Here is a 72,089-nt window from a genome sequence, read left to right on the forward strand (position 1 = left end):
CCAATAGCTAATACTACAGAACGGAGGTCCTCAGTCCAACAACCTGCTAAGAACTGAATCTTGGCCACAGCCGCATGAGTGAGCTTGAATCATATCCTTTTCCAGTAGCACTTTGAGAGGGTTATAGTCCCAGCCACCCCTTGATTGCATTCCAGCTGAGCTGTGCCTAGATTCCTAACCTACAAAAATTGTGAGATAATAAAGGTTTGTTACTTTGAGCTGCTAAGTTTTGTGGCAATTTGTTACACAGCAATAGATACCTATTACAGTGACTTTATCGAAAATCAAATAATTTATTGGCTCCATTTCTGGACTTTCTAATCTATTGATCTGTTTGTCTATCTTTACCCCCAGAACATACTCCGATGATTTCTGTGGTTTTCAAATTAGATATTGCAAATCCTCCAACTGTATTATTCTTTCTCAGGGTTGTTTTAGTTATTCTAGGTCCTTTGTTTTCTGCATTGATTTTAGAATAATATTATCAATTTCTAAAGTAAGTAGATAAATAAATAAATAATGAAAGACTGATGTGACTTTGATTGGGATTGCATTGAATCTGTATCATTTGGAAAGAACTGACATCTTAACTAAGTTGAGTTATCTAGTATATGAATATGATAGATACCTTTATTGTCTATCTTTATACCTTTCTGTTTCTTTTTTTGGTCTTTAATTACTTTCTGCCATATTTTGTAGTTTTTAGTATAAAAGACTAGCATATTATTTGTTAATTTCCTCCTAAATATGTTTATGATACTGTTGGTGGTATTGCATTACTGTTGTATAAATTTTACTTGTCACTTTTGATTTGCTAGTATTAGAATTATATTTAGTTTTTGTATATTTAATTCTTGCTTCTAGTAGCTTTTTTAGTAGATTCCATAGGGGTTTCTACATATACAATCATTATCTGAAAATGATAACAGGTAACAATTTTACCTCTTTTCCAATCTTTATTTTCCTGCCCCTAACCTACCTACCTCCTTCCCTTCCTTCCTTCCTTCCTTCCTTTATTCTTTACTAGTTTGGACTTCCAGTATAATGTTGAATATAAATTAGGAGCAGATATTTTTGCCTTCTTCCTGATCTTGGTGGAAAAGCATTCAGTATTTCACAGTTAAGTATGGTGTTAGCAGTAGTGAGTTTTTTGTTTTCATTGTATAAATGTATTTTATCAGAATGAGGAATTTCTCTTCTGTTCTTGGTTTCCTGAGAGTTATTATCATGAAAAAGTGGTAAATTCAATCAAATGCTTTACTGTGTTTACTGAGGTGATCACTTCTTTTTCTCATCATTCTGTTGATGTGGAAAATTACATCGCTTTACTTTCACATGTAAAACAACCTTGCATTCCTGAGATAAATTCCTTTTGATGATTTATTACCCTTTATCGACTGCTGGAAAAGGTATGCTAATATTTTTATTAAGTATTTTGTGTCCATGTTCATGAGGAATATTGATCTGTAATTGTTTTCCTTCTAATGTTTTTGTAAGATATTTATATCAGTATTATGTCAGTTTAATGAAATGTGTAAGAAATTGACCCTTTCTCCTGTATATTCTAAAAAGTTTGTGTACAATTTGCATTATCTCTCTTAATGTTTCATTGAATTGTTATGAAGTCATGTGGACTTGGAATTTTCTTTGTGGAATGATTTTTTTATTATAAATTTCATTTTTAGTAGATATTGTGACTTTTAGATTTTCTATTTCTGCTTCTGTTAACCTTAAGTTCCACTTTTCAAGGGTTTGTTCTTTTAAGCTATATTAAAGAATTTATTGTCAAAGTTCTTCATACTATTCCCGTATTATCACTTTAATTTATTTTTTTAACATCTTTATTAGAGTATCATTGCTTTACATTGTTATGTTAGTTTCTGCTGTATGACAAAGTGAATCAGCTATACAACAAAGTGAATCAGCTATATGTATACATATATCCCCTTATCCCCTCCCTCTTGCGTCTCCCTCCCACCCTCCCTATCCCACCCTTCTAGGTGGTCACAAAGCACCAAGCTGATCTCCCTGTGCTATGCATTTGCTTCCTGCTAGCTATCTATTTCACATTTGGTAGTGTATGTATGTCAGTGCCACTCTCTCACTTCGTCCCAGCTTACCCTTGCCCTTCCCCGTGTCCTCAAGTCTTTATTCCTGTCCTGCCCCTAGGTTCTTCAAAACCCTTTCTTGTTTTTTAGATTCCATATATATATCACTTTAATGTTAATAGATCTATAATGATGTCCTCTCTTTCATTCCTGATGTTGGCAATTTGTGTTTTCTTTTTATCTTAACCAATCTTGTTAGATTTTGATTAATTTTATTACTGTTTTCAAAGTACTGACATTAATTTTTTTGTATTTGTCAATTTTCTATTTTATTGACTACTGATATTCGTTTTTCCTTCTGCTTATTTTTGGTGTAATTTGATCTTTTTTAGCTTCTTAAGGTAGAAGCTAAGGTAATTGGTTTCAGCCCTTCCTTCTTTTCTAATATAATCATTTAAAGCTATTTAATGCTGTCTAAGCACCTCTTTAGCCATAACCCACACATTTAGATATGTTGGGTTTTCATTATCACTCACTTCAAAATGCTTTTTAATTTTCTTCTGATTTTTTCTTTGACTCATGAATTATTCAAAGTGGTATTACTAAATTGCCAAATATTGGGGGATTTTCTGGATATCCTAATGATGTTGTTTTCTAATTTAAAATACTTTTAGCCAGATAATATACTCTGCATGATTCCACTGTTTCACATTAATCAAAACTTGTCTTATGACCTAGAATATTGGTCTCTCTTGGTGACTCTTCCACATGCCACTGAAAATAATAAGTATACTGTGGTTTTGAGGGGAGGTGTTCTATAAATGCCAGTTAGGTCAAGTTGCATGGTAGCATTTTTCAAATCTTGTTTTTTACCAATTTTTGTGTACTTACTCTATCGGTTACTCAGAGAGGAATGTATAAATACCCAACTGTAATTTCCCTCAGCTCTCCTGCTCTGCCCTCAGCTGTCCATTTGTAGCAAACCCAGTTTGCCTTGATTGATCAGTTTCTCTCAGTTCCCTTCCTGCCTCTGCTTTTGGAGGGTATTTGCCTTGCACTTGGAGGAGGGTCCATGCACCTCACTGGGATCTCTCTCAGCTCTTGCCCTGCATCCAGCCTTTCACATGGTACTCCTGAGCATTCAGTGACGATCCATGGGAAAGAGTTGGTGGGTGAAGACTTTGTAGCTGAGGTAGCTCAGAATTTCAGATTGTAATGCAAGCCCACCCAGGGCCATGGCAAGTGTATTAAAAGTGTATGTTCTCCTAAACCTCATCCATGATGGATTTTTCCTCTTCACAGTTCTCCATGAGCCATCAGTTTCTTTTATCCTATAATGTGTTTATCCTTTTCTGGAATTTAGTGCATTTGCATTCTGAAGTTTCTGATAGGATTTTTTAAAGCTATAATTTTATTGCATAACCAGCTTGTTTTGGTTGGTAGAATAAGAACAATGATTTCTTGCAAGTTTCTAATACCAACAGGAGGAGTAAGTCTGTTTCAGTTGATTTTTCATTTTGGGGATTACTTTTTCAAGTCTATTTTTAAATATGGAAAACATTTACTTGGTTCAAAACCGAAAGCATATAAAAAGTATGATGTGAGAATTTTTGTTTTAATTATTTTCTCCTTTTAAAATTAACAGTTGTACTTTGCTTCTTGTTTATTTTTTCAGTGTTCCTTTTTCAAATATAAGCAAGTGTGTGTATCTAGTTAGGTTAGATAATATAAGTATATAGATCTTAATTTCCCATCCTTTCTTACACAAAAGGTAGCATTCTAAAAATTGTTCTGTACTTTGTTGGATTGTAAACTTAAAAGAATTTAAAGTTGACTATAATACAGAAAAATATAAATATGATAAGAATATAGCCTAGTGATTAATTATAAATGAATCCATTTGTGTGATCACTACCTTATCCAAGAAATAAAATGTAAATAGAAACTCCTAAGACTCCCTCATGTCCCCTCTCAATTATTATATTCTTTTTCTCCTGGAATATAACCACTATCCAGGTTTTTACCATCACCGATAAGTCATGCAGGCTTTTGAAATTTTATAGGTGAAATCATACAGACCTTCTTTTGTGTCTGGGTTATCTACTCAATGATATATTTGTAAGAGTCAACAATAGTTTTTTATGTAAAGCCTTATTAGTTCATTCATTTTTATGGCTGAATAATATTCCATTGTATGATTAGCATGCACTTTATTTTGTTGTTCTATTTTTCATTATATTTGCTATTGGAAATTATATTTGTAATTTAGGTATCATCTAAAAATAATTACAGCTTTATTTCTTACTTTTTGATCCTTATACATGTGTTTTCTTTCCCTTGTCCTACAATGTTGAAAAGAAGAAGTAAGAGGGAACATATTAGTTGCTAAATATCATAAGGTTTTTATTTTTTGAGGATGGCAAAGCTTTATATTCTGGGTTTGCTAGTAGTTTTTAATTTTTGTCATCAGTAGAGCTTGAATTTTATCAAATGATACCTAGGCATCTATTGAAATAATGTTTTTCTCCTTTGTTCTGGTAGTGAGTCATACTACATTGATTGATTTTTGAATGATAAACCAACCACATTTTATGTTATCTTTTATGTATTGCTGCGTATTTTTGCAAATATTATCTTTTTAAAGTTTCATTTAAGTAGGATTGGCCGGTACTTTTTCTTTCTTATAATGTCTTCACTTTGTTTTAAAACCAAGTTAATTCTGTTTTCATAAAATGAAATGGCGGATGCTCTCTCTTTTTCCATTTTCTGGAAAGATTTCTATAAGCTTGGTGTTATTCTACCCTAAAAGTTTACCAGACTTTCCCTGTGAAGTAATATGGGACTACCATTTCATTTGTGAGGAGTTCTTTTTTTTAAAAAAAGGATACAATTTCCTTGATAGAAAAGGACTATTTATATTTTCTCTTATTCCTATGTCAATTTTAGTGCATTATGATTTTTCTAAGATTTATTTCATCTAAATTATAAAATTTATTATCAAAAAATTGATCATAATACCTTTAATTTTAAATGTGATATCCTCCTCTTCCTTCCTGATTTTGGGAATTTTTTCTTTCCTTTTTTTCTTCATTAGTATTAATTTTTTTAATCAGTTTTTTACTCTTTAAAGAACCAGTTTTTGTTTTCGTCAGTCCTTTCTGTTATATTTTTGTTTTCTGTTTAATTTGTCTCCTAGCATATTGATTTTCTTCATATATTTCCTTTGTGCTCCCTTTTTGGACTTAATCTGCTTTTTGCTGTCTTCTGACTCTCCCTCATGGTGGATCATTCTCTTATTTTATGTAAGCACATTTTCAGGAGAGACTGTTTTGTCTATAGACATCTTTTTTTTTTAATAAATTTAAAAAATATATATTTATTTAGCTTTTGGCTGTGTTTGGTCTTTGTTGCTGCACTCAAGCTTTTCTCTCTAGTTGTGGCAAGCGGCGGCTACTCTTCATTGCGGTGCATGGACTTCTCATTGCAGTGGCTTCTCTTGTGGAGCACGGGCTCTAGGCATGTGGGCTTCAGCAGCTGCAGCACAGGGACTCGGTAGTTGTGGCACATGGGCTCAGTTGCTTCGCAGCATGTGGGATCTTCCTGGACCAGGGATTGAACCCATGTCCCCTGCATTGGCAGTTGGATTCTTAACCACTGTGCCACCAGGGAAGTCCCTAAACATCTTTCTTATACACCCAAATTGTATAATAGTTAATCTGGATTGCTTTGCATTTAGTTTTGCCAGACAGCCTAAGAGTTTTCAACAGCTGGAAACTACATTTTACTTTTGTTTTTCTCATTTGTGAATTACCATCCTGCCTAGAGAAAATTTTGACTTTATTTCCACACATGAAATAAACTTATGAATTAAATTTCCATGGGAGACCTAGAAGACATTTTTACCCACCCAAAGTCCTAGACAGAAGCTGTCATTTCCTAGGGTTCTGGGGGCCGGGGGGTGGGGGCAGTGCAGGCATTCTCTTCATCCTATCAACCAGGTACAGTCCTCCCATGATTCTGATTCTGAACCGGGCCTCACTGGCCCTCCTTGACTCACTTGGGCCCAAAGCCAAGTGATCTGTTTCTGAGACAGCACTGAGATACCAAATCTTCCCTCTGAAGCCTCAATCTGTCATGTTATGGCTTCTGCAGTGACATCTATAGGGCTTATTATTCTGCTTAATTTTATACATTGTTTCTGGGTTTTCTTTTTGTTTAAATTTTGGAATAGATAGATACTCCATTGGGATAGAGATTCCTGCTAACTCTTTCATCATCTTGTCTAACTTGATTCTAGGTGAGCTTTATAAAAGTTAGACTGGAATCTGATTAATCTGTATGTTTCAAATGAGGTGGTGGAGGTGGCAGTATAAGTGGGGAGAATATGGAAATGTAAGAATGCATTTGGATGGCCAGGAAAAGAGACAAAATGGATGGACTGTGTAACATGCATCTTATTCTGCTTGCAAGATAGCCAGCATAGAAAAACATCACTCCCAAGTCATCTTAGATATCAAACAAGTCTTGGTGAAGAATTGCCTGTGGAATTAAGCAAAAATAAATCAGAACACAAAGGTTATGCTTCTTCAGAATGCAAATATATATGAGATTTGAGGTTGAAAATAATTCTACAGTGAGAAGTAAAATTAAGTCCATCAGTATGTATTGGGTTTTAGTGAATTTGGCATCACTCACCCCTAATTTAGAGTGTTCCAAACTTTGCAATTAAGAGCTACCGTTGAAGAATGCCTGAACACAGGCTTATTAGTAGAGAGTTACAAAAGCTCAACAAAAACCACCTAAATTATAGACCTTGACTGTTCACAGGGCTTCCTCAGTTTTGGCAAATCAATGTTTTTAAAGGCTAAGTGTGTTGTTGGGGAAGAGATGGTGTATTTATTGCTCACTGTATTTATTTATATCAATCTTTTAATGTATCTCAGACTCAGAGATGTGCATGACTTGAACTTCACATTCAATCATCCAGTAAAAAAAAACCCTTTCAGTTTTTGTTTTTACTGTATTTTTTTTTTAAAGCAGTTTTAGATTCACAGCAAAATTGAGATTTCCCCTTAGAGCTCTTGCCCACACACATTCATGGTCTTCCTCATTATCAACATCCGTCACCAGAGTGGTGCATTTGTTATAACTGATGAACCTACACTGGCACATCATAGTCACCCGAAGTCCATAGTTGACAACACTCTTGGTGTTGTACATTTATGGGTTTGGACAATGGTATGTATCATGCAGAGTATTTTCACTGCCCTAAAAATCCTCTGTTCTCTGCCTGTTTATCCCTCCCTTTCCCCTTTCCCTGGGCAACCACTGGTCTTTTTTCTGTCTCCATACTTTTGCCTTTTCCAAGATATCATATACTTGGCATCATACAGTATGTAGCCTTTCCTGATGACTTTGTTCATTTAGTAATATGCATTTAAGTTTTTACTTTACCCATCCCTAACTTCATTTCTTTTTCTCAACACTTGTCATAATGTGTGAAATCTACATGTTTGGGGGGTATATATTCATTCTGTAAAATGATAAGATTGTAATAGATAATGTTGGTAGCCTGCTGCATCCCTTAACTTCCATGAATGTTGACTTATAACATTCCCAGTTGCCCCTTTTCTGGAGAATTGTCCTTAGCTAAAATTCTTTAGAATTTTAAATGTAATGTTTTATTTCTTAAGCTGAGTAGCAGGTATATGGGCTTTTTGTTATATTGTGCATACATCTGTATGCCCAAAAGCTTTCTTGAAAAAAAGAAAAATGTATTTAATGCTGTTTCCTATATATTTAAGTTTACATATATAGCACATGCACACCAACATTGCCTTGTTTTATATACTTTTTTCCCTCTGGATTTGTTTTATGTTGTTCTTAATACTACCTGTGTTGCTCTATGCAGATCTTCAGTGTTTCTGAATGCTGCAGTGCAGTCCAGTATTTATCCCTCACATTTTGCTTTCATTCTTCTAGCAGTGGCTCCCTTCCACCATTTTACCTGTCCTCTTGTAGACCTATGCTGGAGTTTTCTTCATGTATTGCTGGATCATAGAATGTCCACATATGCAATTTCACTGAGTATACCCAGATAGCTCTCAATCAGATAGATCCAAATACCATCTCATTTTACACTTCTACCAAAAGTGGATGAGGGATTCTGTTTTTCCACCATCTTCTCCTAGGCTGTCATCAGATAACAAAATCTACAACATCCTTTGTTGAACAAGAATTCTTAAATGCAATGTAGTAAAATTAGTTCATTCTTACCTCAAAATTTATGCTCTTTTTTTGTATCTGATTTAGGAAGTTCATTGTGACACCAAGATTACAGAAATATTCTGGGCTGAAGAATGGTGGTTCTAAAGGTTCTATCAGGGGAGTGCAGCTGCTTGAATGCTCTTGGTCAGAGAACTGTTCTCCTCTATCTGAGAAAGTGATCGTTTTCAACCACAGGGGCAGTTTCAGGAGGAATGCCCATGGGGGTTTGAGGGAGAGGACTGCATTTAGACACCCAGAGCACATGTGTCGTCCTGGACAATCAATGGAGACGCAGCTGTTCCAAACAGGACGTTCTCATGTATGAGTTAGGAGACTTGAAAGCAAGACAACTCAGACACACTGGACTAGCCTTTCCCTTTCTGCACCTCAGGATTCTCATGTGTAAATATGGAGAGGATGGCCAATAACATCTTTATTATCTCCTTAAACTCAAACAGTTCATGTAGAATAAATAAATAAATAAATAAATAAATAAATAAATATAAAACCAATTTAAAATTTCAACATTTCAGAACTATAGGAGTCAAGCTTTGATAGTTTTTCATGTGCCCTAGAACAAGCCATTTATAAATCAAGGTCATCTTAGATTCTAGTTGGGACCATATTAAATTCTTTACCAAGAGTATTACTTTAGCCTAACTGCCATATATATGTATATATTATAAATTGTCAAACCTTGGTGATTTACTGCAATAGAAACAAATTTCTCACTCAGGTAAAGTCCATTTGAGGGATTTTGGTTGGGTGGCTTTCTGGGCCATCACTTAAGAACCCAGGATTCAGGGCTTCCCTGGTGGCGCAGTGGTTGAGAATCTGCCTGCTAATGCAGGGGACACGGGTTCAAGCCCTGGTCTGGGAGGATCCCACATGCCACAGAGCAACTAGGCCCGTGAGCCACAACTACTGAGCCTGTGCATCTGGAGCCTGTGCTCCGCAACAAGAGAGGCCGTGATAGTGAGAGGCCCGTGCACCACGATGAAGAGTGGCCCCCGCTTGCCACAACTAGAGAAAGCCCTCGCACAGAAACGAAGACCCAACACAGCAAAAATAAATAAATTAATTAATAAACTCCTACCCCCAACATCTTCTTAAAAAAAAAAAGAACCCAGGATTCTTCCATCTTGTGGTTATTCCCTTTTTGAGGTTCTTTAAGTTCTTTCTGGTCACCTTCCAGACAGGAAGAGAGAACAGAGTTCACTGTGGGAGGATATTTTGAGACTAAGCATTGAAGTGGCACACAGCACTGCATTCTCTGTGCTGGAACTTGATCCCATGACCACAGTAACAGAGATAGAGTCTAAGAAATCCAGTTTGGGTGTGTGCCATGAAGAAGACTTTCAGGGAACACAGAGAAGTCTCTGCCACAGCAGCACTCCCTGTTAGGCATCTGCAGAACACAGATTAGTTTTGTTTTAATTATAGAAGCAATGTAACAACATTAAAAACAGTGTTTCAAAACTAGGGAGGAATTACCCATAATCCCATGCCAGGAACAAAATACCTGTTAGTATTTCTGCAACTTTACATGGCCGGGACCTTAGAGGGCATGTACGTGAGTAATCCTCCCTCCCTTCCCTCCTTCTTGATTTTCTAACTTCCTTCTTTAAACATTTCTTGTTTTGTTTAAACACTTCTTGGTTGTGTACAGGGTTAGACATCAAGAACACAGAGATCAGTAAGACACAAAATTTTGGGAATTCCCTGGCGGCCCAGTGGTTAGGACTGCACTTCCACTGCAGGGAGCACAGGTTCGATCCCTGATCCCTGGTTGGGGAACTAAGTTCCCACAAGCCGCATGGCACAGCAAAAAGAAAAAAAAAAAAAAGACACAGAATTTTAAATTTGCCCTCAAGAAGTTGCACTAGCATGAGATCAGGCCAGTAACCAACCATTATAACATAACATGACTAGGGATGTGATAGAAATAAATGTGGAGTATTGTGGCAGCACTTATCCCAGAAACAGATATCCAGAGAAGGTGGTATCTTAACTGAGTAATAAAGGATAAATAGAAGCCAGTGGTAATAAAGAGTTCCAGAGCATTCCATGGAGTGGGGGGAGTGGGGGCACCATTCTCCAAGGCCTGGAGACATGAGATAGAACAGCGAGCTCTGGGAAGTGCACATAGTTCAGGTTGATTGGAAAGTAGAGTGTGAACGGGAAGTGGTGAGAGCTGAATCAGGATGGGGTCAAATTGTGGAAGACTGTCAGCTCTGCTAAGGAGACAAAATTTTAGTTTAACACAAGAGGAGTCATTGAAGTATTTTAAGCAGAAGAATGATTTAATTAGAACCTTGCTTGAGAAAGATAACTCTGGTTTCTATATAAAAAAAGACACCAGAGGTGGACAAAACTGAAGGCAAGAGACAAGTTAAAGGATTAGATGTATAATTCATATGAGATATGATGGTGGGTTTACTTACGTTGTGATTGGCATTGGAGAAAAATATATAGCATTCAAGAGATATTTAGGTGGTAAAACCAACAGGGTTTAGGAACTGATTGGATATGATCAGTTAAAGAGAGGAATATGTTAGGGATGACCCAAAATTCAGACTTGGCTGATTGGATGGAAAATTAACACAGAGATTACTGGAAAAGAGAGGATAATGAATTCAGTTTTTATTTTAATTTTGTGACACTTTTGGAAATATAAGTAGAGGAGAGTGGTAGGAAGTTGATTGATTATAAAACTGAAATTCAGGAAAGAGAATTACACTGGAGTTAAGATTCCTAATTGAATGTATAGGAATAAAAGAGGTTGTTCAGGGACCATATATTGAGTATAAAGACCATCATTTAGGTGATAGATAAAAGAATAAAAGTTGACAACAGAGGTTATAAAGGAGCAAGCAAACAAATAGAAATGAGCAATAGAATAAGAGTAGTAAATCAGAGAAACCAACGGAAGAAAATTTTAAGTGCTGAGAAGAGATCAAGGAAAATAAAGATAAAAAGTGCCCATTAGATTTGGCATCCAAACAGTTCATTAATACCTTTTTCAGTACATTATTTTATGGAAAAGAATCAGATGACTTGAATTGAGAAGTGAGTGAAAAGTGAAGAATTATCTCAATGACAGTCAATGGTTATTAATAAGAAGAGAGAACAGGATAGAAGCTCTAATGTTTATCTGAACAGGATTTTTTTTTCAAAACTGGAAAAGATTTGCTAAAGTGTAAATGCTTTTGGGAGAAATCTTGTAGAAAGGGATACTTTGAAAATACTTCAATGATAACAGAGAGAGGAGTAATTAATAGGATGAGGTCCCCAGGAGGAAAGAGCAGACCTGGAGGATAAGGCTTCCATTTTAATAGGCAGAAAGAAGGAACAGTGATTTTGGATGAGGCTACATTTATCAATTTAGTAGTGGGAATTTCTGGTCGATCTCATGTGCTGACTCCTAATGCATTTTTAGTGAAATGCCAACTGCTGAGGGAAAGCAGGGTGGTAGAGTCAGGTATTTAAGAAAAGTGGAGAAGGTTTAAAATTACTGTTATGGAAGAAGATCTCACACACACAAATATAACATCAATACTGAGTAGTGCTGGGAACTTCCTTGAAATCAAAGATGCTACAATGACCACCCCGCCCCCTCAAGGGTGTGCTTTGGGAGTTTTCTCCAGCAGTGTTCAGTGTCCTATGTCCGGAGGTGAAGAAGGAAAGTAGTTGAATGGTCTCACAGTAGCCAGGTGGGTTTGGCAAAAGGACAAGAGAGGCAAGGATAATGGCAAGAAAGTGGAGAAAATGATCAGCCAGAAAATCTAAGCTATGAAAAATGGAAAAAAACTCCACCTGACTGGAGAGTCTCACAAGATGGAGATGAATTGACACTAATTAATTGAGTGAAAGAAAACGAAGAATAAATGCTAGTACTCTGAGTAGATGTTTAATTTCATAAGTCCATGAGGCTCTAATTAAATATTTGTTGAATGATGACTGAGCAGATTTGCCTATAGGCACATATAAACTTTCCCCTATTGTTGTACACCTAGGTTGCTTTTATTTTCAGTTTTTTAAATGATCAATACAGTAAAATAGATTTTTTTCTTCCAGTGTACAGTTCTGTGACTTTTTAGCTAATGGAGTATATGTTTTAGAGCAGTTTGAGCTTTTCAGAAAAGTTGAGCAGGTATTACGAAGAGTTCCCATATACTACCTTTCTACCCCATATTCTGTACACAGTTATTAACAACTTATATTAATGTGGTACATTTGTTATAATTGATGAACCCATATTGGTACATTATTATTGACTAAATCCCGTAGTTTACATTAAGACTCACTCTGTGTTGTACAGTTCTATAGGTTTTGACCAATATCAATATCATATTTCCACTATCCACAGTAAGCACCAAATGAATATTTGCTCTTATTGCATTGTTAGTTTGGGAGGTAAATAACTGTTCTTTTTTTAATAGACTATTGTGGGGTTTTTTGTTTCTTTTTAAAAGGAGAAAAACAAACAAGTTTAATAACATGTGCAGCTCCTGTATACATGGGAGAGACCCAGGAAAACTGAGTAACTCCTACACTTTATTTTTTAGGGTAGTTTTAGGTTCACAGCATAATCGAGAGGAAGTTCCCATATACTCCCTGCCCCTATACATGCACAACCTCCCCTTCTATCAACACCTTGCACCAGAGTGGTAGTTTGTTACAATCAATCAATCTCCATTGACACATCGTAATCACCCAAAGGTCATAGTTTTCTTTATAGTTGACGTTTGGTGTTGGGTTTTAACTAATGTATAATGACATATATCCACCATTGTATTATCATACAGAATATCTTCACTGTCCTAAACACCCCCTTCCCTCTACGTATTCATCCCTCCTTCTTTCCCCTCAATCCCTATAAACCATTGATCTTATTAGTCACTATAGTTTTGCCAGTTCAGAACGTCATATAGCTGGAATTATATAGCTGGCCCTTTCAGACTGATTTCTTTCACTTAGTAATGTGCATTTAAGGTTCATTCATGTCTTTTTGTGGCTTGATAGCTCATTTCTTTTCAGTGCTAAATAATATTCCATTATCCGGATGTAGCAGTTTATTTATCCATTCACCTACTGAAGGACATTTTGGTTGCTTCCAGTCTTGGCAGTTATGAAATTACTATGTAGGTTTTTGTGGGGACCTGCAAGGAGAGATATTTCTGGATTGTATGGTAAGACTGTGTTTAGATTTGGAAGATACTGCTAGACTGTTCTTCCAAAGCAGCTGTACCATTTTGCATTTCCATAAGCAATGACTGAGAGTTCCTGTTGCGTTGAGTCTTCACTAGCTTATGATGTTGTCAGTGTTCTGGATGTTAACTATTCTAATTGGTGTGTAGTGGTTTATCATTGTTATTTTAATTTGCCATTACCTAATGATATATGATGTGTTACATCTTTTCATATCATTATTTGCCATTTGATTATCTTCTTTGGTGAGATGTTTATTTGGACCCTTTACCCATTTTTTTTTTTTTTTCCCGGTACGCGGGCCTCTCACTGTTGTGGCCTCTCCCGTTGCGGAGCACAGGCTCCGGACGCGCAGGCTCAGCGGCCATGGCTCACGGGCCCAGCCACTCCGCGGCATGTGGGATCTTTCCGGACCGGGGCACGAACCCGTGTCCCCTGCATCGGCAGGCGGACTCTCAACCACTGCGCCACCAGGGAAGCCCCCCTTTACCCATTTTAATTGAGCTGTATGTTTTCTTATTTTTGAGTTTTACGAGCTCTTCATATATTTTGGATAGTAGTGCTTTATCAGATACGCATTTGGCAACTGTTTTGTCCCAGTCTGTGGCTTATTTTTTCATTCTCTTAAAAGTGTATTTCTTAGGGTAGATGTTTTTCATTTTAATGAAGTCCAGCTTATCAATTTTTTCTTCCATGGAGTGTGCTTTCGTACTGTATTACAAAGTCAGTGCCAAACCCAAGGACATTTTCTCCCATGTTAACTTCTAGAAGTTTTATAATTTTGCATTTATATTTGAATCTATAGTCTATTTTCAATTAAACTTTGTGAAAAGTGTAAGGTCTGTGTCAAGATAAATTCTTTTTGTATGTGGATGTCCTGTTGTTCCATCAACATTTGTTGAAAAGACTATCTTTTCCCCATTAAATTTCCTTTGCTCCTTTGTCAAAGTTTGTTAGGCTCTATCTGTGTAGGTCAATTTCTGGGGTCTCTATTCCGTTCCATTGATTTATTTGTCTGTTCTTTTGCCAATACCACACTGTCCTGATTAAATTCGTTTCTGTGAATTTTAATACATTTACAGATTTATGTAACCACCACAATAATCAGCATATGGAACAATTCCATCACTCAAAAAAAAAAAAAAGAACTTCCTTATGTTTTCTCTTTTCTTTTTTTTTTTTTATTCCAGCAAACCTCACTAATAATCTCTTAGATTTTAAAGTTAAAGCCTGAAGACATGGATGAACTGTAGGAAAGTCAGCAATAACCTTTGCCTGCTATAGATCAATTCAAAAGGGCTCAGAAGGAAAAGAATGTGGTCAGGCTGTTTTTCTTTTTTTTTTTTTTTTTTTAACATCTTTATTGGAGTATAATTGCAATGCAATGGTGTGTTAGTTTCTGCTTCATAACAAAGTGAATCAGTTATACATATACATATGTTCCCATATTTCTTCCCTCTTGCGTCTCCCTCCCTCTGACCCTCCCTATCCCCTCCAGGCGGTCACAAAGCACCGAGGTGATCTCCCTGTGCTATACGGCTGCTTCCCATTAGCTATCTACCTTACGTTTGTTAGTGTATATATGTCCATGCCTCTCTCTCGCTTTGTCACAGCTTACCCTTCCTGCTCCCCATATCCTCAAGTCCATTCTCTAGTAGGTCTGTGTCTTCATTCCCGTCTTACCCCTAGATTCTTCATGACATTTTTTTCCCTTAAATTCCATATATATGTGTTATCATACGGTATTTGTCTTTCTCTTTCTGACTTACTTCACTCTGTATGACAGACTCTAGGTCTACCCACCTCATTACAAATAGCTCAATTTCGTTTCTTTTTATGGCTGAGTAATATTCCATTGTATATATGTGCCACATCTTCTTTATCCATTCATCCGATGATGGGCACTTAGGTTGTTTCCATGTCTGGGCTATTGTAAATAGAGCTGCAGTGAACATTTTGGTACATGACTCTTTTTGAATTATGGTTTTCTCAGGGTATATGCCCAGTAGTGGGATTGCTGGGTCATATGGTAGTTCTATTTGTAGTTTTTTTTTTTTTTTTTTTTTTTTTTTTTTTGCGGTACGCGGGCCTCTCACTGTTGTGGCCTCTCCCGTTGCGGAGCACAGGCTCCAGACGCGCAGGCTCAGCGGCCATGGCTCACGGGCCCAGCCACTCCGCGGCATGTGGGATCCTCCCGGACCGGGGCACGAACCCGCGTCCCCTGCATCTGCAGGCGGACTCTCAACAACGGTGCCACCAGGGAAGCCCCTATTTGTAGTTTTTTAAGGAACCTCCATACTATTCTCCATAGTGGCTGAACCAATTCACATTCCCATCAGCAGTGCAAGAGTGTTCCCTTTACTCCACACCCTCTCCAGCATTTATTGTTTCTAGTTTTTTTGATGGCCATTTTGACTGGTGTGAGATGATATCTCATTGTAGTTTTGATTTGCATTTCTCTAATGATTAATGATGTTGAGCATTCTTTCATGTGTTTGTTGGCAGTCTGTATATGTTCTTTTGAGAAATGTCTATTTAGGTCTTCTGCCCATTTTTGGATTGGGTTGTTTGTTTTTTGGTTATTGAGCTGCATGAGCTGCTTATAAATTTTGGAGATTAATCATTTGTCAGTTGCTTCATTTGCAAATATTTTCTCCCATTCTGAGGGTTGTCTTTTGGTCTTGTTTATGGTTTCCTTTGCTGTGCAAAAACTTTGAAGTTTCATTAGGTCCCATTTGTTTATTTTTGTTTTTATTTCCATTTCTCTAGGATGTGGGTAAAAAAGGATCTTGCTGTGATTTATGTCATAGAGTGTTCTGCCTATGTTTTCCTCTAAGAGTTTGATAGTTTCTGGCCTTACATTTAGGACTTTAATCCATTTTTTTTTTCTTTTCTTTTTTTGCTGTACGCGGGCCTCTCACTGTTCTGGCTTCTCCCTTGCGGAGCACAGGCTCCAGATGCGCAGGCTCAGCGGCCATTGCTCACGGGCCCAGCCACTCCGCGGCACGTGGGATCTTCCCGGACCGGGGCACGAACCCGTGTCCCCTTCATTGGCAGGCGGACTCTCAACCACTGCGCCACCAGGGAAGCCCTTTAATCCATTTTGAACTTATTTTTGTGTATGGTGTTAGGGAGTGATCTAATCTCATACTTTTACATGTACCTGTCCAGTTTTCCCAGCACCACTTATTGAAGAGGCTGTCCTTTCTTCACTGTACATTCCTGCCTCCTTTATCAAAGATAAGGTGACCATATGTGCGTGGGTTTATATCTGGGCTTTCTATCCTGTTCCATTGATCTATCTTTCTGTTTTTGTGCCAGTACCATAGTGTCTTGATTACTGTAGCTTTGTAGTATAGTCTGAAGGCAGGGAGCCTGATTCCTCCATCTCTGTTTTTCCTTCTCAAGATTGCTTTAGCTATTAGGGGTCTTTTGTGTGTCCATACAAATTGTGAAATTTTTTGTTCTAGTTCTGTGAAAAATGCCAGTGGTAGTTTGATAGGGATTGCATTGAATCTGTAGATTGCTTTGGGTAGTAGGGTCATTTTCACAATGTTGATTCTTCCAATCCAAGAACATGGTATATCTCTCCATCTATTTGTATCATCTTTAATTTCTTTCATCAGTGTCTTATAATTTTCTGCATACAGGTCTTTTGTCTCCTTAGGTAGGTTTATTCCTAGATATTTTATTCTTTTCATTGCAATGGTAAATGGGAGTGTTTTCTTGATTTCACTTTCAGATTTTTCATCATTAGTGTATAGAAATGCCAGAGATTTCTGTGCATTAATTTTGTATCCTGCTACTTTACCAAATTCATTGATTAGCTCTAGTAGTTTTCTGGTAGCATCTTTAGGATTCTCTATGTATAGTATCATGTCATCTGCAAACAGTGACAGCTTTACTTCTTTTCCGATTTGGATTCCTTCTATTTCCTTTTCTTCTCTGATTGCTGTGGCTAAAACTTCCAAAACTGTGTTGAATAAGAGTGGTGAGAGTGGGCAACCTTGTCCTGTTCCTGATCTTAGTGGAAATGCTTTCAGTTCTTCACCATTGAGGACGATGTGGGCTGTGGGTTTGTCATACATGGCCTTTATTATGTTGAGGAAAGTTCCCTCTATTCCTGCTTTCTGCAGGGTTTTTATCATAAATCGGTGTTGAATTTTGTCAAATGCTTTCTCTGCATCTATTGAGATGATCATATGGTTTTTTTCTTCAGTTTGTTAATATCGTGTATCATGTTGATTGATTTGTGTATATTGAAGAATCCTACATTCCTGGAATAAAGCCCACTTGATCATGGTGTATGATCCTTTTAATGTGCTGTTGGATTCTGTTTGCTAGTATTTTGTTGAGGATTTTTGCATCTATGTTCATCAGTGATATTGGCCTGTAGTTTTCTTTCTTTGTGACATCCTTGTCTGGTTTTGTTATCAAGGTGATGGTGGCCTCATAGAAAGAGTTTGTGAGTGTTCCTCCCTCTGCTATATTTTGGAAGAGTTTGAGCGGGATAGGTGTTAGCTCTTCTCTAAATGTTTGATAGAATTTGCCTGTGAAGCCATCTGGTCCTGGGCTTTTGTTTGTTGGAAGATTTTTAATCACAGTTTCAGTGCTTGTGATTGGTCTGTTCATATTTTCTATTTCTTCCTGATTCAGTCTTGGCAGGTTGTGCATTTCTAAGAATTTGTCCATTTCTTCCAGGTTGTCCATTTTATTGGCATAGAGTTGCTTGTAGTAATCTGTCATGATCCTTTGTATTTCTGCAGTGTCAATTGTTACTTCTCCTTTTTCATTTCTAATTCTATTGATTTGAGTCTTCTCCCTTTTTTTCTTGATGAGTCTGACTAATGGTTTATCAATTTTGTTTATCTTCTCAAAGAACCAGCTTTTAGTTTTATGGATCTTTGCTATTGTTCCCTTCATTTCTTTTTCATTTATTTCTGATCTGATTTTTATGATTTCTTTCCTTCTGCTAACTTTGGGGTTTCTTTGTTCTTCTTTCTCTAATTGCTTTAGGTGCAAGGTTAGGTTGTTTATTCGAGATGTTTCTTGTTTCTTAAGGTAGGATTGTATTGCTATAAACTTCCCTCCTAGAACTGCTTTTGCTGCATCCCATAGATTTTGAGTCATCGTGTCTCCATTGTCATTTGTTTCTCGGTATTTTTTGATTTCCTCTTTGATTTCTTAGTGATCACTTCGTTATTAAGTAGTGTATTGTTTAGCCTCCATGTGTTTGTATTTTTTACAGATCTTTTCCTGTAATTGATATCTAGTCTCATAGCATTGTGGTCGGAAAAATACTTGATACAATTTCAATTTTCTTAAATTTACCAAGGCTTGATTTGTGACCCAAGATATGATCTATCCTGGAGAATGTTCCATGAGCACTTGAGAAAAATGTGTATTCTGTTGTTTTGGGATGGAATGTCCTTAAATATCAATTAAGTCCATCTTGTTTAATGTATCATTTAAAGCTTGTGTTTCCTTATTTATTTTCATTTTGGATGATCTGTGCATTGGTGAAAGTGGGGTGTTAAAGTCCCCTACTATGAATGTGTTACTGTCGATTTCCCCTTTTATGGCTGTTAGTATATGCCTTATGTATTGAGGTGCTCCTATGTTGGGTGCATAAATGTTTACAATTGTTATATCTTCTTCTTGGATCGATCCCTTGATCGTTATGTAGTGTCCTTCTTTGTCTCTTCTAATAGTCCTTATTTTAAAGTCTATTTTGTCCGATATGAGAATTGCTACTCCAGCTTTCTTTTGGTTTCCATTTGCATGGAATATCTTTTTCCATCCCCTTACTTTCAGTCTGTATGTGTCTCTAGGCCTGAAGTGGGTCTCTTGTAGACAGCATATATATGGGTCTTGTTATTGTATCCATTCAGCCAATCTGTGTCTTTTGGTGGGAGCATTTAGTCCATTTACATTTAAGGTAATTATCGATATGTATGTTCCTATTCCCATTTTCTTAATTATTTTGGGTTCGTTATTGTAGGTCTTTTCCTTCTCTTGTGTTTCTTGCCTAGAGAAGTTCCTTTAGCACTTGTTGTAAAGCTGGTTTGGTGGTGCTGAACTCTCTCAGCTTTTGCTTGTCTCTAAAGGTTTTAATTTCTCCATCAAATCTGAATGAGATCCTTGCTGGGTAGAGTAATCTTGGTTGCAGGTTTTTCTCCTTCATCACTTTCAGTATGTCCTGCCCGTCCCTTCTGGCTTGCAGAGTTTCTGTTGAAAGATCAGCTATTAACCTTATGGGGATTCCCTTATGTGTTATTTGTTGTTTTTCCCTTGCTGCTTTTAGTATGTTTTCTTTGTATTTAATTTTTGACAGTTTGATTAATATGTGTCTTGGCGTATTTCTCCTTGGATTTATCCTGTGTGGGACTCTCTGTGCTTCCTGGACTTGATTAACTATTTCCTTTCCCTTATTAGGGAAGTTTTCAACTATAATCTCTTCAAATATTTTCTCAGTCCCTCTCTTTTTCTCTTCTTCTTCTGGAACCCCTATAATTCGAATGTTGGTGTGTTTAATGTTGTCCCAGAGGTCTCTGAGACTGTCCTCAGTTCTTTTCATTCTTTTTTCTTTATTCTGCTCTGCAGTAGTTATTTCCACTATTTTATCTTCCAGGTCACTTATCCGTTCTTCTGCCTCAGTTATTCTGCTATTGATCCCTTCTAGAGTATTTTTAATTTCATTTATTGTGTTGTTCATCATTGTTTGTTTCATCTTAAGTTCTTCTATGTCCTTGTTAAATGTTTCTTGCATTTTGTCTATTCTATTTCCAATATTTTGTATCATCTTTACTATCATTATTCTGAATTCTTTTTCAGGTAGACTGCCTATTTCCTCTTCATTTGTTAGGTCTGGTGGATGTTTATCTTGCTCCTTCATCTGTGGTGTGTTTTTCTGTCTTCTCATTTTGCTTATCTTACTGTGCTTGGGGTCTCCTTTTTACAGGCTGCAGGTTCGTAGTTCCCGTTGTTTTTGGTGTCTGTCCCCAGTGGCTAAGGTTGGTTCAGTGGGTTGTGTAGGCTTCCTTGTGGAGGGGACTAGTGCCTGTGTTCTGCTGGATGAGGCTGGATCTTGTCTTTCTGGTGGGCAGGTGCATGTCTGGTGGTGTGTTTTGGGGTGTCTGTGGACTTATTATGATTGTAGGCAGCCTCTCTGGTAATAGGTGGGGTTGTGTTCCTCTCTTGCTAGTTGTTTGGCATAGCACTGTATGCCAGCACTGTAGCTTGCTGGTTGTTGAATGAAGCTGGCTGCTGGTGTTGAGATGGAGATAGCTGGGAGATTTTCGCCGTTTGATATTATGTGGAGCTGGGGTGTCTCTTGTGGACCAGTGTCCTGAAGTTGGCTCTCCCACCTCAGAGGCACAGCACTGACTCCTGGCTGCACCACCAAGAGCCTTTCATCCACATGGCTCAGAATAAAAGGGAGAAAAATTAGAAAGAAAGAATTAGTAGAAGGAAAGAAAGAACGAAAGGAAAGAAATAAAGGAGGGAGGGAGGGAGGAAGAAAGGAGGGAAGGAAGGAGGGAAGGAAGGAAAAAAAGAAAGAAAGGTAAAGTAAAATAAAGTAAGATAAAATAAAATAATTAAAATAAAAAATAATTATTAAGAAAAAAAATAAAAGAAAAACAGATGGATAGAACCCTAGGACAAATGGTGGAAGCAAAGCTATACAGACAAAATCTCTCACAGAAGCATACACATAGACACAAAAAGAGGTAAAGGGGAAAAACTCATAAATCTTGCTTTCAAAGTCCACCTCCTCAATTTGGGATGATTCATTGTTTATTCAGGTATTCCACAGATGCAGGGCATAGCAAGTTGATTGTGGAGCTTTAATCTGCTGCTCTTGAGGCTGCTGGGAGAGATTTCCCTTTCTCGTCTTTGCTCTCACAGCTCCTGGGGCTCAGCTTTGGATTTGGCCCCGCCTCTGCGTGTAGGTCGCCGGAGGGCGTCTGTTCTTCGCTCAGACAGGACGGGGTTAAAGGAGCAGCTGCTTCGGAGACTCTGGCTCACTCAGGCCTGGGGGGAGGGAGGGGCACGGAGTGCGGGGCGGGCCTGCGGCAGACGCCAGCGTGAAGTCGCACCAGCGTGAGGTGCGCCGTGCGTTCTCCCGGGGAAGTTGTTCCTGGATCCCAGGACCCTGGCAGTGGCGGGCTGCACAGGCTCCCTGGAAGGGAGGTGTGGATAGTGACATGTGCTCGCACACAGGCTCCTTGGTGGTGGTAGCAGTGGCCTTAGCGTCTCATGCTCGTCTCTGGGGTCCGCGCTTTTAGCCACGGCTCGCGCCCGTCTGTGGAGCTCCTTAAAGCAGCGCTCTTAATCCCCTCTCCTCGCGCACCAGGAAACAGAGGGAAGAAAAGTCTCTTGCCTCTTCGGCAGGTCCAGACTTTTCCCTGGAGTCCCTCCCGACTAGCCGTGGCGCACTAACCCCCTTCAGGCTGTGTTCATGCCGCCAACCCCAGTCCTCTCCCTGCGCTCCGACCAAAGCCGAGCCTCAGCTCCCAGCCCCGCCCGCCCTGGCAGGTGAGCAGACGAGCCTCTCAGGACGGTGAGTGCCAGTCGGCACCGATCCTCTGTGTGGGAATCTCTCCGCTTTGCCCTCCGCACCCCTGTTGCTGTGCTCTCCTCCGCGGTTCTGAAGCTTCACCCCTCCTCCACCCGCAGTCTCCGCCCGCGAAGGGGCTCCTAGTGTGTGGGAACCTTTCCTCCTTCACAGCTCCCTCCCACTGGTGCAGGTCCCTTCCCTATTCTTTTGTCTCTGTTTATTCTTTTTTCTTTTGCCCTACCCAGGTACGTGGGGGGTTTCTTGGCTTTTGGAGGTCTGAGGTCTTCTGCCAGCGTTCAGTAGGTGTTCTGTAGGAGTTGTTCCACGTGTAGATGTGTTTCTGGTGTATCTGTGGGGAGGAAGGTGATCTCTGCGTCTTACTCTTCCGCCATCTTCCCGGAAGCCTACTGTTTTCTCTTTATACTCAGCATTTCCTATCCACTCACAACCTCTGGCAACCACTAATCTGTTTTCCAACACAGTAGTTTTGCCTTTTTGTGAATGTCAAACGAATGAAGTCATGTGATATATAACCTTTTGAGATTGGCTTCTATCAGTCAGCATAATGCTTTTGGAGAATTATCCTTTTTTTAATTAGTATTAATGGTTGTTCCTTATTATGGCTGAAGGATATTCCATGGTGTGGGTCATCACTTGCTTATTCATTCCCTATTTGAGAGATATTTGGGTTATTTTCAGTGTTTGGTGATTAAGAGTAAAGCTGCTATAAATATCCATGTACAGGTTTTGTGTGCGTGAACATAAGTTTTCACTTCTTTAGGTTCAATGTCTAGAAGTGAAATTGCTGGGCCATAATAAGTACATGATTAACTCTAGAAGAAACTACTGACCAATTTTCTGTAGTGGCTGCATGATTTTATATTCCCACCAGAAATGTATGAGAGATCCATCTGTTCCACTCCTTCTCCAGCACTTGGTATCATCAGAAATTTTTAGTTAAGACATTCAATAGATGACAGTTTTGTTGCATCATGATTTTAATTTGCATTCACTAGCTAATCATGTTGAATACCTTTTCATGTGATTATTTGCCATCCATACATCTTTGGTGAATTGTCTGTCAACATGTTTTGCCCATTAAAAAAAAAGTGTTGTTTATTTTCTTGCTGTGTTTTGAAAGTTCTTTATTATTATGGGTAGAAGTCCTTTGTCAGATATATGATTTATAAACATATTTCCCCAATCGGTAGCTTGCTTTTTCATTCTTCTGATAGTGCCTTGTGCAGAGCAAAAGTTGTTAAACTTGATGGTTCAATTTATCAAAAATATATGATTTTTATGTCTCGGGTTTTTGGTATCATGTCTGAGAATTCTAATTCTTTGTATAGCCCTAGGTTACGAAGATTTTCTTCTAAAATATTTATAGTTTTGCATTATATATTTAGATGTGTAAGCAATTCTGAATTAATTTTTGTATAAGATATGAGATGTAGGTTAAGGTCTGTTTTTTTGTCTATGTATATCAGATTGTTCTAACACCATTTGTTGAAAAAGGCTGTCTTTTCTCTCTTCAGTTACTTTTGCAGCTTTGTCAAATATCAATTGGCCGTATTTGTGAGGGTCTATTTCTAGACACTCTATTCTGTTTCACTGATGTATGTGTTTATTCCTTCACCAATACCACAATGTCTTGATTACTATAGAATTATAGAAAGTCTTAAATTTGGACAGTGTGATTTCTTCAAACATTTTATACTTGATCAAAATTGTTATAGCTATTCAAGTTTCTTTACCTTTTCATATAACTTTTAGAATCAGCTTGCCTAAATCTACAACATGTTTTGCTGAAATTTTGGTCAGTATTACATTCATTTACAGATCAAGTTGGGAAGAATTAATGTCTTTACTAGGTTGAATCTTCTAATTCGTAAACATGTGTCTTAGTCAGTTGGGCTACTATAATAAACATACCATAGACTGAGGGGCTTAAACAAAAAAGTTTTATTTCTCATAGTGCTGGAAGCTGGGAAATCCAAGATTAAGGTATTGGCAGATCCAGTGTCAGATGACAGCCCATTTCCTGGCTGGTAATTAGCTATCTTCTTGCTCTATTCCCTACAAGGCTGAGTGAGAGATCATATAACTCATACTTCTTATAAAGGCACTAATCCCATTTATGAGGGCTCCACCTCCATGACCTTATTACCTCCCAAAGGTCCCACCTTCAAATATTATCACATTGGGAATATCTCCATTTATTTAGGTCTTTGCTAATTTCTTTCATCAGTGATTTGTAGTTTTTAGTATATAAATCCTATACTTGATTTTTAAAAAATACTTATACCAAAGTATCTCATAATTTTCTTAGAACTATTATAAATGGTATTGATTTAATTTCTGTTTTTAATTTTACATTGTCAGTATATAGAAAAAGGATTGATTATTCTTATGTCCTGCAAACTTGCTAAACTTATTTATTATAATTTCTAGAAGGATTTATGTTTGGTTTTTTAAAATTTTTTATCCTCTTGGATTTTCTATGTAGACAATCAGTCATCTGTGAATAGAGACAGTTTTATTTCTTCATTTCTAGTCTATTTCTTAAAATAATTTCTGTTTCTTGCTTGTTGCACTGGCTGAAACTTCCAATACTAAGCTGAATAAAAGTAATGAGAATGACATCCTTATCTTTCCCAATCTTAAGAAGAAAGCATTCAGACTTTCACTAGTAAGTATGATATTAGCTGTATGATTTTTGTTTTTTTGATGCCCTTTATCATGTTAAGGAAGTTCCTTTATAGTCCTAGGTTTTATCATGAATGGATATTGAATTTTGCCACATTCTTTTTTTTTTGGTGGTATGCGGGCCTCTCACTGTTGTGGCCTCTCCTGTTGCGGAGAACAGGCTCCGGACACGCAGGCTCAGCGGCCATGGCTCACGGGCCCAGCCGCTCCGCGGCATGTGGGATCTTCCCGGACCGGGGCATGAACCCGTGTCCCCTGCATCGGCAGGTGGACTCTCAACCACTGCGCCACCAGGGAAGCCCCTTTGCCACATTCTTTTCCTTCATCAGTTGATCTGTTAATTTACTTTTTCTTCTTTGGACTTTGAATACGGTAGATCACATTGATTGTTTTTAAAATATCGAAACAGCCTTATTCTCTTGGGATAAATATCACTTGGTTGCAGTGTTGACTGTGAATATATCACTTCATGTAGTTTGGTATTATTTTGTTATGATTTTTGGCATTTTTCATGAAGGATATTGGTCTGTAGTTTTTCTTTTTCCTACAGTCTTTTGGCACAGGGTGATGAAAGTTTCATAAAGTGACTTTAGATATGTTTTCTTCTATTATCTGAGAGACATTGTGTACAATTGGTGTTATTTCTTTAAATATCTGATATGATTCACCTGTGAAACCAGCTGGGCTTGGGGATTTCTTTTTCAGAAGATGTTTAAACCAAAAATTTCATTTCTTTAATTTTTATAAGACTGTTTAATTTATTTCATCTTGTGTGAATTTGGGTAAAGTTTTCAAAGAACTGCACCATTTCAAATAAATTGTGGACTAGATTGCACAGAGTTGGGCAGAATATTCATGTATTATCCTTTTAATATCTATAGTATCTTTAGTGAAATTTCTTCTCTTATTTCTGCAATTGGCAATTTGGGTCTTCTCTCTTTTTGCTTTATCAGTCTGATAGAGATTTATCAATTGTATTCATCTTTTTAAAGAACCAACATTTGATTACATTGATTTTTATTTTTTGGCTTTTAATTTTATTGAAGTTTACTCTTTATTATCTTGTTCCTTATGCTGTTTTAGGTTTTTATTTCATTTTTCTTTTTCTCAGTTCTTAGAATCATGAATTATTGATTTGAGACCTTTCTTATTTTCTAATAAAAACATTTTTTGCTATGAATATCACTGCATGCGCTGCTTAAACTGCACCCCGCAACTCTTAATATCTTTGTATTTTTATTTTCTTTAAGTTCAAATTTTTTTCTAATTTACTTCAGGACTTCTCTTTGACCCACAGATTATTTAGAAGTGTGCTGTTTGATATCCAGGTGTTTGAGGATTTTCCAGTTATCCATTATTGCAGGATTTAATTATTTTAAATTTGTTGAAGTTTGTTTTATGACCAGAATATTGACAATCTTGGTGAATGATACATGTGGACTTTAAAAGAATGTACGTTCTGCTGTTGTTGGGTGGAGTGTTCTATAAACACCAGTTAGATCAGTTGGTTGATGGTTGTTTTCAGTTCCTCAGTATCCTTGTTAATAGTCTGTCTACTACTTCTAACCATTACTGAGTGATGTATGTTGAATTCCCTAAATATAATTGTGAATGTTTTTATTTCTCCTTTAATTTCTGTCAGATTTTGCGTATTGAAGCTCTGTTCCTACGTACATATGCATGTAGGATTGTTATTTCTTTTTTTGTGAATTGAATAATTGATTAATATGCAATGATTCTCTTAATCCCTGGTGATTTTCTGTGCTCTGAAGTCTTTGTCTGATATTAATATAGCCACTTCAGCTCTCTTTGGATTAACCTTTGCATGGGACATAATTGCCCATCCTTTTATTTTTAATTTATTTATTTTGTTACATTTGAAGTGAGTTTGTTGTAGAGAGCATATAATTGGGTTACTTTTTAAATTGAAGTATAGCTGATGTACAGTATTATATGTTACAGGTGTAAAATATATGATTCACAATTTTAAGGGTTATACTCCATTTATAGTTATTATAAAATATTGACTATATTCCCTGTGTTGTACAATATATCCTTGTAGCTTATTCCATACATAATAGTTTGTATCTCTTTATCCCCTACTCCTATACTGCCCCTCCCCCTTCTGTCTCCCTACTGGTAACCACTAGTTTGTTATCTATATATATGTCTGCTTCTTTTTTGTTATATGCACTTTTGTTGTATTTTTTACATTCCATATATGTGATATCATACACTATATGTCTTTCCCTATCTGACTTATTTTACTTAGCATAATGTACTCCAAGTCCATCCATGTTGCTGCAAATGGCAAAACAAACAAACAAACAAAATTATTGATATTTTCATGTAATTGCTATGTTTAGACCAGTGCATGTAGTATAATTATTGATAGTTTTAGATTTAGGTCTAATATTTTGTTGCCTGTTTTTTGACTGTTTCCTCTATTTTTTCATTTCTGTTTCTCTCTTCTTGCATTCACTGGGTGAATTTTACATTTTTATCACATTCTAACTGATCTATTTACATAGATTGTTAGTGGCTGTTCTCATAGTCACAATACACATACTTTATCTTTCATTGACTCCTAATAATTTTACCTCATCAAGTAGAATTTAGAAATGTATCATCATATAGGTCCTTTTAGTCTCCCTCTTTTATAGTTGTCTTACATATTACAATTACATTAAAAACCTCATCACACAATGATATATATATTTTTTATTTTCAACAACTGAATATATTTTAAAAATTGAGAAGAAAAGAATAGTCTGTCACATCCCCCAAGTTATTTACCATTTCTGTGGCTCTTCCTTGATTCTTTTTTTTTTTTTTTTTTTGCGGTACACGGGCCTCTCACTGTTGTGGCCTCTCCTGCTGTGGAGCACAGGTTCCAGACGCGCAGGCTCAGCTGCCATGGCTCACGGGCCTAGCCGCTCCGCGGCATGCGGGATCTTCCCGGAGCAGGGCGCGAAACCGTGTCCCCTGCATCGACAGGCGGACCCCCAACCACTGCGCCACCAGGGAAGCCCCTTCCTTGATTCTTGATGTTCCAAGTTTCCTTCTGGTATCAGTTCCCTTTTGTCTGAAAAACTTTGGTCCACAATTCCTTGTGTGCAAATCTGCTAACAACAAATTGTTTTAATTTTCTTTCATGAGGGAATGTCTTTATTTCATTTTGTATCCAGAGGATATTTTCACTGTCTACAGAATTCTTGGTCAATAGATCTTTCCTTCATCAGTTTAAAAATGTTGTGGCGTTGCTTTCTGGCATTCATGCTTTCTGATGAGAGAGATCTGTAGTCATTCAAAATCAGTTTATTTAAAGGTAATGTGTTGGTTTTCTCTGATGCTTTTATAATTTTCTTTTTGTTTTTCATTTTTAGCAGTTTGATTATGATGTGTTTGAGTATGGAGTTTGGATTTTTCCTGGTTAAGTTTCATTGATGTTGGCTCTATAGGTTTATGTCTTTTGACGAAATTGGAAAGTTTTCAGCCATTTCTTCTTCAAATACTTTTTTCAAATTGTACTTTTTCTCCTCCATTTCTAGAATTCCAATAACATAAATGTTAAATATTGTGTTACTGTCACACAGGTCCCTGGGTTTCTGTTTATTTTTTTGAATCTTTTTTTTTCTCTCTGTTGTTGTTATTGAGCCTATCCAGTGAGTTTTTAAGTTTGGTTATTAAATTTTTCAGTTCTAAAATTTCTATTTGTTTCTTCTTTATATATTCTATTTCTTTGCTGACTTTCTGTTTTTCCATTTTTTGGAATATTTATTTTTGCTTCTTGGACCATTTCATAATAGCTGCTGACTAGTCCTTATCAGGTAGTTCTACATCAGTGTCATATTGGCATTTGTACCTGTTAATTATCTTTTCCATGCAAATTGAGGGTTTCCTGGTTTTTCAGAAGAGAAGTAACTTTGGATTGTTTCCTGGTATTTTGAATATTATGTCATGTACTTCTTCTATGGAAAATGTTGGTATTGTTCTTTTAGTAGTCAATTGAGTTGGATAGCTTCAGACTACAAGTTTCAGTTTGCCTTCTGTGAACTGTGAATCCCGTCTCAGTTCAGTGTTCAGTGTCTTGCAGTACCACTCAGATTTGCCCCAGTTATGTGCCACCCTGTGGTCAGTCTGGGGCCTAGACAATGATCTATGTGTTATTTCAGTTCTCTAAAAGTTTTGTGTGCTCAGCAGAATCAGATCCACGTGTGTGTGGCTTGAAGCCTAGTTCTTAACTTAATTCGGTTGTTTTCTCAGTATATATCAATACTTCCTTTTCACAGTCTCCAAGGTACAATATATCCATTTTTAACAGATCGCAAAGGGCCCCTGGCACTCTTCTTTTTTGTCCTCCAGACAAAGTGCGGTGGCTTAATTTGCCCCGCACTCCCCTGAACTTCTAAGACTGCAGCTATGTCTCGGGTCAAGTGGAAGGAGAACATGAAAAAAAAAAAACGGTGATTCACTCCACATTCTCAGGACCCCAGCCCCACTGAGTGGAGAGGCCTTTGCAGCTATCACTGCGTTACTGCTTCGGGGCTGGGCATGAGGTGCCAGAGGAAAGAAAATAAACAAATAAAAACAACACCTGGGAATTTCCACATTCTCTTGAGATTTCAGAGTTCCCTTTCCAGCTCCAGAACCAGAACTGGGGGCCTGGAGGTCTCTCTGAGCTGATGGTCACCTTTAGGTTTTGGTTTGAATTAAATTCAGGCCAAAGGATACTGGAGGAAAAAGCATGTAAACTCACCACCAATTTGATGGTCTTTGGAATTCTGGTATTCTTTCCTGATCCACTTGCTACTACTTACTTTTCAGAGTCCTAAAACAGTTCCTCCAGGTATAGTGGTCACAGCAGTGGGAGAGACACGGGAAGTACGGTTACTCCACATAAAAGACCAGAAGCTGCAAAAATAATACAGAGAGTTTCTGCATGTGCTTCACCCAGCGATAACATTTTACATATCATAGTGCATTTCAAAACCAGGACATTGGCAGTGGCATGATACTATCAATTAAACTACAGACCTTATTATTTGGTTTTCATCAGGTTTTTGTTGTTGTTGTTTTTGGTGGTGGTGTATAGTACTATGAAATTTCAGCACGTGTATGAACTTGTGTTACCACCACCACAATGAAGATATGGAACTCTTCCATCACTACAAAGAAACTCTTTCGCGCTACCTCTGAAGAGTCATACCCCGCCTCAACCCTAACCTGGGCAACCACTGATTTGCTCTCCATCACTATAATTTTTGGTCATTTCAAGGTTATTCTGTAAATGGAAACATGCAGTATATCCATCAGTTTTTAACAGAATTCAGTCTTTGGCACTGTGTGTTTTGCTGCTATTATGCATTCAGACATCCAGCAATATTCCTTTACTGGGACAAAAACAATGAAATAGTGGCGCCTCCCCTCAAGTCCCTCTAACAAGTACAGGAATCGAAAAAGAAGGAATTATAGCCCAGGATATATATAGTGACTAGCGTTTGTTAAAGGACCAAACACCGCATTATTGCTCATGTCTGAGCACCCAACTCCTGGCCTTCAGGAGTCGGAATGAAACCAGCTTCCCCGGACATAAAACATCTGAGTCATTGCCTCAGGTCACAAGGGATGACAAGGGATCAGTGCATGCCTTCTCCCTAACCCCAGGTGGCCCACTCTGCCTTCATGTGACTGTGAGAGCTGGAGAAAGGTGGGCTAGCATGCCCCAGGGAAGCTGTGCACAGAAAGGCACATTTAAACACACCTATTGTCCCCGTGGCTTTGTCAACAAAATGTTTCAACTCCTGATGAATCTCTGTGTTCCTAGATTTATTTTTAAGTGCAGCACACAGATTGTTTCTTTGTTTGCTTTTCTGTTTGCTCATGGCTGTTACTTTCTCCTGAACAGTTCATCAAAGTGGCAGTCATACAGTAAACATCTGGCGGTATATTGTTATTTATTATGTATTGAGTGCCATAAAGGCTCATAAAGCTTACCTGGTGTCTATGATGATACCAGCCATCGGCTGCGGAGCTTACTGCCGCACTCAGGCACTTACTGGGGAGCTTGAGCTGGAGGCTCAACGATGGGGCAGGCAGTTCTGGGAGCAATCTATTACTCCTGCTTCCTCCCGGCAGTATAAAGAGATGCAGAGCTCGAGAAGCTCCATGCAGTCAGGACACAAAGAAGGATGTGGATAGAGCATGAAATCTTGATGTGGAGTGAACAAGCGAAGGTGGTGGTGCCTGTAATAGCATGGATGGCTTGACTCCTTCAGTTCTGAAAACCCTGATTCTCATATCTTCTGAAATGAGATTCTATAGTTGTGAGAGAGGATGGGGTCATGTTTATTGATTATCTCTGTAACCAACACTGATCTAAGCATTGCGGTATAGAGGACTGGAACTCATAGTGTGTTACAGAAAAGACAATAGATGAATATATAAATGCATAATGTAGTGTCTAAGAAGGAGACTAAAGTTGGGTAAGGAGATGAAACATAAAGAGATGGATATTTTTGATGGATTGGTCAGAGAAGTGTGTCCTGAAGATGTGGCCTTTGTGCAGAGACCTTGATGAACTGAAAAGGGGAGCCGTGTAAATACCTGGGGAAGAGCACTGAGTGAGAGAGAACAGCACATGCAAAGGCCCTGAGTTGGGGCACACTTAGCAAGTGGAGGGTCAAGTGAGAGCTCCTTTTGCTGTGTTGTTCTTCACTCTATCAGGGAAGAGCCCAGGTTGGCTGCACTGGCTGCTTTCTCCAAGCTCACGAGTCTGGGGGCACTCAGTTCAGTTACTTTCAAATACTGCCTGTTTAGGTCGAAAAGGAACAGAGGAGGGGGAGCTGCCTGAGGCCAGTCCTGCCTCGCAGGCTTGCCCCTCAGCCTCATGGTGACTGGGGAGTGGAGCTCCATCCGGGTTTTCTCACCTCCCGCATGGGACACACTCCCGTCTCAGGAGGACGGCTGTGTTCCCTTCGTGGGTATAGGAGGCTTTCTTTGCTCTTCTCCTTCTTATGCTAGATTCAAGACAGAATTCTACAACCAATCTCCCATCTTTCACTTAGCATCTGCAAATTCCAATCAGCCAAGAAAATTTTGTCAAATTTACATTTTGAAGTTTGTTTATGAACCAATTCTCTCATTGCCTCCGCTTTACCAGCCTACTTGATGCCTCTCTGGAGTTTCAGGCTCGCCTCTTTATTTTCCCCTGGATGAAAATAAGGTATAATTTAGAAATCCTTCAAGTTTATTTTTCACTTTTGACTGCAACCTGGGCCTGAAAAAATTTTTTTCTCCATTTTTATTATCTATCAATCTTTCTAATGAAATTAATGGAGATAGAGGCAGTTAGATTCCTGTGCTCAAATCACTGTCTTACCCCAAATCGTATGTTAGACCAAATTTTATATATTTTGAATAATACGGAGCTCATATATCCCTTAGATAAGCCTACTTGCTGTCGCTAGGTTAAGTCTTCCTGTTTTAATTCCATCATCTTTCCAGAGCAGGCTCAGATGAAGTCCGGAGTTTCCAGGAGACAATAGGGCACTTCTCAAGCATAACAGGGACAGTGCCTTGGCTGTAACTCTCAATCTGTCCAAACTCTGTCACACGATCACATGATCTCCAGCACTTGACACATGTCTATCAGAAACAGAACTTAAGAAATTAACCGCATTTACAGTTGCATCAAAAAGAATAAAATACCTAAGAATACATTTAAACCAAGGAGGTGAAAGACCTATAATCGGAAAAATGTAAGAAATTGTTGAAAAAAATTGAAGATAACACAAATAAATAGAAAGTATTTCATGCTAGTGGATTGGAATAATTAATATTGTTAAAATGTCCAGTTAGTACCAAAGCAAGCTACAGATTCAGTGCAGTCCCTATCAAAATACCGATGGGGTTTTTCACAGAACTGGAAAAAGATAATTCTAAAATTTGTGTGGAAGCATAGAAGATCCCAAATAACAAAAGCAGTCTTAACAAAGAAGAGCAAAGCTGGAGGTATCATGTTCCCTGATTTCAAACTATACTACAAAGCTATAGTAATCACAACTGTATGGTACTGGTACAAAAGCACCTAGTTTTGATTAAGAACTTTCTTACTTATCAGTCTTTTCCATATCTGTTAACTCTAGTTCTGGTTTTATTAATCTAATAGTTGATGGACAAACATTGAGTACCTACTGCAATCAAAGGGTATTGCCAGGCATTAGATGTATAATCTAGCACCTCAAAGAATCTAGTTAAATCATCAGGCTCAACAGGATTATTCTTTCTAACACAAGGAAACTTTGAGTTTATGTATATTCCTCCTCAGTCTTAGCCACATGCTTCAGAACTTGGGTTTGACTCCATCTCAGAAGCTTCAATTTTTCAATGATGTTAACTTCAGAAAATTGTTGAGCAATCTCTGTTTTGATTTGACTTCTCACTCTGCCAGTGATACTGTGCTCACTTCTATTCAGTCTCCCAGTCTTTCTTGTCAAGTGATGTGAGGTATCCCCTTAAAGAACATTCAAGAGAAGACAAAAGAGGAAACAGAGTAGGAAACCTTTTTTTCTGTAGAGGTGGACCTGTGGTGGGCAGAATTCTAGATAAACACTCAAGATTCTACACCCTAGTCCTGGAACCTGTGAACATGAAGAGATATTATTCCCGTGGCTGTGTTATCTTATATAGCACACTTGACCAAGAAAAGGGAAGATTATTTGGGTGGAGCTAATCTAATCGCATGAGCCCCTAAAGCACAGAAGAGAACACAGAAGGAAAATTCAGAGCTGGAAGAGTGAGAAGGACTGATGCACCACTGCTAATATGGAGATACAGAGGATCATGTGAGATGCAGAGGAATCTAGGTGGCTTCTGGGAGCAGAGAGCACCTCTTACTGACAGCCAGGATGGAATTTGGCTGACAACCTAAATGAACTTGGGAGTGGAATCTTTCCAGAACCTCCAAAAAAGGCCCCAGCTAGGTCACACCTCCCTTTTGCTTTGTGAGAACCAGAATTTAGAACCTGGAAGAGGCCTCCCTGACTTCTGACCTCTAGAAGTGTGAGCTAATAAAAAACTTTTGTTTTATGCGGCTAATCTGTGGTAATTTATTACAACAGCAATGGAAGGCTAATACCTACTCCTTCATGTGTAATTAAATTCTAAACAGAAGAGGTAAATGGAGTTACTGAATATCCTACTCTCAAAAACTAAATTAGAAGGTGAACTCATTTGCACTATAAAAGAATTCTTTATATTACAAAAGGATTTAGAGGTCCCTTTAAGTAGCACTTATTTAAGTGTTTGTTTACAGATCATTACTTGCTTAGCAGAGGAAGAAACTAAAAGCTGAAGTTTTCCAAGCTATTGCTGATTAAGTAGCAATCAAAAATGAAGATAAAGAATGAGATTATAATAATAAAAAATGGACATTTACACAGGCATTTCAAATACTTTCATCTTACATAAATGAAAGCAAAAATTCCAGGATCTCCAGTTCTCTCCAGGACACCTGCCCTTCTTATTTAAGTCATATTTAGTGCAAGCAAGAAACGTGCAGCTCCAGAGACCTTAGAAATGCAAAGAGAGACAAGGAATTCTTGCCCTTGGGTCCTTTGCTCCAAACTATTTTGCCACGTACTTCTTTCTAACGCTGAAATTTAGAGCAGAGGAACAGGGATCTTGATTCTGGGGGAAGGAAAAAGGGAAACTTTGTCAGGCTCCCACTCCCAGGGACTGGTGGTAAGAGAAAAAAAAATTCAGTGACACTTGTTAAAGATGGTAGGGCAGACTTTACTGAGGATGATTGCCATGGAACAACTTGAATGGGGTTTTGCAGCAGCAGGAGAGAGACTGGGCTCAACTCTGAAAACAGATGGGCAGGTGGTAATTTATAGCCAAGGAACAGGGTAGGGTTACTGGATGGAAGATTACTAAGAAGAAACATCAGGAGTAAAGGAGGTTCTGGTTAAACTGATGTAATAGGATTTTTGCGGAAGGCAGGCTAGAGTAATCAGACATTACCAGGGGGTTGGATGATGCAGGATGAAGAACTTGGTCCAATATCAAGGATGAGGGTGATCAGATATCAAGGCTGGGGGAATTCTTGCTAAACTGACTTAGCAGTGTTCTTGGTAAAACTGGATTTTTACAAGGAAGTGCATACATGGACCCAAGAAAAGGTTTAGGAACCTGAATAAAGTTTGGTCAACCAAAGAATCTTTGTCACTGGGGCAGGCCCACTTGACTTTTATTATCTCATTCAACTCTGCAGGGTATGCAGTTTTGCTCCCATGTTTCGGGTAAATAAACCAAGGTTCCAAGAGGAAAACCAGTTAGTGCAACCTTACAGACATTTAAATAAAGGGCAGACTCAGTTTGGTTCCCAAGCCCCTGCCGTTTTTATTTTAAAAAGCTGCCTCTCCAGACATTTGCAGAAGTGGACAGATGATTAAGAGAAGTTAACAAAATCAACACTAGGGCAATATCAATTCTATCTTTGTAACACTGACCTTAGGACTCTGACAGGTAGCAACAAATTCAACATTTTGACTAAAAGTTTCCTAAGTGCTTAGACACTTCCTCCTCCTATATATATATATTATATATATAGATTATATATAATCTCAACAAAATTGTGGTTAGTCCTAATAATTTTCACAATTATCTTTAAAGGCCCTATGGTGGAACTAGGGGCTATTCATTGCCAGGATATCTTATTGCCCTGAACTCAAATTTTACCTTCAGGACGCTAAAGGTTTTAGAAGTTATCCAAACCAAGTAAGCATTCCTTTACTTTCACCATAATTACAGCTTGGTGAGTGCTGTGGTAGTTCATCATATAAGCTCAGCGTTAACTAAATACTTCACCTGGTATAAAGTAGGCATCTTATAAGCGTTTCTTAAATTACTAATATTGGTCTCTAGCTAACTCTGGCTCTTTCTCATAACCCCTTGAGTTCTATGAAGCAGTCAGTCATATACTCACCCACTCTCTGACTCATTAAATCATTAAGACTCTTATGATCAGGTTTGTCACATTTATATTCATTTTCCTCACTCTCTTGAGTGATTTTTTTTTTTTTAGTTCAAATAAGAGTTCAGCATTTATTGAATGATTTCTATGTAGCAAATAAATTCCCCAAAACTATTTACTAATTTTGGTACTTTTATGCAAAATGATGTATGTGGTGGTAGTAGGATCCTGAACATAACTGCAAACCACTAATTCATTCATTCAACATATGTTTGCTTAGTGCCAGCTGTTTGTCACACACTGGAATGAAGATACAGAGGTGATTGACAAGTCTTCTGTCTTTTACAGAGCTCCCAATATATGTGAGAGAGAAAGAAGAAATTATTAATTACAAGAAAAAAAATGGTAAGTACTTCTTTGTTGGCAAGATTCAAAGGAAAATGCAGACACGGAGAAGAGACCTAACATGGGTGGGAGAAGCGGGTAAAGGGATGATGAAAGACTTTCTAGAGGAGTGAAAAAATGAGGAGGATTGTGAAAAATGAGTAGGACTCAGCCAGGTGGATAAGGAAAGAAATGAAGGACGGAGCATATGCTTTTGAGAGCGATATTCTAAGGGGTATATTGAGAAACTCAGACATGGCTGACTGATGTGTAGAAACGAAGCATGAGAAGGAGTTGGGAAGGTCAGCCTAATTCCCTTGGACTTCTGGCTGGGCTTACACATGGGCTGAGCAGATAACCATGGTGTCTGACAAGGTCCTGGCTGAGAAGCAAAGCTGACAGATGCCTGGCTTCTGCTTGAAGTGGAACACTGTCCCTGTAAGGTGAGACTGAGCTTATATGAAACCATCCACTGGCTGAAATGACAGTCCAGAAGGATGTGGTGGGGAGCACTGGGGCCATCTTCATGCATGTGACCTTGGGAGTAGGTGTTCCTGGATCAACTGCCATTGCCAGGAAGCCCAGGAGGCCCAACTGAGGTCAAAATAAAAGCAGGATGGGGCCTGAAACAGTCCAGCCAAAGGTCCAGAGAGAGTGGAGAAGTACCAGACAAATGCCTGCACCACAGCTCCTGATGCACCGTTCGGCTCCTCTGGACCTCTCTGACCTCAGTAGAAATCCAACTGCTTTTTTCCTTTTTGAGATGTGGTGGGATCCTGACTTAAGTGCTGGGGATGGACATTTGGGAGAGATAATGCCCAGTGTTGGGGATGGACAAACCTTGCCTGCACAGTGGTTTCAGAGAAGGAAACCTGAATCCTTTTTAGCAGAACATCTAATTTCCAGTTTTCCATGTTCCACACCACTCCCTGTTATGCCTGATTCATTAACACGTTCATTCTCCTTCCCTAACCCTCTAGGTATTTGAGTTTAAGACCTATGAGAAAACAGATAATGAAACTCTAGGAGATACCAGGCCAGCTTGGGGATGACCAAATAACAATGATCAGAGGGAGAGCAGTAAGAGGGGTGTGGTGGAGGCCCAGAGAAAGCATGGTTGTTTGCAGCGAGAGGAAGGTGTGAACCCAAGTGCCATGTCAGAGGAAGATCAGGAAAGATGCATGTTTGTAGTATCCCTTGGGTGTAGCACTGGGCAAAACCAAACTGGGTCCCATCGGGTCCCTGTGTCATTGTCAGGAACTTGGAATTTTAAGAACCAAGTTTATTAGAGTCCATTTGCTTCATTATTGACTTCTCTGCCAGGATTCTGATTAATACAATTGAAATTATATTCAAATTGTCAAGAACCAAGTCTAAAGGTAGAACACTAGTTACCCCTTTCCCCAAGTTTTCATCCCTACTTCCTGACACCCATCTTCATATCCACCCCCTAGCTTATCTTTGTCCACTTTTCCCAACTTGGGCCAGTTCTGTTCTTACTTTTAAGCTCAAATCCCCCTTCTAAGGACATCTTCCTGATGCTTTTCTTCAAGGCTGAATTGATTTGAACCATTTCTGAAAGCTTTTCCTGGGTCAATTTCCCTGTCTAAGGCAGTTGGCCACTTTGCTTGAAAGCTGATGAGGTCTGTGTAATGCCTAGACATTTTCTTCTGCCTCATTCAAGGGCATCAAGGCAGAGCCTCCTAACATTTGAAAATGGAAAAATAATTTGCAAAGATTACTCACCAGCAGCCTCAGGGATGAGTGGATTATTGGGTAATGGTGCCAGGGATGTAAGAGGGTGGATTCACTGAAACTCCCTTCACTCTCCTAATAAGGGAATCTTTTCTTCTCCTCCCTGAGTGGGAAGGAACTGGGAACAGTGAGGGAAGCTGTGAGTCTATGGAACCTTGATTCCACTCTGCTGGCTCCTACCCTCCTTGTTCTCTCTGTGAGCTCAGGCCCCAGTAATCCAAACTCTCCAGTAACCCTATAACTGCCTTTTTTCCCAGTAATCATTTCACAGTTGGCTCTCTGGATAAGAATGCTTCCTAACATCTGTAAAAATAATTTCTCTTCACATCTGCCTAAGAATCTCTTACATCTGTAGCAGCCTTGAGTATTCATTATCTCATTTGATCCTTATAACTGTCATGTATGATCATAATAATGATGATAAAAATTATTTAATACTTAATTGTTCTAGGCAGTATCCTAGAAGTTTTGTGCTGCCCAATTCAATACTCTCAAACCCTATCATGGAGAGATTTTATTATTCCCATTTTTCAGAGATAGAAACTGAAATTTAAATATCCTTTAGTCAGAAGCATCAAGCTTTTAAGGCCATGCTACTTTCTGGTTACAAAACTGTGAAGGGTGGCAAAATATACCACCCCAAAATAAGTCACTTTGGCATTCTGAACTGAAGGCAATTGAGAAGAAGCAGACATAAGAAAAGCTCTCTGCATTTCCCCTATTTGCCTAAAAGCAGGTCATACATTTGTAAAGGTGTTCCCACTCCACTAGAAAGGACAGAAGTTAATCAAGAGGGATAACTCTAGACCGTTATCAGCCCAGAGACAGCACCAGAGGAATCTAGATCATAAACCTTGCTAAAACTAGCCCTTAACTACCATTAGTTTCCCCACATGTTTGCTTTTCCATAATTTGCCAAGCCTAGAAGCTCAAAGTCCTTTTTTTTTTGGTCATGTCACTTCTCTAAAAATTTATTGTTCTTTTGTTAAGGTGCTGTATAAGCTCAAGTTCTAACCAACCCTTTGAGTTACTCACCTCTAGGTATTCTCATGTATATGGGCGATGCCCATGTTGATAAACTTCTGTTTTTCTCTTGTTATTCGGTCTTTTGGCAGTCTAACTTACAGGGTGCCAGCCAGTGAACCTAAGATGGATAGAGGGAAACGTTTTTTTTCCTACCCTGCGGCAGGTACCAAAGATCAGGTATCCCAGCTCATGATCTTGTGCTTATTTGGTTACACCAGGTTGCTATGAACATACATTATAGACAGCACTTCTCAAAATTTATTGTGCACAGAACCACCTGGCGATCTTGTTAAAATGCAGATTCCTATTCAGTAGGTCTGGGGTGAGGCCTGGAAATTTGCATTTCGGACGAGCTCCTGGACAAACGCTGACAGTGCTGATCCAGCAAAAGGTATTAGGAGATTGGACATATGGCCCCAGGCTCCATTTCCCTTTTTGAGATAACAACTACTTCCAAAAGAGGATTTTTGCCACCGGATCCTCCCTCTGACAACCTTGCAAACAATGGCTTTGCATAAGCAGCTGAGCTGGCCCTGTGAAAGGAAAAGAGCAGTTACTGGAGAACCTAAGAGAATCTGCATTCTGGGACATTAGATCCTCTTCCTGGGAGCTGGGGAAGGCATTGGTAATAGAGAAAAAAGCCAGGGCCTTTTGTCTCAAAAGCAGCCTTACTTGGTATGGAAGAAGGGCGGGATGAGGCAGGGGAGCAGACGCATTTTTTTCCCCTCAGATTATCAAAGCATTGTATATCTTTTACAAATCATTTGCAAGATACTTAAAATAACAAAAGAACTATTTAACTCACTCAGAGCTCAAAATCTAGCAATAGGGCTTCCCTGGTGGCGCAGTGGTTGAGAGTCCGCCTGCCGATTCAGGGGACACGGGTTCGTGCCCCGGTCTGGGAGGATCCCACATGCCGCGGAGCGCCTGGGCCCGTGAGCCATGGCTGCTGAGCCTGCGCATCTGGAGCCTGTGCTCTGCAACGGGAGAGGCCACAACAGTGAGAGGCCCGCGTACCGAAAAAAAAAAAATTTAGCAATAACCACTATTTACTATTTTTATGTATTTACAATGAGTTTTTAAGCTAGATGAAGATATCAGCTGGCAGATAAAACAGTTGAGCTCACACTGCATTTTCAGATTTATGTGTTGCAATTGGTTGAAAATTTTATTAGAAGCATCTCCCTATGTTACTAGGGCTTCTTTGTAAACATTGTTTTTGATGGTTGCATGATTTTCCATTGTTTGTTCCCATCATAATTTCCTGAACTATTCTCAGATTTCTGTTCTAAGTTATTTTCAAGTTTTCACTCTTAGGATCAATGTTGGAATAAGTCTTGGTTTACATTTTCTGTGATTTCCTTATAATAAATTCCTAGGAGTGAAATTACTAGAGCAATGGTTTTAGACATTTTTAAGACTTTGGTTACATATTGCCAAACCGCCTTCCAGAAATGCTGTTTTCTGGAAAGAAGGTTTTACAGGTGTCTTCTTCAAGGCATGGCCCTGGATCAGGACACTGAGCCCATCTTCAGAGCCTTCCTCCTCTGGGAAGTTTAAGCCGTGTCCCTGCTATTTGCTTCACAATTGTTTTCCCAGGCTTTCCTCCCTCTCATTATCAGAAAAGTAGCAGTGGAGGACCAATTTGGTTCTAAATGCACTTTTACTAATTGCACCGTATGTTACACATTTGGGTCACGGTAGCTTTGGTTTCTGTTTGTGTGTCTTCAGGGAAGGAAATGGAAAGAAGCCAACAGAGGAAGGAACCAGTGATGTGGGAAGCCCAGCCCTTGGTGCCTCCAGCTGCCCTCTCCATCCCGGTAGGTCATGAGATATGCAGAAGGTGGACTGGGTACAGAGTTTGCCTTTTTGGTCCATTTTAATTATCTGGCAATTTAATTGTACTTAAGTTGAGCTGAAATTAAATTGTGACTTAGTTGTGGGTTCTTCCCCACCCCCAAGGTTGTGTTTTGTTGTTCAAAGTCATATGTCTTGGGACAAATTTCCTTGCGGAAGATGTGAGAATAGCATGCGCTGTATAGGAGGCAGAATCCTGTATCACCTGGTAGCAACTTGTATAATCTTGGCGTTGCCATTTTGGAGCAGAGCCTTGTTTATATTGGGCATGAGGCAAGGCATAATGCTGAGGACCCCAGGCAACCCATGGTCTGCGAGGAGGAGGGACACATGTGGGAAAGGTCATGGGCACAGTGATATTGACAGTCGACACAGGTGAGTGAGGGAAAGGTTTGGGGATAGGAATGAGTCCCAAGCCTGCAGGATAGGATCCAAGTGGTGGAAAGAAGATCCTGAAGCACAAATCTGGTAAGTCTGCAGTTTGATCTGAACCTGGCGTCAGATGGAGCCCAGCCCCTAGACTAAGCATTAATCTTAGTCACAAACTGGACTTGTCCCCAGGCTCACTAAGGCCTGACCCATCCTCCATGTGAGTTCGGACTCGGGCACAGAATTAAGCTGTAACCTGGCAAGTGTCTGAGCCTTAGCCCCAACCAAGAACAATTCTGTTTATCTGTTCAAATAATGTTTACTCAGTGCTTACAGATTTCAGGTCATTCTCTGACCTCGAAGCCTCTTCACCTTTTCTCATTATTAGTGTGAAACTGAATGAGATAATATGTGTACCAGGTTAGTGCAATTCCTGCACACAGCTGTTACCATGACCTACCCTCACCACAGCCTGAGCCCTACCAGTCCCCTTCACTGTTGGGAGGACAGTAGTCTTATTAGGAGGCAAAGAGGGGCTCTTATAAGGCTTTCCAGCAGTTCTTGTGAAGGCTTGCCTCCGTTGGTCTTACATGCAGTTTTCTGGGTCTAACAGCTGAACGTTCTGTGTGGGTCACCTTGCTTGCTCTGGTCCCCAGCCCACCTCCGTGCTTCTTCACAGCCTCACTCTTCCTACACTCCTGTCAATGGAAACACTCCAAGAGGAAAAGATTTCTGGATGACGTCTTTCCTTCTTTAACTCCTCTTCACACACAAAGCTATTTCTTTTCAGCTCCACTGTTCTGAGTATACAAAGGATGGCTGGAGTTTAGATGGCTGTTCTTTTGCCTCTTCCAAAGGCAATGATGTTCTCTATCTTAATTTGGGCTGTTATAACAAATGAGCACAGATGCACAACTCATAAACAACAGAAATTTATTTCTCACAGTTCTGGAGACTGGGAAGTCCAAGAGCAAGGTACCAGCAGGTTCTACCAAATATATTTACAGTATTTGGTTAGAACCCACTTCCTGGTTCATAAATAGCCATCTTCTTACTGTATCTTCGTACGGCAGAAGGGGCAAGAGAGCTCTTTGGGGTCTCTTTTGTAAGGGCACCAATTCCATTTATGAGGGTCCCACCCTCATGACTTAATCACCTCCCAAAGGCTCCACCTCCTAATACCAACTCATTGAGAGTTAGAATTTCAACATATGAGTTTGGGGGGGGACACAAACATTCAGTCCATAACATTCTCCATTGATGTTGGACAGAACTCTGTATCCCCAACCTGGGGCAGAATGTGGGTGGAGGTTGCCACCTGCAAATGACTCCAAATGATCATTCCTGATTCATTTGTGATTCAGCCGTTGCTAGGCTTCTAGTGGTATGTGAGGGCCTGTGACATCGTTGGCCTGGCTTCCTCCTTCAGATGTAAATACCTGGGCATTCTGAACATCTTTGCTCTTTGTGATGTCTGCCATTCTGAGACACTCCTAGTAGGGACCAACCCCAGAGTGCATGGGCATTGCCCAGTAACTCAAAGGTGACTCTGAATTCTGAATAAGCTCTCAGTCATCCAATCTCACTGGAATTGTGCCTGCAAAAACTGTTCATCTCTCTTGGAGACCTGAGGGATAGCAGGTATTTGTGAATTCTTTTCTACTTTATAGAGAATTGGGCCAGCAGAATCCACCAGAATGGGGCTGCTTTTTTGTTAGCAACAGACCCACCCAGATTCCTGGAGATAAGCCATTGGGAGAAAGGGGTTGTTGCCTTCCTTATACAAAGAAACGGAAAGGTCATTTCCCTTGATCCTTAATATAGTTTTTAAAGTCAGTACAATTATCCCCATTTGCCTGATGTAGAAAATGAAGCTTGGAGATGTTAAGGAAACTGCAGACTCACACAGTTATTGACCCAACTGGGACTGGAAGGGACAATTTCAGCATTCAAATGATCATGCTCTAGCATAGAGAAAACCACAAATCAGTTTTGTGGGGCACAAGAATGAACTTCCATTTGTATCTTTTTGTGGTATATTTTAACTGTTCCTTTGTTCCTTCTGAGATGTTTAGAACTTGAGAGTAAGAGGGGATCTCACAGACCCCCAGGTCAATATTCATGCGTCATAGAATGGGTCAGGCTGCTCAAGTGAGAAGCAGATTACCAGCAGGAGGGATTTTCCAGGGCAGAGGTTGCGATGAAAGAAAGAGAGAAGGGGGGGGGGGGAGAGAGAGAGAGAAAGAAAGAGAAAGAAAGAGAGAGGGAGGGAGGGAGGAAGGAAGGAAGGAGGAAGAAAAGAAAGAAAGAGAAAAGGAAGGAAGGAAGGAAGGAGGAAGGAAGGAAGGAGAAAGAAAGAAAGAGGGAAAGAAAGAAAGTGAGCACAAGTTTTATGGTAGACCATACATATGTTTCTTAACATCTTTCGTATTTCTTTGTTTCCTTATTTGTAAAATGGGAGTAATAATACTTGCCATCCAGGGCTATGGAAAGAATTAAATGAAAGTACATTTCTGAAACATTTGTCACTGTGCCATACAAGTTTAAAGAATAAAATGTTGCAACACGCAGAGTGATTCTAAAATCTAAAGAGTTGGGAACCCAGATCGGTCCTTCTCTCCTCTGCCTCCCCTTCTCTACCAGCCTTTCTTTACCTGCCTCTTTCTTGCTGCCCCCTTTCTTGGAGCTGTGCTGCAGCCCACCTGCTCTTCACTCCCCGCAACCTCCCACCCACAAGCACACACTGTTCAGGTTCAACCTCTAGGCTCCCCCTCCTTTGCACTACTTTCTGCTTGTCCAGACTGTTTCCAGGTTCAGTGAACACTCGTTTAACCAGTTCAGTGCCCGTCGATCTTTGCCTTCTTTATGGCTCACTAATGGGTCTAAACAGGACTTGATGTATTCCAGCAGCTTGGGAGCTGTTTTATCCGAAGGGTTGTAAGACCATCAAGGGAAGAGTTTTCATTCCCGGCACAGCTGAGTGCAGGCTTCAGTTCATGAGAGTAACACTAGGCATGCCCTGACTATAATGGTCTAGAACAGTGTGTAGAACATGGACGAGAAAGGGAGGGAGAGGCTTAGCATCTTCTGCTGTTGCTCTTCTTCTTGTTGCTCTTCCCACTCCCTGACACACACACACACACACACACACACACACACACACACACACACACACACACACACACACACACACACACACACACACACCCCTTTAGTTTTGCCCAATGACCTAATTTATCTAAACAGTTCAGCATGATTCTGTCATCATGAGACAACGCAAACACCTTGAGTAATTGCCAGGCGCTCTGACTTCTGATGGAAGGGCCCTTCATCAGCCACAAGAGGTCTGCATGGTGAAGGAGGGGGGAACAAAGAAACAGACCCACTGAAGTGTGGTTCTCCTCGTGTTGGAGGACTGAGAGAAACTCTCAGCCTAAACACTTTCCAGAAACTTCCACAAGCCTTGCTTTAAAGCCAAGCCTATCTGAAAGCTATACCTGTAAAATCTGACAGAGCACATTTAATTTCCCCAACTTGGAACAGTCTCTCAGTTGCTCCCAACTCAGAGCAAAATCAGATTATCTCTGATGTGATTTCTTTCCCAGTTTCATGGATCATAGGTGTAGGTTATTTTAAGAACTGCTACCAAAGAAGAAAGAGAAAGGAATTCAATATAATAACACTAGTAACATGATCGAACGGGTCTGTGCAAACTTTTTCTACTTGCCCCTCCTCCTTCCCTTCTTCCCATGCATCCTCCCCTCCTTGCTTTCCTGAACAAAATTTATTGATCCCCAAGCCACAGGCTAGGTACTGAGGACAAGGAGGTGAGCAAGGACAATACCCTCCCCTAGTTCACAGGCCAGTTGGCAGAGGGAATGGCATAGAAGGGACCCAGTTTCTGATCAGGACTCTGCCGATGACTGCATTTTCTTCTCTGTGCAATTCCCGTGTTTCCTCTGTAATTACTGCTATCTTTCAAATTCAGTGACATCAGAAAGGTGAAACCTGGATGGAAAGGGGTTCAAGCAAGAGGGAAGAGGTTGCAGCAGACAGGATTATAGCCAATTCTGAATTTTAAGATTCTTCAGGCTTCATTCCTTTTTTGCAATATTCGTTTTTTTGTAGACTTTCTTGTTATACACAAAATAAAATCTCATTGCAGAAGCATTAAAAAAAAAAGATAATAGCTCACATTTACTAAGCTCCTACTTGGTTGCTAGGCCCCGAGCAAAGTGCTTTATGGGAATTACACACCTCATTGCTACTGAGACTGAGAGGGGTTGGATTACTGAGCTGGCGGAGCAAGTTAGTGACAAACCAGGATTCTAATCAGGGTGTGTTGACTTTGGAGTGCACCACCTTGACTACTAAACTATCCTGCCAAGAAAAGAAGGGGCCAGTTAATTCCCTTGTGAAGTCATTTTGGTTAGTACGCTTCCTTCTTTCTAACATTCACAACTCTTTTTTTGACTCCAACTGCTTTGTGTTCCACATCCAGATTGATACTCAATACCATTAGCAAAGAAAATCAAAACCATGTTGAAATATCACCTCATGCCTGCTGGAATGGCTATCGTCAAACAAATAAGAGATAGTAAATTCTAGCGAGGACATGGAGAAAAGGGAACCCTTGTGCACTCTTGGTGGGAATGTAAATTGGTACAACCAATATGGAAACAGAAAACAGTATGGAGGTTCCTCAAAAAATTAAAAAATAGAACTACCATATGATCCAGCAATTCCAGTTCTGGGAATATATCCAAAAGAAACCAAATCACTCTGTCAAAGAGATATCTGCAACCCCATGTTCGTAGCAGAATTATCTATGATAGCTAAGACGTAGAAACAACCTAAATGTCCATCAGTGGATGAATGGAAAAAGAAAATGTTCTATCTATCTATCTGTCTATGAAAGAAAGAAATCCTTCCATTTGTGATAACACAGATGGACCCTGAGGGCATTACGCTAAGTGAAATAAGGCAGAGAAAGACAATTGCTATATAATTGACTAATATGTGGAATCTAAAAAACCAACCAACCAAACAAAAAACACCAACAACAAACCCATAGAAAGTCATAGAAAAAGAGAACAGATTTGTGGTTACCAGAGGCAGGGGTTGGAGGTGGTAGACTTGGATGTAGGCAATCAAAAGTTACAAACCTCTGGGCTTCCCTGGTGGCGCAGTGGTTGAGAGTCCGCCTGCCGATGCAGGGGACACGGGTTCATGCCCCGGTCCGGGAAGATCCCACATGCTGCAGAGCGGCTAGACCCGTGAGCCATAGCCACTAAGTCTGCGCGTCCGGAGCCTGTGCTCTGCAACGGGAGAGGCCACAACGGTGAGAGGCCCGCGTACTGCAAACAAAAAAAAAAAAAGAAAAAAGTTACAAACTTCTAGTTGTAAGATAAATAAGCACTAGGGTTGTAATGTACACATTATGATATGCATGGAAGTGGTTTTCCTTGTATTTATCCTGCTTGTAGTTCATTGAGGTTCTTGTACCTGTAAGTCAATGGTTTTCATCACATTTTATAACTTTTCAGTTATTATATTTCACATCATAGGCAAACTACTGGAGACCAAGATAAAGATACAAGCTTGAAAGCATCCAGTAAAAAAAAGGTGTGTTGTGTACATGGGAACAAAGATGAGACTGACCACTGACTTCTTATCAGGAAGACAGAAGACCAGAATGCAATGGAATGACCTCTTTATAGTGCTGGGGTCTTGGTGGCAGGGTCAGTCCACAGGAAGGCTATATAAACTAAAAACAACTTTCAAAAGAGAGAGTTTAATACAGAAATCTTATGGTAGAACAAAAGGTGAGAGAATTTGTTGCCAATATGCCTGCAATAGAAGAAATCCTAAATAATATCCTGAAGCCAAAAAGGAAATGATGTCAGAGAGAAACTCAGATATCTAGGAAGTAAAGAAAGGCAACGGAAGTGGAAAATAAACACTTAAACATAAAAGACAGTTTTTCCTTCTAATAATTTCTATAAATATTAACTGACTTTATTTATTTTATTTATTTATTTATTTATTTTGTGGTACGCGGGCCTCTCACTGTTGTGGCCTCTCCCGTTGTGGAGCACAGGCTCTGGACGCGCAGGCTTAGCGGCCATGGCCCATGGGCCCAGCCGCTCCGCGGCATGTGGGATCTTCCCGGACCGGGGCACGAACCCATGTCCCCTGCATCGGCAGTTGGACTCTCAACCACTGCGCCACCAGAGAAGCCCTATTAACTGATTTTGAAATAAAACAAGTAACATCATAAAGTAGAATTTATCATCTATTTAGAAAAACACCATGACACTACAGAAGGGGATTGTATACATAAAATAATACTGTTCTTTAGTTACTCTGTTTGAAAGATGCTAAGTGGGAGGTGTGAAGAGTGAAGTGGAACATTGTAACATCAGTAGTGGATCCCTCAGGTGTGACGTGGTACAATATTAACCTAACTAGATTGAAAGTGAAAAATACAGCTAGTTAGCCCTGGAGCAACTACTAACAAAATAACAAAAGATGTCTTGCTAAGAAGTTAATAGAGGAAATAAAAGAGATTTTTATTTATTTATTTTAATTTGGCCATGCTGCGCGGCATGTGAGATCTTAGTTCCCCAACCAGGGATTGAACCCATGGCCCCTGCATTGGAAGTGCAGAGTCTTAACCACTGGACTGCCAGGGAAGTCCCCAAAGAGATTCTTGTATACAAGTACTCCCCCCAACACCCCGCAACGAGAAAAAAAGGCAAGAAAAGCACAAAAGAACAAAACCAGAAGACACAAGTGGAAAAAAGTTAGATTATTCCTCTTGCCAAATGGAAAACAAATAGCAAGATTGTAGACTTCAACCAACCACAGGAATAGTCACATAGAAGAATGTAAAAGGACTAAACACGAATTAAAAGTCAGAGCTTTTCAACTGAAAAAAAGCAAGATCCAACCCTGTGCTCCTTACAGGAGACACAAAGAAATTCCAGCCTTACGTGGTTTCACCAAGGAATGCTAGCAAATATTCGAGGGAGAAAGCAGTCCAGTCTCATACAACCCTTATAGAAAATAGAGGGGGAGGAGATGTTGCCTACCTCATTTTATAAATCCAGTATTGTCCAGATTCCCAAACCAGACACATCTATTGAAATAGAAAACAACAGACATACCTTCATGAACCTAGATACAAAACTCCTTAAAATATTAGTCAGTTGCATCTGTCGTTGGGCCCTCTTTCTCATTCCCAATGTTGATGAATTTTCTCTTTTAGTCCTTAGTTAAATTTATCAGAATGTTGTTTGTTTTGTTGACATATACAAAAGCCTGTAAAGGTATTAATTTTAATTTATATCTTATTTTAATATAGTTTCAGCTTTTAGATTGTATTGAGTCAGTGTGTGTCTCGATTGTAATATTATGGGTTTTTCCCCACCCCGATATCCTATGGTTATTTAAAAAGATAGTAGAGTACAAAATATATACATCTGGCAAATAAACTTTATTTACTGTATTATTCAGTTTCCCTGAAACCCATTTATTCTTGTTTATTTGATCTGTAAAAGATTTAGAGAATTGGATTAGTTTCCCAACTTGATGATAGTTCCATTAATTTCCCCTCATATTATAGCGGTTGTTATATTTACGTTGATGCAGTGTTATTGCCCATAAACATTTCATGGCAGGTCTATTGAGAGCATTTATCATTATCGACAATGCTATTAATACTAAATATACTTCCCGCTTATCTTTAAATATCCAGTTTAGGAAGCATCTCCTCTAAGTCTTGCCCTGGTCCTCCAGGCTCATTTTTCTACATCCCCCCCGGCCCCTGGGGCTTAATTCTTTATTAATATGGTGCTTTCTGCGGTGTTCTTCCTCATTAGATTGTGAGCTCCATGAGGATGGACTTCATGCCTTATTTCCTTTTAAGCTTCAAGTTTTAGCATAGTTCCTGGATTGGGGATGGAGCTGGGTAAACGTTCATTGACTTGGATTGAAAGAAAAGTGACCAAAAAAAAAAAAAATAGGTATTTACAAATAGTCATCATAGGCATTGGAGAATGTGCTGGATGTGAAGTCAGATAATGGGAAGAATTTGAAAACAAACAGAGAAACAGAAGGAAGATGCAGCCAGCTTAGAAACTGCCCTCACCATTTCAGCCCCATCTTACCTCCAGCTCCCTTCCCAAATCCTTCTCATCGCCCACCCTCCTTTCAGCATGTGTCAGCTGCCAGTCCCCACTCGCCCCCAAACCCCTGCACATTCTTCCCTCACCTTTGGCCCTGGAGCAAAGCAGGTCAGCTGGCATGCTGTTTGTATTGCAAGTCTCTGGGATAAAAATACTGTGTTTTGACAGCTTGGTAGTGTGAAATCATTCTTTACAAGGCATGTCTGCGTGGGCTGCCTTACCTGGGAAGAGGATAACAAGGCAGTAACTGGGATGCTCTGTAGAGACAGGGATGGGCCGCGGGAGAAATGAGTGTTTCTGTTTCAGTGTCAGATATCAGGCACACGTAGCTCAGGGAATGCTCTTGGATGAGACAAGCCTGGGACTGGAGAGAAGCAACATGGCACCTTCAGCCCCGGTGCTTCACCTGCTTCTGACCTGTTGATTCCTAAAGGCCCCTGAACTGCAGCTTCAGCTGGGGTCAGTAGAAAGGGAGACAGTTCCAAACTGCTCAACCCATTCCTATTCATCTCCACCACTGCTCAGTCTTTGCGCCTGGGGAGGAGAGTGGGGAGGGGATCTGACCAAACAAACCACTTGCAAGTCCTGAAAGTAGTATTGTGTGCTTTACACTTTGGCCTCTGCACCTGCTATTCCCTCAACCCAGAATGCCCACAGCCCTCATCCTCTGCACCTCTTGCAATTCTATACATCTTTCAGGAACCCACTCAAATATCAACTCCTCTAGGAAGCCTTTCTTTGTTTCTAAGGAGTACTGATAACATCCTTCTGTGTGCTTCTAATATAGCCTGGTCATTTAGCCGTCATAAACATTTAAGGGATACATAGTAATGAATATTTTTATTAAGATATCTCTTTCTCTTACTAGTCTGTGGGATCCTTTCTGTTAGGGCAAGATTTTATTCATCCCTTGCATTCTCAGTACCTAGTGATTGGTACCTAGTAATACTCAATAAAGGTTGCAAATTTATTGGAATTGAGGGGGTAGATGGATTAATTCACTGATAACTGGAGGGAAGAATGCTTTACGTTGGAGGACTGGCCTTTCTGGAAATGTATTTGGTATTTCTGATTTCTAAAACTTTGCCCATATAGGTTCCCACTGTCTAAAAAGTCTCATTCCTTACTTTTTTTTTTTTTTTTTTTAAAGAATCTTGTGCACTTGACTGAAAGGAACTCCAGCTCTCCTTAACCACTAAAGCAACATTGTCTATAGGCCTTGGATCCCAAAAGATACGGAGTCACATTTCTTTTCTATTACTAGAGTCTTGGTCTTGATCTTGGTCATAACTTTTTGAGCCAATTTATTCATCTGGTAAAATATAGATATTAACTCCTACTTCTTTTGGCATAACTGACTGCCTGTGGATTTTTTTATTCTAATAATTTTTGTATGAAATCTAGTCTCTGATTTATGGTGTTCCTGACCTTCCCAGAATATCGTGGAGATTAAATGAGATGACATAGATGACAGATCAGGATGGCATTGGGAGTTCATGCTGTGAACCTCCCTTTTGCTTTAAACACATCAGTGTTGGATGAGCTGTGCTCACAAACAAGAGGAACCTCTCAGGGGCCCAGAGCATAACTGAAGCCCTCTGTGGTGAGCAGAGCTGTAGTCACAGGCCTGCTGAGCAATATGTCTGGAAGCAAGCAGAAGCAGCCTGGAGTGAGTGTGACATCTGGGGGTAATGGGAACCAAATGTACTCTGCATGGGGTGAGGGTCCCGAGCCAGTACATTGCATGAGACAAAGGCAAGCACAGCGTTCTTGCACTTGGTAAAGAAGGCTGAAAAAGATACTATGGGCCGTGTCCTGAGGTGTGGTTTATATAAGCCGTGCATTCCTTGGCTGAAGAAAGATTTTAAAGTTCACTTAGAATTTGCCCTCCCTTGCTTACATAGTGCTGGACTTGTGATTTGCAATATCAGTCCAGGATGGAGCCCCAAGCCACCAATATAAAATCTGCTTATGGACTGAATGATGCAGGGGCCATATGGATAAAATCATGAAGCCACTAGATTGCAAGGAGTGAGTTTAGAGAGAAGACAAATAAAACACCAAACAAAGAAAACAGCCTCTCAGGATGAGTCTACAAAGGGTAACTCCAGGCAACCTGAAATGTACCAGGAGATGGTAATCTCCCTTTTTCTTCAGTGGTCGTATCAATTTCTACTTTTTCATATATGTGTGTGTGTGTGTGTGTGTGTGTGTGTGTGTGTGTTTGTAATCATGTTTTCCTTCTAGACAGTGTGCTCTTGAGGCCAGTGGCTTTCTCTAAGTCTTCCCTCCTCCCTGCAGAGGTACAGGCCAGGGCAAACAGTGGAAGCTCTGTTTGCCATTGGTAGAACTCTATGTATGCCAAATGCTGTGACTTTGTAGTGGAATCACTGCAAAGAGCACAGTGGGTGTGATCAATGTCTGTGTGAAAGGGAGTTTGAAATTCTTTTTGTTGAACCATTTGTGAAGACTGGGTAGTTGCTCTGGGGGATTTTCCTATTTCTTAGCACTAATAACATTCTCTACAACACAACTTCAGTGCACAGGAATCCTTCTGGCCATGGATGTAGCTTCCATCATAGAGTGGGAAAGTCCCAGGCCAACCGCCTCCCGAGTTGCAGGCTCATCAAGCGTATTTCATCTTTCTGGCTGCCCAGTACTATTTAGTGTTATTCTCGCTGCTGCTTTTTCAGATCTTTCTTTTTTCCCCCCATCTATTTCACATGCTTGGGTAGGCAGCTGCTCACTCAATAGTATGAGGAAGCCAGTTGCCTTCAAAACAGTAGGATAGTTTCCTTTGTTTTTTCCCTCCCAAGTGTTTAATTTGATATTTTCGGTGAATTTGATATCATTTGGTAGCACTCCATCAGCGCATACCCTGGGGCTACAGTTTGTCTTTAAATGAAACTAACTTTGCTTCTGAAATTCTCTCCATTAGTTACTGCTGTTTTGATCCTCCTCTGTCAGCCCACATCCGTTCTTCAGCTTCTCCCTTTTTCACCTCTAGCTCTTCATCACTCTCTCTTTGTTCTTAAGTGCCTAGGTTTCAAGAGGAAGGGGCCTTTGTCTTGCCAAGGCAGTCCTCTCACTGCCATTACTAATCAAGCCAACTCCCACCTTTGTTTAAATGTCATGAGCCAGCAGTGGCACTGTATTCACACCCTCATTTGAACTCACAATATTCTCATGTAATTGTAAGTCAAGATCCAGGTAAATAAGGCAAGCCACTACAGAGTGATTGTTTCTACACTCAGCTCTAGACCTACCTGACTCCAAAGTCCATGCTTTCTTCACCCCAGTGTGATGACCCCTCTCTCTGACCACAATGCACTGTGCTCAGTCTTCTCTGTTTTATCATGTCATGCACCATGCTTCTTTCTGGTGTTGCCAATCTGTTCGGCTTAGAGTGTCTGTCATAGTTTTAGAGAGGGGGCTAAATCTTCTGGCTGGCCTGAAATACTCACCATTGCTCCTTTCGTTGTTGGCAGTCTGCTACAGCCCTGACAGAGTTACCGAAATTACAACCCTGGATTTTTCTTCAGTCCTCCTCCTACTCTTGAAAACTTTTCTCCTCTGTCCATGGTTCTGCTTCTTGCTAATCCTGCTTCCATGCCCTCACATTTCTTCCTTTCTGGACTCTGGTCAGAGAATAGGTCTGAAAGCAAACAGATGTTAGACTAGCACAGCCTACTTTTCTGCTACTCAACATTCATTCTCAACTTCTGCCTTTATTTAACTTGCATACAGCAGCACTTCATGAGACAGAAGGGGCAACACAATGTCCTGTTATTCACTGTACCCATCTGAAAGTCTCACATCTCCAGTGATCTATCATCTTCCCTTTTACTTCTAGCTGTGGCTTCTGGTGTTCTGTGAACTGAAATGTAAATGTAAGCACGAGATATATATATATATATATATATATATATATATATATATATACTTAATAGAAAAATGGAAAACTGAAAGAATGAAATATATAAATGTACATATATATGTGCATATATGTATATGGTTGACCCTTGAACAACAGGGATTTGCACTGCGTGGGTCCATTTGGATTTTTTTCAATAAGTATATTGGAAAAAGTTTTGGAGATTTGCGACAAACTGAAAAAACTCACAGATGAACTGGGTAGCCTAAAAATACTGAAAAAATTAAGAAAAAAGTTAGATATGGGGCTTCCCTGGTGGCGCAGTGGTTGGGAGTCCGCCTGCCGATGCAGGGGACGCGGGTTCGTGCCCCGGTCTGGGAAGATCCCACATGCCGCGGAGCGGCTGAGTCTGTGAGCCATGGCTGCTGGACCTGCGCGTCTGGGGCCTGTGCTCCGTGACATGAGAGGCCACAGCAGTGAGAGGCCCGCGTACTGCAAAAAAAAAAAAAAAAAAAAAAAAGTTAGGTATGTCCTGAATGCATAAAATATATGTAGATATTAGTCTAGTTTTACCACTTACTACCATAAAATATACACAAATCTATTATAAAAAGTTAAAATTTACCAAAACTTGTTCACACAAACACTTACAGACCATACATGGTGCCATTTGCAGTTGAGAGATATGTAAACAAATGTAAAGAGGCAGCATTAACTCGTAACTGCATAAAATTAACTGTAGTAATACCGTCCTACTGTAGTAATCTCATAGCCACCTCCTGTTGTTGCTGTGAGCTTAAGCGTTGTGAGTATCTGCTTAAAACACTGTGTGATGCTGATTGTCTTTGAGTGAGCAGTTTGTCTCTCCAGTAAATTGTGTGTCATAATAAAAAGTGATCTCTTGCAGTTCTTGTGTATTTTTCATCATGTTTAGTGCAATAGCATAAACCTTGAATAACACCATGGGACCCATACGAAGTGCCACTAGTGATGCTAGAAGTGCTCCCAAGAAGCAAAGTCATGACATTACAAGAAAAAGTTGAATTGCTTAATGTGCGCCATAGATTGAGGTCTGCAGCTGAGGTTGCCCACCATTTCAAGATAAATGAATCCAGCAAAAGGACCATCGTAAAAAGAGAAAAGGAAATTCGTGAAGCTGTCGCTGCAGCTACACCTTGCATTTTTTGTGAAATACCTTTTTATGTCATACTGAAAATGCAGCTTTTATGTGGGTGCAGGAATTCTGTAATAAATGCATACCTATAGACTCTAATATGATTCAAGAAAAATCAAAGTCATTATATAACAACTTCAAGCAAGAGGAAGGTAAGGGATCTAAAGCTAGGGAATTTAATGCCAGCAAAGGATGGTTTGATAATTGCTAAAGAGGTTTAACTTAAAAAATGTCAAGATTACAGGAGAAGTAGCTTCTGCTGACCAGGAGGCAGGAGACGAGTTCCCAGATGCCTTTAAGGAAATTACTGAGGAGAAAAGATATCTGCCTGAACAGGTTTTTAATGCAGACAAATGTGCCCTATTCTGGAAAAAAAAAAAAAATGCCATAAAGGCTATTATCAGTAAGGAAGAGAAGCAAGTACCAAGATTTAAGGCAGGAAGGGATAGACTAAACCCATTGTTTTGCGCAAATGCTGTGGGGTTTATAATCAGGACTATCTTTATCTATAAAGCTGCTAACCCTCGAGCCTTGAAGGGAAAAGATAAACACCAGCTGCCACCCTTGGTTGTACAACAAGAAGGCCTGGACAACAAGAACCCCTTTTCTGGATTGGTTCCATGAATACTTTGTCCCTGAAGTCAGGAAGTATCTTGTCAGTAAGGGACTGCTTTTTATAGTTCTTTTGGTACTGAACAATGCCTCTGGTCACCCAGAGCTCCATGAATTCAACACCGAAGGTGTCAAGTGTGGCCTGCTTGCCCCCAAGCAAATGTCTCTAATTCAGCCTTCAGATAAGGGGGTCATAAGGACCTTTTAGGGTCATTATACATAGTACTGTATGGGAAGGATTGTCAACTGTATAAAAGAGAACCCTGGTAGAGGGAACATCGTGAAAGTCTGGAAGGATTACACCAATGAAGATGCCATCGTTGTTACAGAAAAAGCCACGAAAGCCATGAAGCCTGAAACAATAAATTTCTGATGGAGAAAACTGTGTCCAGAAGTCATACATGACTTCACAGGATTAACTACTGAGCCAATCAAGGAAATCATGAAAGAGATTGTGGATATGCCAAAAAGAGTAGGGGAGAGGAGAAGGGTTTCAAGATATGGATCTTGGAGAAATTCAAAAGCTCGTAGACACCACACCAGAGGAATTAACAGAAGACAGCTTGATGGAGATGAGTGCTTCTGAACCAGTGCCAGACGATGAGGAAGATGTAGAAGAAGTAGCTCCAGAAAACAAACTGACATTAGATAATCTGGCAGAAGCGTTCCGACTATTAAAGACGTTTCTTTTGGCTTCTTTTAGGACATGAACCCTTCTATGATGTGGGCATTGAAACTAAAGCAAATGGTGGAAGAAGGATTGGCACCATATAGAAACATTTTTGAAGAAATAAAAAAGCAAAAAAAGTCAGAAATTACCGTATATTTCCATAAAGTTACACCAAGTGTGCCTGCCTCGCCCGCCTCCTTTACACCTCCTCCACCTCTTCCAGTTCTGCTGCCCCTGACACAGCACGACCAGCCCCTCCTCCGCCTCCTCAGCCTACTCAGCATGAAAACGATGAGGATGAAGACCTTTATGATGATCCACTTCTACTTAATGAATAGTAAATAACCATCATGCCATCCAGTTACTAAACATATCTGTCGTGCATGTGTATGAGCTTCTTCATGTGAAAGTCTAATAACTGTATGGCAAGAACATGCCTGTGAATTTTGAGTTGGCACGAACATTTCTACCAGAAAGAGTGTTCCACATTTGCTTGGTAGCTGGTTCCATGGGCAGGGTTGGAATTACCAGAAGGAACATGGCAGAAAGAATGGAAGAGACTCAAAAGTAGTCTCAGAAGACCAACATATCTCAGGGGCAGGCAAGGGCAAAGACCTGAGAATGGAGACCAGTACAGAACAGAAGAACAGCAGCAAGAAAATGGTACTTTGTTTATCATAATTACTCAAGAGAGAGGAAGATGGTAAGAAGGTCAACGACTTGAACTTGTAGGAGTCTGAGATGTAAATACTCTATTTGGTATTGGAGAGGTCAGTTTCAGTGAGTGGTAGGAATGAAAGATAGATTGTATTTGTTGAGCAGCAATCATGAGATAAAGAAGTCTGATCCTTAAAAAAAGATAGCATTTCTGGCTGAATTTTGCATTCTCAATAATCCCCTGTGGAGAATCTGGCACATGACATGTTTAATAATATCCTCATTGCTCCCTTGGAGTCTGGGTCTCTCTGCCTCCTCTAGGGATCTGCTGTGGGCACTCCTCCTAGGATCTACTGTGCCTCCTAAGTGTGCTTGACATGTACCCTTGTGAGCTCTTGGTATTAAGCTCTCAGCCCCAGTTCTGCGATGGCTGACCTCAGCCTGCTCACTAGTGAGGGTTTGTTGCTTATTATCCCAGAGAGGAGACAGAGGGCACTGCAACATACACAGGTTTTGCTTAGATAATTTCACAGAGTGTTGACCATTCATTATAAGTGCAAATGTTAGAATAAAGGAAACACTCTGTTTAACAGTTATAGTTTTAAGAGATGGTGTTGTCAATCATGATCTCTCACTGGGCAAAAACATTTTTAATTAGCTGATTTGAGAAAACAGTCAACTGGAAGATGTTATTCTAAAGCTGATGAACAAGAGTTGGATGCTATCTAGATTATTCATATCTTGTCTGTGATGCTGACCACCTGATCAGCACAACCCACTATTCTCTGCCACCATTTTACATCCCGATGTTCTGTCTCTTCTGGAGTGAAAATGGTTCCTTAGCCATGAATGACTGCCACCTAACCTCAGCATTTAATCTCTCCTCTCACTGCAAATAGGTTGTGATTTCCTTGAGTCTTCTCCTCTGGCTCCACTCCCCTATGTCCCTTTTTTTCTTTTGCGGTACGCGGGCCTCTCACTGTTGTGTCCTCTCCCGTTGCGGAGCACAGGCTCCAGACGCGCAGGCTCAGCGGACATGGATCACGGGCCCAGCCGCTCCGCGGCATGTGGGATCTTCCCGGACTGGGGCACGAACCCGTGACCCCTGCATGTGCAGGCAGACTCTCAATCACTGCGCCACCAGGGAAGCCCCACAAATTTAATTTAATCTTTACCACAACTCAATGGAGTATGTTTTATTATCCCATCTTAGAGATAAAGAAATTGAGTCTCAGATTAGTGACTTGCTTATGATGACATATCCATTTGCCAGTAAAACCATAATTTATAACCAAGTCTGTCTTACCTAGTGCATTGCATTCTGTAGTGCATATTAAATCCATGTGATAATTTAGCACCTTATGACACTTGATATTCCCTCTACCTTGAATGCTCTTCTCCTGTGGCTGGATTCTTCTTTTTGCTCAGATATAAGCTTAAATATTGTCTCCGCATAGGGTCTCTTATGACCACTCTATCCTCCAGCACTTTCTTTCACAATATGGCCATTATCAGTACTTGTTATTTTATTATTTATTTGGGGTCTTTATTGTTTGTCTTCTCCTTCTAGAATGAAAATTCTGTAATAATAGACCTCTTGTCTTTCCTAGTCAACACCATATCCAATCTCTATAACAGTGTCTGGTACATCCTAGCCACTCAATAATTTATTGATTAATGAATAAATAAATTGATTATGAATTAAATGAATAAATGAGTAGAAATTTATCTTTTTCATCAACTATACTTTTTAACCTTTAAGTTTTGCTCTATAATATAAATTATAAATCAGTAGTTCTAAAAAGGAATGAAACATTCTTTTCAAATTGAATTGGGCTTAGTTGATGTAGAATAATATACACAAGTTCAATTAGAGAAGGAAGAACAGAAAAACCCCAAAGTTAGCAGAAGGAAAGAAATCATAAAGATCAGATCAGAAATAAGTGAAAAAGAAATGAATGAAACAATAGCAAAGATCAGTAAAACTAAAAGCTGGTTCTTTGAGAAGATAAACAAAATTGATAAGCCATTAACCAGACTCATCAAGAAAAAAAGGGAGAAGACTCAAATTAATAGAATTAGAAATGAAAAAGGGGAAGTAACAACTGACACTGCAGAAATACAAAGGATCATGACAGATTACTACAAGCAACTCTATACTAATGAAATGGACAACCTGGAAGAAATGGACAAATTCTTAGAAAAGTACAACCTTCTGAGACTGAACCAGGAAGAAATAGAAAATATAAACAGACGAGTCACAAGCACTGAAATTGAGACTGTGATTAAAAATCTTCCAACAAACAAAAGCCCAGGACCAGATGGCTTCACAGGCAAATTCTATCAAACATTTAGAGAAGAGCTACCATCTATCCTTCTCAAACTCTTCCAAAATATAACAGAGGGAGGAACACTCCCAAACTCATTCTATGAGGCCACCATCACCCTGATACCAAAACCAGACAAAGATGTCACAGAAAAAAAAAACTACAGGCCAATATCACTGATGAACATAGATGTAAAAATCCTCAACAAAATACTAGCAAACAGAATCCAACAGCACATTAAAAGGATCATACACCATGATCAAGTGGGGTTATCCCAGGAATGCAAGGATTCTTCAATATACGCAAATCAATCAATGTGATACACCATATTAACAAACTGAAGGATCAAAACCATATGATCATCTCAATAGATGCAGAAAAAGCTTTCGACAAAATTCAACACCCATTTATGATAAAAACCCTGCAGAAAGCAGGCATAGAGGGAACTTTCCTCAACATAATAAAGGCCATATATAACAAACCCACAGACAACATCGTTCTCAATGGTGAAAAACTGAAACCATTTCCTATAAGATCAGGAACAAGACAAGGTTGCCCACTCTCACCACTGTTATTCAATATAGTTTTGGACATTTTAGCCACAGCAATCAGAGAAGAAAAAGAAATAAAAGGAATCCAAATTGAGAAGAAGAAGTAAAGGTGTCACTGTTTGCAGATGACATGTACACAAGTTCAATAAATAAAGGCCAGTAGAAAAAAAAGAGCACTGATGGGGATGTAAGGGGACTCGGGTTCTATTGTTAATTTAGCAATGCCTGGCTACATGATTCAAATCAGTAACTCTTGTGGACTAAAAATTTCCTTTCTTGCTTGCTTTAAAAAAATCTAAATGTATGTGTAAATATTTGCCTAGTTTTCTAAGGTGAAGTCCCAGTTAACATTCAGGGATATGGGCACTTGGAAAGTGTTTCCCAAAAAGAGTGATTGCTTGTGATTGCAGAGTATGAAAAAGTACACATCAATTTACACTCCTGGGTGTCTGGATATTTTAGTTTCATTTTTCTATTGTAATAAATTACCACAAACTTAGTGACTTAAAACAGCACAGACCTTTTCTTTTACTTTTCTGGAGGTCAGAAGTCCTAACTGGGTCGTTTTGCATGTAAGATCATATTCACAAGTTCGGGAAATGGTTTGAAGGCCTCTTTGAGACTCCATTATTCTACCAACCTCAAATTTTAGGTCTTTCTCCCATGGCCTTCAAAGCTACACGTGACCAAGCCTTCATATCTCCTACCATGTTTTGCATTGTTTTCGCTTTCTTGTACTACATTCTACTACATCTTTCAACTTCCCATAGTCTTTTCCAACATGGGATATTTGCACACATTCTTACCTATACTTGGATTTTTCCCCCATTCTTACCTATCCACTTATTTCCTTAAATATCTCATTCCTTTGTATGTTCCCATTCTTGTTATTACACCTTCGAGTTATTTTATGTCTTTTTCTTTTTCTTTCTCTCTCCCTCTCTTTTTTTTTTTTTTTTTTTTTTTGCCTCCCCAGTAGAAAATTAGCCCGTGAAAAGAGGACCTGTGTTTGCTTTGTACCTCCAGTGCCTTGAATAATGCTTACTACAGGGCAAGCAGTCAACAGATACCTGTTAAATAAGTGAACCAACAAATGGTTTGGAGTCCTTTTAAAGGCTTTGGTATTTATTTTAATAGTGGAGAAAATTGTACAGAGAGTAAGATTGGGATTGGTTTGACATGATCTTTTTACATTTTAAAAATATTAACTTGGGGGCTTCCCTGGTGGCGCAGTGGTTGAGAGTCCGCCTGCCAATGCAGGGGACACGGGTTCGTGCCCCGGTCCGGGAAGATCCCACATGCCGCGGAGCGGCTGGGCCTGTGAGCCATGGCCGCTGAGCCTGCGCGTCCGGAGCCTGTGCTCCGCAACCAGAGAGGCCACAGCGGTGAGAGGCCTGCGTACCGCAAAAAAACAAAACAAACAAAAATAAATATTAACTTGGCTGTTGTGTATAGATGATTCTAAGGAAAACAAGAATGAATGCATGGATACATGAAGGCTGGTGCACATAATAATTGATGCCCCCTTGACTTAGTGGTGATGAAGATGGAGAGACACATTGATGACAGGGAGAAACAGGTGTAAAGAATGACAGTTGGGTTTCTTCTTTATGCAACTGAATGCTTATGCCATTCCCTGAGATAGGGAACAATGGAAGAGACTGCTTATTGGCAGGGAAGATTGTAATTTAAAATTGAAGATACTGAGTCTGAGATATGTTAGGGACATCCAAGTGGAGAAATCAAGTAGGAGATTGTTATACCTGGGGTGACCACATATGTTCTCTTTTGCTTCAGACAGTCAGGTTTATGCCAGTTATTCCAGTGTTATAATCCACAGTACCTTCTTTCACTTTCAAAACTAGTTCTTTACTTAGATCTATTACATCAGAACTTGGTGTAAATTTTGTATCAGAGCAAATTTTGTAGTCTTCTGCATCTAGATTTAATTTAAATATTGGGAAAAGATATTACTGCTTAGTATCAGAGCAAATTTTGTAGTCTTCTGCATCTAGATTTAATTTAAATATTGGGAAAAGATATTACTGCTTAAAGAGAGAAGATAAAGTGAGAAAAGAAAGGGATCAAGGAACAAGGCTTTAAAAGTTTCAATGATGACATTGAGAATGTTGAGCCTACAAAGGAGATAGAGAAAATATGTCTAGTTCTACAGAAGACAAGGGAAGAGACAAAAAATTTCTGTATTTCTATGTAAAAAATATCAAATGCCTCTAAGTTGATAGTCTTGATATGATTTAAGGTCAATAAGCAATATTAACATGTTTGATTCTAAGACCCCCATTACCTTTTCCTAAGTAACACTCTCCAGACAGTGCTACCATATGATTGAAAGAGAGGAATCAGAGCATGGGAAAAAGGAGAGAGAAGGCAGGGAGGGAACAATGTTGATCTAAGCCTGAGCCAGGAAGGATATATGCTCATTCTGTTTGGTGAAGCAAATTGTGAGGAAGTTTGGAGAGGTGTGAATTTAAAGCTGAAAAGACTTCAAATCATCTTCTAGAGTTGCTATTCACAGCACATGATGTCATGAGCCCAACAGAGCCTCTATAAATGTTTGTTCGTGGAGAAAGTAATTTATTTACCTAGCTCTTATATTAAGTCTTAGTTTTCACATCCACTGTGGTAGGCAGAATAATGGACCCTCAAAGATGCCCAGGAACTAATTCCCGTACCTTACATAGAAAATGGAACCTTGTATATGTGATTAAGTTAAGCATCTTGAGACAGGAAGATTATCTTGGATTACCTGGATGGGCCCATTATGTTCACAAGAGTCTTTATAAGAGGGAATGTCAGTGTTGGAAAGGGATTTGTGTAGTCTACTGGATTTGAAAATGGAGGAAAGGACCAGAAGCCAAGGAATGCAAGTGGTACCTAAAAGCTGGAAAAGACAGAAGCAAATTCTCCCCTAGAGCCTCCGGAAGGAATATAGCTTGGCCAACACCTTGATTTAGCCCAGCCAATTTGGAGCAAAAGGAGAAATCATGAAGTATTTCTAAGTTTATGATTTGAGTAACTGGAGGAATCGTTCTGTTTATTGAAAGAGGGATATCTAGAGGAAGAGTGAATTTAAGAGGGAAAATGGGGACTTCTGTTTCAGGTATGTAATATTTGAGATTCCCACTAGACCATCAACTGGAGCTGTTGAGTGGGCAGTTGGATATATAAGTCCGGAGTTCAAGAAATCGGTTAGGTCTGAGATATCTAGTTAGAGACATTTCATAATGCTAACAGCTTAATTATCAATTTCAATATACATGCTCCTGATAACAGAGCTTTGAATTTCATGCAAAGATTGACAGAAGTCCAAAGAGAAATAGACTAAATCTAATCTAGAAATTTTAACACTCTTCTCTCAGTAACTGATAAAAGACGAAGTAAGGATATAAAATATTTGAATAAAATGATTAGCAAATTTGACCGAATAGGTTATATATAGAACATGGCACCCAACAAACACAGAGTAAACATTTTTTCAAGTATACATGGAACATTTACCAACATTGACCACATGCTGGGTGGTAAAGGGAATTTCAACAAATTTCAAAGGATTGAAATTCTACAGAGTAGGCTCACTGAACACAGTGATATTAAGCTAGAACTCAATAACAAAAAGATAACCAGTAAATTCCCATTTGTCTAAAAATTAAGGAGCACTGTTCTAAATACCCATGTATCAAGATAAATATTGAATAAAATTGGAAAATATTTGAACTGAATAATAGTGAAAATTTTTATCAAAATTTTTGGAATGTAAGCAAACAATCTTAGAGCAAAATCTATAACCTTAAATGTGAATATAATAAAAGAATAAAAGCTGAAAAATTAGTGACCTAAGCATGTATCTCAGAAAGTTAGAAAAAATAAAATAAATTAAACTCAGGTAAAACTTAGAGAAGGAAACCATAAAGATATAAAAACAGAAAATAAGTGAAATTGAAAACATGCAGGGAGGGGATAAAATGTAAAAGTTGTTCCTTGACAAGACTAATAAAATTGTTAAGGCCCTGACAAGAAAAAAAGAAAAAGGACTCAAATATTCATTCTTAGGAATGAAAAGAAAATATCAATATAGATGCTAAGGACACAAGATAGATAGTGAAATTATATGATGAATGGCACTTTGACAATACATTTGAAAATGTAGACTAAAGAAATATCTAGAAAAAGAAAATACTAAAATTGATGAAAGGAGAAGATTGAAGAGTAAGTGTTAAAGAAGTTGAATCTGGAATTTAAAATTTTCCAGCGAAGTATATACCCAGCTGACATATCCTTGGAAGATTCTGTCAATATTTAGGAAAAAGTAATGGTGAAAATTGAAAGTTTTCTTTCTGAGATTTGGAAAATACAGCATTTTCCCTCAGAGTAGGAACATAAAGATCACTACTCTCTTCATTTTGTGTGACCAGAATAACCGTAATACCACAATCTGACAAGTGCATTATGTAAATGAAGAATAGAGGACAGTCTCACTCCTGAAGATAGAGCCAGAAAGCCTAACACATTTTTGCAAACAGAGCCCGTTATACATATACATAGTACAATTATTTATATATATAGTATAAAGTATAAATATATAGTATAAAGCATATATATAATTATATATATCTGTATATAGTGTAAAGCTTCATGACCATGTTAGATTAATTTTTGGTGGGATGATTGGTTTAAATGTTAAAAAATTAAATAATGTGATTTACCACAGGAACAAAATAAGGAAGAACAATTATATTACCATTGCGAAAGATGCAAAGATGTTGATAAAATTTAACATCCATTCATCTTTGATGTCTTTAGCAACCAGGGAATAAAAGGGAATTGCTTTGATCTGATAAAGAATATCTGTAAAGGATTTTGTTGCAAATATCATATATAATGCAGCATGATATTTTATAAATTATACAGGTACACCACAAAAATGTTAAACAGCCCAGATTCATACCTACTCATAAATAGTCACTTGTTTTAAAAGGAAGAATTACAAAGCAGTAGGAATAGAAATATAGCAAATAATAAATGATGCTGAGTCAGTTGGATATCCAAGTGGACAAAAATGAAATTTGTCTCCTATCTTGTACCTAACACAAAAATAAATTTCAAGGGGGCTGTAAATATGGATTTTCAAAGTCTATATGGATTGCAAAATACTGAAACTTCCAGAAGATAGTATATGAAAATATGCACATGATCTTGGTGTAGGAAAAGCTTTCTGAATGACATAAAATATATGTAAATATAGAGGAAAAATTGAAAAATGAAACTATATTAAAGTTAAGCACTTTTGTTTAAAAAAGACTATTAATAAAGGGAAAAAAACAAGCTACAGAGTGCAAGAAGATATTTTAAGCCCACATAACCAATAAAACCTTGTATACAGAATCTATAACTATTTCATTAAGAAAATATAATAGACTACCCAATAGAAGAATGGGCAAGAGAACTGAACAAACATTTTACCAAAATGTCTGTCCAATTGGCCATTAATATAATATTTATAAAAGTGCTCAACTTTTTGATAGTAATCAGAAAATGTAATAATTTTAATCACAATTTAATACAACATTCCTCTCACCAGAACAACTAAGAGAAAAAGAAAAATAAAAAAGACTAATATTTCTGTGCTGACAAATATGACGGAGACAAAAAAAAAAAAGACCTCTCATAGACTACTAGTGGGAGTGTAAGTTGGTGTAAGTGTTTTGGAAAACACTATTAGTGAATTATCTATGCAAGCTGAAGATATATAAAGCCTGTGATCTCTCACTTTTACATCTAGTTGGTATGTACCAATAGACATGTACAAGTACAAGGATGCTCACAGCAGCATTATTCACAAGAGCCCCAAACTGTAAACAATCCAATGTCTGTCAAAAATAGAATGGATAAAGAGGCATGTTCATATAATGGAAGACTGTTTAACAATGAAAATGTATAAATTGCTTTGTGCAATATTGACTCTCACAAACGTGATGTTGATCCAAAGAAACTAGATCCAAATTACTTCACACAATATGGTTATAAGATTAAAACATCAGGCAGGATAAAGTATAGCATTTAAGGATGCAGGCATAGGTGGTAAAATTACAAAGCAAAATTAAAAGGTACTTAAGCAAAATTAAGAATAGTTAACTTTGGAGTTTAGAGAAGAATCGGGAAGAGCAAATGAGGGGGCTCCTAAGGTGCTGATACTGTTCTATTGTTCTTTTATTGACCAGTGTGGCAATTCATTGGTTTCTGTCTTTTTGTAAATGTGTGTTATATTTACTAATTTAAAAATTGCACATCTGTGTGTGTGAGAGAGAGAGAATGAGAGGTGAGAAACTGCTTATGAAGACTTTAAAAAGAATTTTTTCTATAAAAAGAAAAAGAGAAGCATCATGGCAGATGCTAGGGAATGTGAGTATCAATGCAGTTGATTTTTAAGATAGAAGATATTACAGTATGTTTGCATACTAATGATAATCCTGCGGAAGGGAAAGGGACATCAGTGAGGTTGAACCCAGAGAAAATGACAAAACATGACACCCTTGGAGGTGGTGGGAGTGAGCTGCAGAACATGAATGAAGGGATCAGCCTTGAAAAGAAGGAGCTCCTCAGAAAAGGGTCTCGAAGGAGGTTGAGATGAGTGTAAGTGCAGCAAGGTTTGCAGATATGAGTCTTAAAAAAATATCTCTTCCTTAGTGAGCTGTGGACCTCAGCGTCCCCACAGGCTCACCTCAGCCTCGGCAGCTTTCTTTCCATTCCTGCAGAAGATCCTTCCTACCTCATGTGCACCTCTGCACATGCTGTCTGCTGCATAGAGTCATTCTACTCTTGGCCCCTTCCACCTGGTTAATGCCTGCACATCCTGTAAATCGCAGCTGAGCCACCAGGCGTGCAGGAAAGCTTGACCTGACTCTCCAGTACACACTCGCAGCTCCCAGGGCAAACTTCTCTCACAGCACACATCCCTGTTGTGACTTCATATTCATTTAATGTAAGCTGTCCTCCCACAAAACAGTATGTTCATGTATTCAGGGATTGTTTCTTCTTTTGACCCACCCCTGCCACAGTGCCTAACATCTTGTAGGTGCCATTTTTTTAAATGCATGAAACCATGAATAAATGAAGGTCGTGCAAAATATTCTTAGAAATATTACTTGAAGAAGTCAGAATTTGTTCACAAGAAATGTTATTAGCAATAATGTTTCTGCTCACTGATCAAACACTTTAATATATTTAACCTAATAAATCATATTTTCCTTTAGACAGCCATTCATTAATAAACATGTATTTAGTAAGGATGTAATGGGAATGGTCACAGAAACAATTCAGGTTTCATGTAGGTAAAACTTCTGTGGGAACAGCCCCTGGCTTTGGAGTTTATAGTTTGAATTTTAATTCTAGCTCTTTTTCCTACAATTTTTTTTTGCATTGGGTAGGTCCCCTAAATTCTTTGAGCCTTTGTCTCTTTAGTAGTAAAATAGGACTCCTCATGCAGCTTTTACATAATTTTTGTAAAGATGGCATATGGTAATTAACCTATGTAAACACTCATATGATGCCTGGTGCAGTGCTGTGTCCTGCCCTTGGTTCATATCTAGGTGGAGAAATGAGGCAGGAAGGTTATGCCCTGAGTCAGATTCTAAACCTTAATGGGGACGGGGGACTGATGCTGAAGGAGGTCTTGAGTTGATCCTCAGATCCTTAGATAAATAGAGTGTCACAGCTGGAAGGAACTTAAAGTTCATGTAGTCAGAATGCCTTCTCTACAGGTGAGGCCTCTATAGTCCTGAGAGGGGATGGGCTACTGCAGGTCGACGGCTTCATCTTGGAGCAGAGGGCAGCCTGTATCTTAGAGACGGCACACTTCTTCCTCCCTTCTTGTAGGAGCTCTCGGCTGGGGTGCTAACAGGCAAGCTATTTTGTGCCAGGAGTTGCATAAAGAAAGACTCACAGCAGTGCCCAGCCTTGGTCTTGCCATTGTGTTGGCCTCCTGTGTTGCTTCCCTCCTTGCAAGGCACTTTGTGTCAGCAGGAATGTGAGGCAAGTTGTGAAATTCAATTAATTCTACAGCCAGCCCACACACCTCCTTCCAGGGCTGGCCCAGCTGGGACTAGGCAGCATTACCAGCTTAAAAAAGGGAGGTTTTCTGATGCCCCACCCCTTCCCTTCTCCCAGCTCTTTCTTAGGTCTTCCCCCACTCTCCCCATTCTATCTTTGATAGAAGGCAAAGCTGATTTATGGGGATGAGTTTCTATATTAAAATACTGTTGCAGACCTAAATTTGATTTGGAATCTCTGAAAGCTTGAATTACGGAATTGCTTCTGTTGAAGTTGGGAGGGAGTGACTAAAGAGACTCTCTCCATCTCTCTGGAGTTCTAACAGAACAAAAGCAAAAAGCATGAATATCTATATGACAAATGTGTTTCCAGGATGCACCTGTAAACCTTATATATAGAGGTTCCAGTTAATTAAAACCAAAATAAGGGCACCAGTTTTCTCTGCTATGAAGGAGGAGGGGGTGAGAGGCAGAGACACGCCCTGGTTTCAGTGCATGAGATGAGAAAACAATCAATGCCCATATAATAGACCCAGGTATCAGGAAGTGAGAGCAGGGGTGATATGATTCAAGTATTGCAGCCAATTCAGTGCTCCCTCTAAGCCAGTGAGTGTCCTGGACTCTAACTGCATACAGAAAGAAAATTCAGGAGTGCAGAGCAGAGCCGAAAGTATTTACTCCAGTATTTTCTCCTTCTGGGGAGTTAAATAAAGTTCCCCTTTCTATGGACAAAGCGAACACAGGGAAATACTGGATCTCTTCTAACATTCTCCAAAATATTAATCTTGATATATTGGATGTGGAGTCTACAGTCTGTCAGGACTGTAGTTGTCATTTTTGAGGCTGGAGGTCTCTGACTTTTCAGAGCAGGCCTGTCTTTCCTTTCTTGAGGTCATTCTTGATTAGAGGTGGAAGCTCAGATCAGCTCCTCCACCCAGGAGACTCTGAAATGGATTAGAATGGGCAGCTAATTAAATTAAGTTTTAAGGTCAAGTTTTGCCCTTGGCAAATGGTTTACCCATGATTCTGTTTCCTGTCCCACATTAAGTCCAGACATATTGCCCAACAGAGAACACCAAGGAAGGTGCGACACACAGTGCACGTTGCTAGCACCTCCAGAGTTGAGTTATCCGTTTTTAAACCTGTTATTCTCCACATTTGTGAACAGCTCACATGATCACGTAAGAATCACATTGTCTGCCCCACGCACCAAGACTTCAAAAACACAAGGAAGTTTCTCATATTTCCAGTATTTTTTTTTCCTGGACCACAGTACAGAGTTTAATTTAGAGTCATACTGCTGTTGTAAATCAAAGATTAGAATGGGGGCCAAATGCTCTCCAGAGGCTTGTAGATAAAGTAGAAAATGGGGGGGAAAGGATAAATATTCTTGGTGTAAGCATCACCAGAATGTCAATCCTTCTAGTGAGTCTGTTCCAATTGTGTGGTGTATGTATGATACATGAACCTCCCTGCAATGGGAGAAATCTCCCAACAAGAGTTTAATTGTGAGATTATGAATGAGAGTTTCCTTATCCTGAAAAACAATCAGCTCTTCATACTTTTCTTTCCAAGTAAGCATTTAAGATATTGCTCATTATGAAATATTTAGAAAATCGTTGTGGTGACACCCTACATCAATCTTCAGGTCTAATTTGAGACTTCCTTCTTCCCCTCACTGACTGTCACCCACATTTAAAATCGCTTTACTTGCTATTTCCCTTTTGTTCCTGGCATCAGAATGGAGACTGTCTTGTGGTCCCCTTTCTCTTGGTAACAAGCAAATCCAGTTTTGTAAGACAGAAACTCCTCTGGCATGTTTCATTTCCTTATTTTCCTCATAGTCCCAAATGTTTGTTTTTATATCTATAATTCTTTGTCTCAAATAAGACCTTAAAGAATTTTTGCCAAGTCTTTTGAATTCCACATGAAATTCTGAGTTTTTATTTGTGAAGCCCAGTTTGAGAAATACTGTTCAGCACAGTGAAGGAACGTGGCTTCCCACAGCGGCTGCCGTATGGATGGCTCTCAGTTTCCATCAAAGGCAGCACAAGTGCACCTGCCCAACAAATGAGAAAATTTCATTTATTCACAAATACTATCAGGTATCTATCAAGCGTCAGGCACTATTGTAGATGCTGAAGATACATCAGTGAAAATACAGCTGAAATAGCTGTATTTCACAGAGGTTACATTCCAGCGAAGGGAGACAGGAAATACTCCAAACAACCAAGTAAACACATATAGTATGTTGAAGTGTGAAAAGTACTATGAGGGAGAATAAAGAAAAATTAAAATGGCTAGAGGTTGCTAGGTGGTAGCGGATTGCCTTTTTAAATGCAGTTTGAGGGAGAATTCCCTGGCAGTCCAGTAGTTAAGACTCGGCTTCTTCACTGCCATGGGCCGGGGGTTCGATCCCTGGTCGGGGAACTAAGATCCTCACGGCCAAAAAAAAAAAAATAAAAATCATCATAATAAATGTAGTTTGAGAGGATATTAATGAGAAAGTGACATTTGACATTGGAGAACAAATTTGCCTAATATCAGAAGTCTTGAATGTGTGCATGCACACAGACACACTCAGACACACACACACTCTAGGTAGGTAGGAGAGGGAGATACGATTCTAATATTATCAAAAGGTATAGCCTGAGGATCTGGATCAATTTGGAAACAGTGGTATCAGAGCTGCACATCTTGTGGTAATATCTAGAAGGAAAAGCCAGAAGCAAAGTTGTTACAACCTGACACTGGTAGGACAGTTGCAAAAGTGACGCTAAGGCTATAATTAAGTGGTAAATATAGATTAAATTGGCAGGATGAACCTAACCACTAGGTAAAAATAAATCATGGAGTGGAATAAGAGGGTTATAGAAGATAAGGAAAGTTTCAATAAGCATATATTAAACATTTATGGTGTCTGAATGTATATTTTACAATGGTATCTCACTTCATACACTAATAGCTTTAGGAGATGCATAGGTTTACCCCCCATTTGGCAGTTGAGGAAAATGAGACACAGAATGCTTAAGTGACATGTTCACTTGTTCCACAATAAACTTTATGTAGTTTTCTTCTCTAGTCCAGTATCTAATTGAAGACCTTGCAATGCATTTCATGGTCATGAATCTTCATTCTGCTTTAATATGGAATAGTTCCTGAGGTTTTCTTCATGTTTGTTGACCTTGATGTTTTTGAAGAGTCTACGCCCATTGTAGAATGCCTATCAGTTTGTGTTTGTCTGATGTCTCCTTGTGGTTATTTTCATGTTCCTGTTTTTGTTGTTTGGAAATAATAGAACAAGAGTGTTGTATTCTTTTCAATGTATCAAATCAAGAATCACATGATTCCAGATATCCTCAGTATTAGTGATATTAACTTTGATCACTTGGTAATATAGTGTTTACCAGGCTTCTCCACTGTGAAATTACTATTTTCCCCTCTTATGATAAATAATTTGTGGGGAGATACTTTGAGACCATATAAATATACTTTTCCCCATTAAGTGTTAAATCACTGGTTTAGGATCAATGAAGATTTTCTAACTTTATCATCCCTCTATAGTTAGCTGGCATGCTCCTGTAAGGAAGAGTTCCCATTCTCCCATATTTATTAATTTATTCATTTAGTTATATTAGTATGCCTCATGATTTCTTACTCCATTTAAATATTTTGGTGCTCAATTTGTCTGACAATTGGCTAATAGGAGCCCTTCAGGCTGGCTCTTATGACCTTTTAATACATCCATGAAAAAGGGAACATTACTGTGAAAGAGGGGACATTATTAACAGCCTTACAGAAAAAAGGGATTGTAAAGAAACAATTGAATGCCAACAAATTAGATAACCTAGGTGAAGTAGACAAATTCCCAGAAAGACACAAATGATCAAAATTGATTCAAGACAAAATAGACAATCTATATAGACTAAAAATAAGAGATTGAATTAGAAATCAAAAAAAATCACCACAAAGAAAAGCCTAGGACCACATGGCTTCACTGGTGAATTTTATCAGACATTTAAAGATGAATTAATACCAGTTCTTCACAAACTCTTCATAAAAATAGAAGAGGAAGGTACACTTCCTAACTTCTTATACGAGACCAGCCTTGCCCTGAGAGCAAAATCATAAAATATATACAAGAAAACAAAGTAAAGAATACTATCCCTTACAAATATGTAAAAATCCTCTTTAAAAATACGAGCAAACTGAATCCAGCAGCATATTAAAAAGGATTGTACACCATGACCAAATGGCATTTAACCCAGAAAATGCAAGGTTGGTTCAGATACGCAAATAAATCAATGTAATACGGCATACTAATAGAATGAAAGTGTAAAAACACAAGCTCATCTCAAAAGAAGCATAAAAAGCATTTGAAAAAATGCAGCACCCTTCCATCATAAAAACATATAGCAAACTAGGAACAGAAGGTAATTAACTCCACCTGGTAAAAGTTATTTGTGAAAAACCAATGGTGAACATCACACTTAATAGTGAAAGACTGAAAGCTGTCCCTGTGAAATCATGAGCAAGCAAGGATGTTCTTGCTACTTCTGTTCATCATTGTATTAACGGTTCTAGCAAGGTTAAATAAATGGCATCCGAATTGGAAAGGAAGAAGTAAAACTATCTTTGTTGATGACATGGTCTTAAATGTCTTAAACCTCTAAACAATCAATGAAAAATGCCTATTAGAAGTAATAAACAAGTTCAGCAAAATTGTAGGATAGAAAGTCAATACATAAATATCAGCTATATTCCTATATGGTAGGAAATAACAATCCAAAAATGAAATTAAGAAAGCA

This window comes from Stenella coeruleoalba (genome assembly GCF_951394435.1).
Source record: "Stenella coeruleoalba genome assembly, chromosome: 16".
In the NCBI taxonomy this organism is placed as follows: domain Eukaryota; kingdom Metazoa; phylum Chordata; class Mammalia; order Artiodactyla; family Delphinidae; genus Stenella; species Stenella coeruleoalba.